Source organism: Neltuma alba, unplaced genomic scaffold (genome assembly GCF_004799145.2).
Source record: "Neltuma alba isolate B1F8T4 unplaced genomic scaffold, ASM479914v2 tig00012763_pilon, whole genome shotgun sequence".
Classification (NCBI taxonomy): Eukaryota; Viridiplantae; Streptophyta; class Magnoliopsida; order Fabales; family Fabaceae; genus Neltuma; species Neltuma alba.
In genome coordinates this window covers 933,108-993,489 of record NW_021637174.1, presented here as the reverse complement: position 1 = coordinate 993,489, position 60,382 = coordinate 933,108, and the positions used below count along the sequence as shown (strand labels likewise).

General features: G+C 31.3%; 4 protein-coding genes across 7 annotated transcripts; all 4 read right to left on the bottom strand.

Annotated features, from left to right (window-relative positions):
* Nucleotides 1-1,647: 1,647 nt before the first annotated feature.
* Nucleotides 1,648-2,399, bottom strand: LOC114730709 (uncharacterized). The gene has a single exon (XM_028917817.1). It carries the CDS (start codon nt 2,381-2,383, stop codon nt 1,796-1,798), a length of 588 nt encoding a protein of 195 aa, XP_028773650.1. The 5' UTR covers nt 2,384-2,399; the 3' UTR covers nt 1,648-1,795.
* A 6,444-nt stretch (nt 2,400-8,843) lies between these two features.
* Nucleotides 8,844-16,087, bottom strand: LOC114730795 (glycosyltransferase BC10). 3 transcript variants are annotated; one of them, XM_028917910.1, is made up of 11 exons: nt 15,817-16,087; nt 14,078-14,588; nt 12,910-13,029; nt 11,931-12,031; nt 11,771-11,842; nt 11,535-11,625; nt 10,531-10,611; nt 9,971-10,030; nt 9,768-9,890; nt 9,483-9,521; nt 8,844-9,402 (listed from the first exon to the last, which is right to left on the bottom strand). In XM_028917910.1, the coding sequence occupies exons 2-11, from the start codon at nt 14,459-14,461 to the stop codon at nt 9,274-9,276; spliced, it is 1,200 nt and encodes a 399-aa protein (XP_028773743.1). In that variant the 5' UTR covers nt 14,462-14,588; nt 15,817-16,087; the 3' UTR covers nt 8,844-9,273. The 3 variants fall into 3 exon arrangements, with proteins under 3 accessions (XP_028773743.1, XP_028773740.1, XP_028773742.1); XM_028917907.1 differs by having other exon boundaries at nt 12,910-13,007; nt 14,348-14,588; nt 15,817-16,086; XM_028917909.1 differs by lacking the exon at nt 15,817-16,087 and adding an exon at nt 15,475-15,566 and having other exon boundaries at nt 12,910-13,007; nt 14,348-14,588.
* Nucleotides 16,088-18,792: 2,705 nt separating this feature from the next.
* LOC114730796 (uncharacterized) lies at nt 18,793-22,663 on the bottom strand. Its single transcript, XM_028917911.1, has 10 exons — nt 22,591-22,663; nt 22,038-22,165; nt 21,408-21,470; nt 21,230-21,292; nt 20,724-20,888; nt 20,451-20,612; nt 20,213-20,281; nt 19,643-19,711; nt 19,386-19,447; nt 18,793-19,195 (listed from the first exon to the last, which is right to left on the bottom strand). Exons 2-10 carry the CDS (start codon nt 22,104-22,106, stop codon nt 19,114-19,116), a joined length of 804 nt encoding a protein of 267 aa, XP_028773744.1. The 5' UTR covers nt 22,107-22,165; nt 22,591-22,663; the 3' UTR covers nt 18,793-19,113.
* A 16,513-nt stretch (nt 22,664-39,176) lies between these two features.
* Nucleotides 39,177-50,517, bottom strand: LOC114730780 (putative inactive cadmium/zinc-transporting ATPase HMA3). 2 transcript variants are annotated; one of them, XM_028917892.1, is made up of 10 exons: nt 50,444-50,517; nt 49,922-50,184; nt 48,505-48,765; nt 46,602-46,699; nt 44,555-44,810; nt 43,822-43,959; nt 42,776-43,103; nt 41,785-41,987; nt 41,394-41,596; nt 39,177-40,824 (listed from the first exon to the last, which is right to left on the bottom strand). In XM_028917892.1, exons 2-10 carry the CDS (start codon nt 50,124-50,126, stop codon nt 39,346-39,348), a joined length of 3,171 nt encoding a protein of 1,056 aa, XP_028773725.1. In that variant the 5' UTR covers nt 50,127-50,184; nt 50,444-50,517; the 3' UTR covers nt 39,177-39,345. The 2 variants fall into 2 exon arrangements, with proteins under 2 accessions (XP_028773725.1, XP_028773726.1); XM_028917893.1 differs by lacking the exons at nt 46,602-46,699; nt 48,505-48,765; nt 49,922-50,184; nt 50,444-50,517 and adding an exon at nt 44,880-45,094.
* Nucleotides 50,518-60,382: the final 9,865 nt, after the last annotated feature.

Sequence of the window (60,382 nt, the reverse complement as noted above, 5' to 3'; positions counted from 1 at the left end):
TTAACAATTAGGTCATAACCGGAGGAGTATCATGTTTGGAAGGAGCTTTTGACATTTATGTGTAGCTTTTCATTTGGTCACTCTATAACGCTAAAACGTGAATAGAAATTTCGTCAAAAGTGTCTGGTTAGAAAATGAACTAATCATGTAAAGGTATCTAAGACTTATAAGTCTTTGAGTGGGTACAATTTTTCTTTACCGTGTGTAATAACTTTTAATTATATGCTTTGCACACATGGATACCTGAATGCCAAGTATAGTTAATGGATTTGTTTAGCAAACATAATCTTAAGACAATTCAGAGATAGCATATATGGGAGACCCATATGTGTGTACTATTATTCTCTCCATCTTTCCAAAGACACAATTCCCCCCTTTGCATTATCTTTTTTTCTTCGAATTTTACAACCTCTTTATATATGACTAAAAGTTCCATAAATTCTTTGTGAAGGCGTGGAAGTCGGGTACGGACGGACGGGTTAAGAAGATTTTTTGTATTTTATCACTACATTTATTATTTATTTTTAAAAAATACTTAACCACGTAAAAACAAAGAATCTTAATGAAAATAATACAAGAAAGTTATATTTTATATCAAGCGATCATATGATGATTTGAAAGGCCAATTCTTACATGAATTAATCACATTATTCTTGGACATGCCTGCAAGACTATCACAAATGGAAATGAATAAAAAAACAGAAAAATAATGTGTTTGACAGAAAGGCACTTCGCATTACTTGTATAGAACATACACACACTGAAAAAACAATGATATATTTTTTTAGAAAAACAATGAAATATAAAATATAAAATACCCAAAATACCCCTGTTCCTTCAATAATCCTCTCCCTGGACAGCAATAGAGTAAAAATCAATAATAAACATCATTCTGATGTTTCAAAAATCAACTTAATTACAAACTCATAAATCATCAAAACAAAACCAATAAAAGGAAGAAGATGAACGAGCAGATCCAAGTACCTTAGATCTTCTGCTGCACTTTTCTATAATACCACTACAAAGCAATAATTGTAAAGAAAAACACACTCGTTCTTCATCATTTATTTTATTGTAAGTTAAAATCATAAATGAACATATTTTAAATTTTAAAATTAATTTCTTTAAATTATATAAATTTGATATTTATAGCATATTTATAAATAAAAAATACATGATAATATTTTGTCAAAGTTTAGCATCTATTATTATATTTTCTTTTTAAAAAATCGATTGGAACACTTGTCTTTTTAACTTTTGGAGAGAAAGGGATGCATGTATGTAACATGTCAAACTAGAAGATAAAATTATATAATTTAGACGCACAAAGTCTTACAGATAAAAATAATTTACTCAATAATTTATATATATGATAGAAATTCAAAGCTGGTTATGTGAGTAAAAGACTAAAAGAGAACACTAAAAAAAACACCCCATACGCTCACAACCATACACAAAAATCGTCCTTGAAGATTAAACGAAACGTATATTTTGTCCATTTTAAATATATATATATTATATTGTGTGTGTGTGAGTGAGAGAGAGAGAGAGAGAGAGAGAGAGAGAGAGACCCTGCCGGTAATGAACCTATAAACATAATCGTGTAAAGTTGGACCAGAAAGTTGCTGGTTGAAAGAAGAAAAGGTCTGCGCAATTCCACTATACTTCCCTTTATCATTTGAGATGTTATGTTCAAGAACAACAACTTTCGGATCATCATGATGACATATATATATATATATATATATATAAAACAAAACTAAAAAATGAATTTTGTTTGCATTATAGATTCAGATCATTCACTACATCTGGAACTGAACGAGCTTTCACCGATCGTATCCAAAATGGGTTTCCATGGCTGAACTCCATGGCCATAAGGGCTTCTTCTTCCTCCTCCTCCTCTCCTTCTTCCACCTTGCAATCTCCAAGCCGATACTGAAACTCTATCTCTATGGCTCAACCCAAGGTGACTCGCCAGAGGGACGCCGCCGCCAAGCCGCGGCGGCTTTCCATTTTCCTCTTCGGCTAAGCTCACAGTACTCGTAGTTGTTTTAGCTATGGCAGTGAGCCGCTTGGCGAGGGAGGCCAAGTCGACAGGAGAAACATCCGCCTGCAGGACGGAGCACGGTAGCTTAAAGTAAACCTCCCCTGGCTGGAGCCGCACGTCAGCCTTCAACGGCGTCCCCGACGACGCCAGAAGGTGAAGCGTCGTACAAACGATGTGCTTCGGAGGATCGCCGGTGAGTTGTCTCACTGAAACTGGCTCCAGAAAGTCTTCCACGTAGCCGTTGAGATGAACGACACGAACATTATTCTTAAACGCAGACGAGGACGGCGACTTCGACGATGACGAGGATCTACAAGAAGAAACGCAACCTCCCATCTGGATCCGATCGATCAAGATGGTTTGGTGAAGAAAGGTTTAGTTTGAAAGCGTGAAATAGAGATATTTCCAAGTGGGGTTTATATAGAAAGGATGAATCCAAACTTTAAGCTTAAGAAATGGCCACTAGATAGGTAACCTTACCCTACCAATTATTTTGAGGTGCCTTTTTTTCAAGGTTGAAAAATGGAGCAAGTCAACGCACACATGCTCTGTACTCTATCAACAAGTTGTGTGTTATTTTTTTTTCCAAAATTTTTAAAAATATTTGAACTCTAACTTAAAAATCTATCCGTACTATGCGAGTACTATCTCCCCACGTTTTAATTATAAACAGTTCCTTAAGGAATCTTATAATATATACTACTTCTGATGTTAATATAAGATCTAAATTATAATGTAATTTACACTATAAATTTGGGTTTATATCAGTTATAGCTAGCTACCACCCGTGATTACTAGGTTGAGTAAGGGTTTAAAAAATTATGATTAATTCCATGTCTCACGTGTGAAAAAGAAAAAAAACATTCACGTGAAAGAGCCTATTTTACTTGACTCTAATTATACTCAAATTTCACTCGGTTGATATAAGATACTAATATATTTCATATACATTTGTGTGTGTGTGTGTATAATATCAAATCCTCAAAAAGTCACAATATTCATTATTTATAAATAATATAACTCATCTCAAACCTTTTTGTAAAGTTAAAAACTTATATTCAAGATTATAAAAATATAAACATATATTGTAGGTTTTGAGGCTTTTTTTTTTTAATATCTATCTAATAAATTTTTGGCATTATACTAAAGGCAAATTTGAAATTCTGCGAGATTAAGTTAAAAATAAACTTATTTTTATTTTTTCTTACATAATGTTTGTCCCTTTATTTAAGAGAAATGGAATATCTCCCACTTGACCAATAATTATTAGTGGTTTTTAATATTATACTGGGTTTAATTTTATTAGAATTTTTTAATAGGATGTGGCTCTTGCAACTTTATATGTTATTAATTTTAATTTTAATTTCACACTTAATGTTAATTAATTGTCGTTTAGCCTCAAGCCGGCAGAAAGGTATTTCTTTCAAAGTATGAAAAGTATGTGTATTGATAGGCCCTTTGAGTGAAAGATTGAGATATTAGAAACGACGACTTTCCTATGTTGGGACAAAAGGGGTTTCAATAATTTATGTTATATATGTAACTGTAAAGACATTTTTAGTCTGTTTTATTTTCTTTAATAAAATAATTTATCATCTCAAATTAAATAAGTTTCTCATTTGATTTGAATGTGACAATCAAATTTAGAGGTTTGATAGGGGCCTCATACCATAGCCATTTATAATTTATTAAGTCTTTTTTCTTTTTAATTTTTCTCAAAATTAAAAAAGTCATGAATCTTTTTGTACAATCTATATACAATTTTGGTCGGTTTTTTAATTTGATAATGTGTCTTTACATCCCCTAATTCTAATGATAACATTAAATTTTAAATATTAGCTAAATATTTTCTAAATGTTGACATAATTAGTAAGGAATATTCTAATTAAATCAAGCTAAAATACTAAAATCTAAATTCATGGCCTACACGGTTATATTGATGGGAACCAAAAAAAATGTTATTTACCTACTATATTAGGATTATAAGATTTAAAATATATTTAAAATTAAAATATTAAACTAAAATATTAATATAAAGTTTCACTTTACCTTAAATTTAAGAGCATAAATTTAGAGAGGCAGTTGCGGCGTTTGTTAGCAATTCATGCTATGTGCCTTTGCGGTATCTTGTACATACACGCCATGCATTAATTAATCAATTAATAAATTTGATATATTTATATAATTAATATTTTTAAGTCATCTTCTAATGATCCATTCGCCTTCAACAGAAGACGCATTACGTTGTGATTGATAAATGATGTTCAACGATATTGAAATTTTAACTGCTTTAAAAATTGATATTTTTTCGGACCAGGAAATACTAAAATTGGTTTCCCATAGTTGATTTGCCAATTTTATAATTTTCTATTTTTTCTTTTGACAAGAGCCAATTTTGTTGTTTTTTTTTTTGGCATCTTTTATCGAACGAAAAGAGCTCACAATAATAGTATAGTGCTTATTAAATATGTAGACGGTTAAATATGCATTTAAAAAATTTTTAATTTGATTCTTATAGTTTCATAGTATATTTTTTAGTTTGAGTTTAACAAATAATTCTTATATTTTTAAACGAATTTTGATTTTAGTCCTTATACTTATAGACTAAATCCTTGTGAAACCATAAGGATCAAAACTAAAATTAAATCAAATTGTAAGAACTGATAATCATATTTAACCCAATTGAAAGTTTGAACTTGGCACACAAACGTAGTATCTTGTGTCCAATTTATAATTTTATACTTTATAAGCTTGAACTAACGTAAAAAAATCAGTATATATATCACAACTCATAAACAATAGCAGAAATACCTTTAAAATGATACTATCTCCGGCCTGTTTATAAGAAATACTTTTAGTTTCAAATTGAATTATAAGTTGCTTTTTTTTATAAATTAGTTAGTTGGTAATTAACCAGACAATTATGATGAAAAAAGAAAGAAAGAAAGAAAAAGCAAATGGCTTTAATGATTTTTGACTTTATAATGACAAAATTACCAAGTTGGTCTGAAAGTTGACTTTATAAACCTCAACTTTTTGAGAAAATGCTTTTCAACTTGGCAACTGGAGAAATGCTTCCGCATTTCAAACATCCATGATTTACCCATTAAGAAGTAATGACCAAAATATTTAGCAGTTATTATAAATATTTAATTCATATAACGGCAAAATTAAATAAAAGTAAATTTGCGATGAAATTTTGAGAGAAGGATCTTTTAGTAACAGATTTTTTGACACATTTAGCTTTTGTAACAGATATGCAGTAGATATACTCTTTTGGTCCTTAATATAAGACTTATTTAACTAATTTGATTAGATTAAAGAAGTCAGGTTAGTTAATTATAATTTTTTTTTCCTAAACACCAATCAACTTTCTTATATCCTTCCCCCCTCCCTTAATTATTGTTAAGAGAGTATTCATAGGGGTAATTTAGAAAAAATTGATAAATATGAGAAATAAGTCTTATATTTAGAGAAAAAAATTTTTAAAAACAAAATTTAGAACCAAAATTAACTTAACAATTGAATTTTATATTAAGGACCGAAAGAGTATTATTCTATTGCAATATTCATGGTTGCAAAAAAATTGAAATATTTCTGAATTATTTTGCTGCAACAAATTTTGTGTTATATACTTCTATATTAAGGCTCTGGGTAGCACCCCAAACCCTGGTTTGGGGAAAATGCTACCCAAACAGCCTTCCAAATATTTAAACCATGGTTTCATCAAGAAGCTTTTTCGTCCGCTTCTGGCTCCATTATTGAAGGCTGATGGTGGGCCCTCCTCACATGACCGATCAGCCCCGGCTTCAATTATCTTCTGGCTTCAATTCCAGTCGGTCGAAACTTCAGAGCTCCTTCCATTCCAGTCGGTCGAAAACTCTTCTGGTGCTTCGCTCTTCAGGTCTGAAATTCTTCCCGTCGAAGTATGTGCTTCTGGTTCACTGGTTCGTCGAGCTCGTGCCGTCGCTGGTTCTGTGGTCGGGCTGAGAAGAAGAAGGGATGAAGACGATGGTGATGAAGGGAGGTTCCCCCTCTGCCGTCGCGCAGCGTCTCCGTCTTGTGTTCGTGCTTCGGTCCCCTGTTTTTCCCAGCCGTCGTCCCGCGTGTGTGTGTGTTTCGTTCTTTGCTCGTTCGGCGTGTTCTCCTCAGCCCGCTTCGCCTCGTGTTCAGCTTCTCCGCCAAGATGAAGATTAGTATATTAGGTTGGGGGTGGCGCGCACTTTGCTCCCTTTTGTTTTAATTAATTAATTAATTACTCTAAAAAATATATATTTTCACGTTTAAAAAATCTTTAAAGAAAATAATTAATTATCTGTTAGCCAAAAAAAAATTCAATTTTCTATAAACATATTTAATATTATGTTTTATAAATATATATACACATATTATTATGTATTAATTATATTATATTATATATTATTAATTATGTTACAAAAATTTTTTCATTAACAATTTTATTTCCTCAAATCAAATATATCATAAAATCTATTCCTTATATAATTATCAAATTAAACTTATACCCTTTTTGGTAATTTTGACATGTAAAAAAGTGCTTCTGTAATAACCATCCAAACACTCTCACTTCTCAGAATCACTTTTTTTCAGAATCTATTCTCCACAAAATCTATTCTCTACAGAATCTATTCTCCAGAATCACTTTTCCAAACACGATTTGTTTCATCCAAAACACACCCTAAGTACCGGAGGACCATGATCTTTTGTGACAGATTTGTATTGTGTGGATAGTTTTATTTTAGAATTTCATATAATAAATTTTAAAATATCTTGATTTTTTTCTTAAATAATTTGTTTATTGACTATATCTTCATAACAATAATTATAATTTCTGCATTCAGATCTTAAAATTTCCCAAAAAAAAAAAATTGTCATAGCAGATACACACCCTCTATGGGTGTAGCATATAATTGATATTACAATTTTCTTTTCAAATATCATTTTTAATCACGTTGAGAGTTTGAGATTATTGAAAGTGACTATAAAGTTTTAAGATCCAAAAATTTTTTTTCTAGAATTTATTTATTTTTAATTATGTTTGGTGCAGTAGTAATACAATAATAACGATCCATTTAAACATTATTAAAGGTAACTTGTAATAAAAAGTGTCAAATACAATATTTAACTCAAACTGTCACAAATTAGCACATGGCTATGCCTAAGAGCTTGAGACAAGATGTGCAAGTTGACCCTCCTTTCATGCTCACATATAACTCCTTCATTATTATTTAATTCTAAATTAAATTGTCGTATTGAAGTCACCAATTGATCATGTGAACCAAATTTTGGTCAATTCATTGAAAATTTTAAAGATGAAGAAAACCCTTCGTGAGGATTAAAAAATAATGGAATGTTAAAAGAAACTTAAAACTTGTTGGGATAGGCAAAACTCTTTGCGCTCTAAGCTTCATCAAATCAAAACTTAAAATAAGTTGAAGATAATTCTAATCAATTTGCCAGCGGAAAAGATGGAAAAAGATAAATCGAGAAGATTGGGGGAGAAGCCCAAGTTGGTTTATTGTTATTTGAAATTAAAAAAAAACAAATTTAATAAATTCTATAGTGATAATATAAAATTTTGTGACTATATAAAATATTCAGCTTATCCAATTTTGTGCTTGAATTCATTACAAGATACTCTTCTGATCCTAAATATAAGACTTTTTTTATAGTATAATTTACACTATAAAAAGAGTCCTATTAAATTCTTACAAAATGGATCTTATATTTAGGATCAGAGGAATATTAAATTCTTACTTGAGTTAGTCCATCTTTTATTTAGGTTTTCATTCTATCAAGGGTTGAAAATTATGTGATTTTGTTTCATTTCATTTTATTTTGTTAATTTTGTGATTGTTAACATATATGATTTGTATTAGAAAAAACATCAGGCCAAGTATGAATACAAAACTAAAAGGCAACAAATAGTTCTCGATGCTTAATGGGCCGTTCATTAGGCCTCACCTTTAGGGAGAACCGCATCCCTTAGCCTAAATTGAATGACATATTCTTACCAAAAACAAAAATTGAATGACATATTGGGCCTCCACCTCATCAGCATTAGGAGCAGGTCCCTGTTGTAGGAGTTCCCAAGTTTAAACTTAAATAATTAAAATGGTATGGGCTTGGCCCATTACAATTTTAGGCCGGATCATCTAGTGTTTGTTTTCACATTTGGCCTCTAATAATCTTCACTCTCATTCACTCCTTTTTAACGTCCATTGGACCTTCTATTATTATTATTTTTTTTTAACATATGGGGCCTCAATGGCTCATTTTAATAATTGAATTATTTATTTTTTTGTCTACTTAATTACTTGCTTACGTACATATTTTCAGTATTATATATGATAAATTATTTGTTGTAGAAATTTGAAACATTATTTAATTTGGTTTACATCGTTAAAATTCTCTTCAGTATCATGTATGACAATTATTTGTTGTAGAAATCAAATACATGTATATATACTTCAAAAGCTAGATCCATGGTTCATTTCATCTGTCACTTTTTTTCCAATCCTGTCTGGTCCAATTCTTAAATGACACTTACCTATTACATTTGTTTTCTTCCTTGATGAGATGAAAATATACAATCCCACCTCAAAAGATAAAATCAGTTGGACACAAGTAATTCAGGCAAGAACAGTGTTATCCTCGGTATTTTCAACTTGGGACATTGTTTTGTGATAATCTTCAAACGTGCTTCTAAAAAATACTTTTTCGCAAAACAAAACAAACTCTTTTATATATTTACTTGTAAACCATAAAAACACTTTTGAAATCATGGTTTGGTTTTTATCCAAATACTTCCTAAACAATGTCTCAAGTTGTACAAAAATAGATCAACACCAACAACAACCATTTAAATGAGCTGATATGATTTCTCCCAAAAATTTTGTCATGCAATGAGATTTGATAACCCAAAGGAGAAGAGGCTATCCATCTCCATGGAAGCAAACGCACTCTGCTAACTTCCTCTCCAAATTAAGGTCCACCCTATAACTGCAAAGCCATTTTCCCTTGAACCCTATATGTACTTATATATCTGAGGGTGGCTGGCCATATTCAAGCCTCAACAATGGCTGTAATTTACAACTCATCAATAATGTTGCTATATCAGAAACCGAGATGACAATGGGACAAGAGGGCCGAAAGAAGCAACAATCGGATGGATCTGACCAAAGAATCGACTCAAGAATAGGTGTGGCTCAAGGTGTGGAGTAATTGGAAAAAATTAGCAACAAATTGTCCAGTGTTTCAGGAGTGAACTTTCTAGCAAATAGGTAACATGGCTTCTGAACCCCATTCCATAAGCAAGGCCAACTTTGTACTTCTTTCTGAAGAAGCAGGTAGAGAAAACATGTTATTAAATGCATTTTGAACGAACAAGATCAGAAGAGTGCTTTAGATAGGTTACCTTGGCATTACTGGTAACATGCACACTAACATCAATGGACTGCAGAAAAACAAATGATTACCAAGAATACGGCAGAAAGATAAATTCAGGGAAATTTTACAGCATAACATACTGAGATTGGATATGAAGAAGCCATATGCAATAGACTAGCAAAATACTACCTCCGGTTCTAAATATAAGGTCTTGTTTTTAGTTCAATTTGAACTACAAACTAGATTTTACATTTAGGATAAGACGCAGTATATCAATAATATATTTTCTGAAAAGGTCAAGGCAAAACTATACCGTAATGTTCTTCATAAGCTCGTATGTGACATCACGAGCCCTATATGATTTTGGATGCCATTTTCTCTCAGACCAGTCTACATGAGTTACCGACCAGTTTGCAATTCCACCAGGGTCAACAATCTAAAATAGACACAAGTTAGGTGAGGCAGAAAACAGTCAAACGCAAAAGAATTGGATCGCAAATAAGGTAATATTCTCACATTGAAGAAGGTTGGCATGTAATGTTCATCAGCAATACAATTCTTCCCTTCCAGACCAGGCTGCCATTATCAAGAACTTTTGCATCATTAGTTAAATAATTAAACCCAACCATAAACATGGACTCAATAGAGATGTAGTTTGCATTTGAGCTAAATATACTTAAATATACTAAGAAAATAAAGACCATTTCAACTCGAGCTAAAAGCTATAAAGATAAGTCCCATGCATAATTTTGTTATTATCTGTAATACAGCTAGTCAATAGCTTCGTGCTTGATCTAAAGCACAGCACATCAGACCTTGCTCATGAAACTAAGTCAATCAAGAGAATAGAAGGCAGCAAAGATCAATTCCTAATTACTTGGTTATAGAGACATTGGTATTGTGTCAAGGACCACTTCAACATAAAAGCTTCAGTTGTAAAGTCCCATGAACAATTTTTATTAAAATATCAAACAAAAACAAACATTTCATGCAATAACATCAAGTTCTCGGGATAAATTAAAGAACTAAAGAATACTTTAAATATTAAAATGAATATGGGAAACTTAAATAGTCACCTTGCAGTAATCACGGAATTTTGAGTAATACAAATTGTCAGCCATAAGTATAATAGCATGCTGTCTCTTCATAGAGAACCACTGCAGAAAATTTTAAATAATGTGAGACAGGCGTATTAGAATGGGTGACTAATATTTCAATGAGCTATATATATAATAAAGTCAATTTATCTTCATCACCGGTAGGATGTCACTTAAGCCATAAAACAGAACATGGTCCAGGCAATACCGATAGAGTTAATTTGGTTATCAAGAATGTATCACCACCCGACCTTACGTGGCCTAATCATGCAACATGTAATGTAATTACAGGATAAAGTTATATGACAAGTGCCTCAAGATTGATGTGTGTTAATTAAGATGGAAAACTCTTACTTTAACAGACAAAACTTGCATTCAAAATTCATATTAGCTGTTCACGAACTAGTGATTTTTGTACCTTTGATCATTCTCCACCTTTCACAAGAGAGAAGGCAAATGAAGAAAGATAGCCTCACATGGCTTTTGGATGTGAATTTTCGTATGTTCTCTATTTGAATGAATGTGTTAAATTTTATTTAAAAAAAAATCACATTAGCTTCTTACTTTTATGAAGCATACACCTTCAGTTCCTTAGTTTCATGGGATACTCAGTTTGGTCTCCCAAATCTTGTCCTCTGGTTTTTTAAATTGTTCTATGCCTATTTTAAAACCGATCTAAACCTTAATACTTAATTTAACCTTACGTTGACTTGAACATCAAATCTAAGAGAGTTGATACTGTCGTCATAAGTTATTATATATTTTGATGTTAACTTTGGCATGGATTGCTAAAGAGGACAAAAAATGGATCATTTAAAAAAAGGGGTGATAACATTGCCTATTTTTAAACTAAGGCCACCAAATTTAAACATTAATGAAACTAGACGGTTCAAGAATAAATTCAAACCAAATTCTATTAAAAGCAGATGAAGTTTCTACTAAGTTAACATATCGTACTCCAAGTATTCAAACAAAAGATATACCTGCGCACCCTTTCTGAAATTCTTCACCTCAACTTCAGGTAACATATGTTCTGAATACCTACCATTGCCATGAGGACCAGGATCCCTAAAACTGAAAAGACAAAGCAAAGAATGGTGAATGAGGATATGAGATCAGATAAGTAACAGAAAGCAGAGACCAGAAAACTACCAACACACACACACACACACACACACAAAAACCCAGAGGAATTCACCAAAAATTAAGCAAGACATACCAGTCGACAAAGCTAATATTTGTATACATCAGATAGTCGTATATATAGTCAAAACTATACAGTGGCACGCAACTGCAAAATAAATGTAGAAGAACAAAAAAAAATTACTCCAGTTAATCAATCAATAATATAAAAAGTTACCAATCTCATAGCAATTCACCTATCAGAAAGTAAAACAAATTGCTGATTGTCAGGATCTTGTAAAGCATTTGCCAACAGCCGTCTCTCTGCGTCAACCATTGAAATCTTACCCCACACCACCTGTAACATTACGAGTGATCACTTTGGCTGCTCATTAGATAACCACATTTCATAAACCAACTGCAAATCATTTGCACTACTATTATCTTGACATCCAAAATGAAAAGAACATAACAGTATAATCAGAAATGGAAAGGAGAGGGAGATCACCTTAAGGCAACATAATAAAACATGGGTCCAGACAAACCAACAAAAGCAAATGTAGGCAAGTTTCAATCCCGGACAAAATTTAGACACCAGAACAGAGATCAAAACAGTAAAATGTTTTCAAAGAAATATAAATGTATCATTTAGAAAAGATATTTCCCCTAAAGTCAGAGAAGCACTAATTACAATCATTTCTGCAACAATATGGCGCACTAATCAGAAATTACATTCCTAGTAAAATTTCAATCAACAATTTCCATCACAAATTTCAATTTCACAGGGACTCGGGTACTCTAAAGTGTAATATTGAGGGTATTTCAATATAGAGAGGAAACGTCCATTTAATGATTAGTCTTTGGTGACTTATCATTAAGAGAATCCACACAGGCAATATTTTATAAACGGTTTATGAAGTTCATTTGCTATCAATAGTGAATCCTATACCTTCAGAGAATCCAAATCAACATCAAAGGCATACACTCCGCTTAAATTTTTTTAGAAAAAAACCCCAAGTGGTCAACAAAATAACCATGAGGTAAGAATTGCATTGATTACATCAGGTAACCCAATTTTTCAGACTAGGATTTGATATTTCTACATCCACAAAGGCAAAGTTGAAAGCATGCCTCTTTAGCAGGCATCATGACAACAGTAGAACAGCTAATATTCCCTCTCCAAAACAGAGATCAATGTAAACGAACCAACAAACAAGAACAAGACAGTTTACGAACCTGTTCACTGCGTATATCCCGATTAACAAAATAACGGCTCACGTGAACTGGTCTAGTTTTAGATGCATGCACGTAAACTGAGAATTTCCCTTCATGCCCTGTCAAGAAGAGAAAAGCATTCTTCACGTAAATACACAACCAAAAAAAAAAAAAAAGATGAACAAACTTTATAGACAACAATGATTAAATGAAAATTATGAAAACAAACTATAGAAAAACAACTAGGACAACATTTCACATCATTATCCCACACTTCCAATTTTTACAGTTTTCCTATTGGTTGAACCATTCATACAATTTTAATCAAAAAGGGAAGTGGCGCAGGTTTGGAAAAGGTTGCAACATGCCAATATCTACCAATGTTGATCACTCAACATGCTGCACAATAATGAATTTCAGTTAAGTTATGCTCCTATTTCCTTTGCCCCATATGCTTATAGCAAAGGAGAAACCCCCAGGAAATTTCATGTTAAATACTTGCTCATTATCAGCTAAGGGTGCAATAAACCATAATGCTCTCCCCTAGTTAATCATTCCTGCCTAATTTTTAAGCTCCATATTGAATGAACGAAATTGCCAGAGTCTCCTACAACTTGACGCTAGTCCACCCAGATATTCTAATAAAAGAATCCTCAAAACACTGAAGTTCCCGTAGCAGTAACTACTCATTCATCATTTCATCATGCAATAATGCTCTCAGAGGTCAGAAGTTGAAACAACCAACTTGAATATGTAGGATGTCATCCACACCTCACCTAAATGGCTATCTTGTCTGGAACTATATGTTTTAGAAGCATCACACATAATCAGAAAAATCCAGGAAAACAAATAAACATAGAATACACCAATTGTTTTAAGAAAGTGAGAAACAAGGACTTGCACAAATTACACTCAATCTAGATTGAGGGCATGTGCTTTGCATGAAGTCTAAAGTTAACCACATAATTCATAGCTGCTTATAGATTTCATAAAATACATAAATATATAGATTAGTTAGTCATTAATCTTCATGATTGAGTAGGTCACCATGTTTAGCGTTAGCTTTCTTCTTATTGACAAACTATTTGTTCTTAAATTTAAAAACTAATAATAATATATTTAGCAGCAAATGTAAATTGATATAAAATATTTAAAAAAATGATAGATAAAAGAGACAAGAAATCATTACTTGGAAAAACTTATCCCACAGTTTCTCAAATGGAAGGGAACCAGGAGTCAGAAACATGAAGGCAACTTTCGGATTTTTAGGAAGAACATATGGCGCACTCAAAATATCCCTAATCACCACTTGTGATGCAATCTCTGCATCTGTGTATTCCCTTGCAGGAACAGGCGGAAGCCACTGAGAAATAACATCGCAACCTCTAGAAGAAAAGACATAACAGGCTGAACTGCTTTTGGGTGGGTAGATGTAAGCAAAGATTAGAAACATGCATACAAATAAAACCAGGACAATAATCCAAACTGGTTTCTTCATGGGAGGGCGGTGGCGCGACATAGGCAGGATCTGCAAATCTCCAATGCCTAGATGCCAAATTTGTGCAGTCTTCATCTAAGTAAATGCATCGCAGCATCACCTCCGAAAGATCTCCTTAATATATGTATTCACCATCCTCAAGCACAAAGAAGCCAATATAAAAAGCCTAAAATGAACCTTTGACAGATTGATGTTGATAAACCTGAAATCAAAACACATCAAGTAAATATATTAGCAATCAACAAACAGCTAACCATCAATCCTATATGCTAGGATCCCTATACAGATGGTATAAATACTATATGTCATAGGGAATAAATTTTATTTTGACAGTAAAAGATCTGGATGTTCACAGAAAACACAATATTCGGGCCCACATAATTTTCAATAAGAATATCCAAAGGAGTTCCTAATTGTGTCTTCCAACTAATAGATAAATATGTAAACACATTTATTGAACAATCCTCCTTGAGCTAGCGCACAAGGGAAACATACAGCTGCATGGACAAATCGATATGCAATACTCCAAATCCAAACTTAAAAGCATGGAAAGCAATGCTATAAGAAAATGAAGACGAAATTTAGTCCCTACACATTAATCTCAAGTCTTAACCCTTAAAATCCTAGTTTATAAATAAGAAGCACCGGTAAAACAAGTATAAAAACCAAAATGAAAAACTGACCCTCAAGTTGCTTATGTCAAGATAGGAGAGGAGATAGGGAGAGAGACAGAAGGAAAGTGAATGTTTGTGTGAGGGAGGGGGGGTTGGGGTCGGATTTCCTGTGCAGCTACAAACAACGTACTAAAACTGGCATTATTTGATGACTTCCAGTGTGTACCAAACCTTTCTAGTTTACCAAACAATAATAACATTCAGGAATCAGGACGGAATGTTCCGGAGAAAATAAGTTAGAATATAATAAAGAAACAACAAAAAAACAATTAAAGATCGAAATTAGACAGTAATAATCATAATATGCCCGATCGATTCAGCGTCTTGAAGTAGCCCAAAAGCGAAAAGAGCACAATACAATTTCTTTCAACGAGACACATTAAAAATCAGAAGCTGGAGCTTAACAAGTCATACCCATCCGAACCCTCATAATTTCAACCAACGCGTACCAAATACCAGCGAAAATTCAAATCCAAAATGCACACTCCAACGCGGCTACCATTAAAACTCCAATTTAGATATCCAACCCGCAACATGCGCTGTTCAGTTACCAAGAATGCTTGCAAAACACTAAACAAAGAATACACATAAATAATGCAAAATTATTCCTTTCCCACTTTTACTTCACTTATCTTTCTTTATACTTCACCACCAACCAAAACTTAAACTTTCAAACAAAGAAAACCCCCTCGCTCGCTGTCTCCGGTTCCCCCTCCCGCAGTAACTCAAACACACTAAAAGCAGTGTGAGTAATACCTGAAAGCTTAGCTGCACCGAAGTATCAAAGAAGATCAAAGATTCACAAGAATCCAGCTTCAATTCAAAGATCTTGTCGAACCCACCAATGTTTCAGGAAGATCTAGGGCAAAGGGGGAAGAAAAGCATGCATACGCAGAGAGAGAAAAGGAGAGAGACAACTATATTATAGGCGTGATGAGATATGAGAGAGGGGGCGTGTTGTTTGATTCAGTGATTCGTTTACTTGGTCTTTCCTTCACTCACTCTCTCTCTCTTCGGTTTCTCTCTCTAAAACGAACCTCGCAGTCACAGACACACCCCGTGCTAGCCAAACTACTATACATCGCAGCCGGCGATTGGTCAAAATTTAATTTTTAATTTCATAAAAGTTTCATAAATGCTTAAGTTAAGTTAAAATATAGTAGCAGTATATATATTTAGCAAGAAAACTACTAAATCATTTATTTATTATCTATTTTAGAAGATTCATAATTGGCACAAGCTCGGTCCCAAGTCTGTCGTGTTCTTGAAATAGAAGTCGTATAAATTTATGAACTCTAGTGAGCTATGACCCCCACTTGGCATTTTTCCTATGGAATTTTTATTTTTTGCGCTAATATTTTAGCCGGGTTGAAGAAGGAATTACAATTTTTTTTTTAAAAATTAACAATTAAAGATATCTATAGAAAAAATTATAGCTCTTTCATTAACACTATTAGATGATAATTTCATGACTAATATCCCTGAATTAAAAGGATCCCAATCCAATTTTTAACCTGCACTCCTTTTTCTTTTTTGCAATAATGTTGTGGATATTAATTTTGAAAAAATAAAATTTAAAAGTAAGAGACAATGACAAAAAAAAAAAAAAGCTGAAATTTTGTAAATGCCAAACAAAGAATACCAACAAAAATTTATTGTTATTTGCAAATTCAGACTTGTCAATACCAAATAAAGTTGTGTTACCAAACTTGATTTAAGATTTGCAATTTCCAACTTTTTTTTTCTTTCATTCTCTCTAAAAATAAACATATTTTATGTCTGAATTTATGTTTTACATGGAAAATAATGGAATAAAAAATATACAAAGGTGTTAAGTTGCAAATACAATAGCGTGGAAGAAAAATCAAAGATGCCATGGATATGGGATATTATGTCAAATAAATTAATTTGATATTTGTATGACTTTTCTTTCCCATTTCACAAAAATAAATATATGAAAGCCATTTAAACGAAGAGATAAAAAAGATATGGGTTTCACATTTTATATTACTTTTTTATGATAAAAATAACTTAAAAATTAAGCACGACTTTTCACCCGTAGTGTTTTAAAATACATTTCATCAGTCTATTAAATTTTGACTGATTTAGTTGGCTATTGATGAATACTACCTCCAATCCTAATTATAAGAGTTAGCTGACTAATTTAAGGAGATTAAGATAAGAAGTTAAGTTAGTTATTTATAATAAATATGTGTTGTTTTTTCTAAAATATTCTTGCTAATCAAATGTATTGGCTAGAATTATCATTGTTAGAAAGGCTACCTTAAGAAAAAATGTATAAATATGAGACACAAAGTGAATTGAGGTCTTATATTTAAAACCAAAATAAAAATCAAACAAAGTCTTATATTAAGAACCGGAGGTAATATTATCTTTTATAGCCAATATTTCATATAACAGTATTTAGTTCCATAAAAACTTAATAAAAAATGCCAAAAAGTACAAATTAAAAATAGAATATATGCATGGGAAAATAGAAAATGAATACGTAAACAAAATTTTCTAACCCAGTCCATAGAGAATCGTCGTTTTCCTTGCTACAACTGATAATGAGTTGTTAATGACAATAAGTTCTCAATTTCTTTTTATTTTTAAATTAAAGAGACAAACACGCATAAGTCCTCAATTTCAATCCACAAAACTAAATTTTTGCAATCATTATCATGGAGTTGGATAACCTATAGTTGTTAAAGAATTGAAGGAGACTAATTAAAAAATTAAAGTGCAAATTTATTCCGAAAATTTTCATTCAAGAATATTGGATATCCGAAAGTTTTTTTGAAGCAAATTTACCTTAAAAGTTTAAATCATAACAATATTGCCTACTGCCCGACTACTAACATTTTTAATGATATAGGACAATATTGCCATAATTTTAAACTTTTGGATATATTTGCTTCCAAAACGACCATTAGATTCTTAGCGCTTCTAAGTGAGAACTTTTTCAATAAATTTGCGTCTTAACTCTTAATTAAGTTATCTTATGCTTGTGAACATCTCATAGATCAATTACATTTTTGCTTTTATATATATATTGATGAATGAGAACTTTTTCCCTTTCACATCTTTTAACTTATTATTATTTCATAAAATTTCTCTTTAAACAAACATATCAACATCATATTCAAATTTAGGATTTCATCCAATCATGATGGGTGGCATTGTCACATGCTTAAAAATACTTTTGCTTAAAATCATACTTTTTGACAAATGTGGATAACTGGATAATGTTACATGTATATATGAGCAAGTTTGGACAACTAGAACTTACCCAAACTTGCCTACACTTGCATGAACTTAAAAGCCCAACTTTTAACAAGCTTGGACTTAAATGAGCCAACCCAATAGGACGGCCTAATTTCTATATAAACTCATATATTATTAATATGATAAAAGACATTTGGCCAAAGAAAATATGATAAAAGACAAAAAAACTATCCTTTTTATTTTGAGAATTGTTTTCTTTTCTATGATTATGAACAAGAAGCAATTGTAAAGTATTTGCTTTTGGGGTTTGAAAAGACTAAATATGCGACAGTGTCTTTTTTTTTAAATAGCCCTTCAGGGTTCCTTACACAAAGGCCTAGAAAGATCTTGTCAACAAGTAAAATCCAATTTTAATTAAAGAAGAAAAACTCATACATGCAATAGGATGACACATGTTCTTTTGCATATGTGCTAGTATTTTTTTCCCCGCTAAACTTGACTATCTTTAGAAGACCAAACTTGATGCAGAATGCCGAAGAAGAATTTATAGTAGAAATTCAAAAGACAACTGGAACCTATTTTTGTGCTAGTACCCACATGAAACTCAGTTTCTCCTTTGTTTCCTCAAAACAGAAATTTTGTACGCATGTTAGAGCCAAGAGGATCAACTTTATCTTCACAGCCAATACAAAAGGGGCTATAGCTTCTTTTCAAGGCCAAAAAATTTGATCACAGCTTTGAAATGAGCTCACAGTTTCCAGAAGCATAACTAGGAACGTTTGGACTGATTAACCAGAAGGACTTCAGCTATCTCGTGGCCTTCCTCTAATCAATACTAAGAGTTCTTTTTAATTTGCGGCGAATGTTATTCGGATGAGAAGTGCGGCCAAGCTTCCTTCCTCTTTTCCTACAGGCACAAAAGGTTAAAGTTGGCATGACTAAAATAAAATAAAATGTCAAAGTTGGATTCCAAGAATGAGACAACTGATAACATTAACACAAGTTTGCGTGGGTGTTCTGATTAAAAAAACTGTGTCTTTACAATACTCGAACAAGGGTAATTAATAGAAAAACACAGCTCATCCAGTGACAGTTACCTGAAAATAGCTGAATAAAATCTACACAGGCACACAACAGGCAAGCACAGTAAAGCAGTGGCCTGAAAAAAAAAAAAAACAACAAAATATGACACAGGCCTATAAATGGTACATCAAATTACATGAAATGAATCAAGTTATGGTAAAGCTCTTATAACTAGATGGTGCCGCTCATGTATTGTATGGATTCACATATATCAAATTGCACTGGTCCTTGGACTTCCTATAGATTTGTTAGATATATAGATATTACTTACAGCAAGCCAAGCAAGCTCTATAGAAGCAAGTGATCTTGTTAATTTGTTAGTTTTCAGCCATTGTTGGACCTAATCAAGATACAAAGAAGTAGTTAAAAAATAAATGCACATCAACTTTCAAAAAAGAACAAGCGAGCATTAAGTACTCTGCCGCATGTCAAAGCCAAAAAACAATTAAATCTAAGGGGCAAGCTGAACGGTAACTATTACAGGACATGTTGTCAAATGGATGAAGACATTGAATTTTAATTCACTGGATCAACTATGCTGCTTGATCATATTTTTTAGCACCCACATAAACGATCCAGAGAATGCCAATAGGTGGCTTTGAAAAAGTGTCAAAGCGAGGAACATTGACCGACAATCTTTAAGAAAATATTGACCTCCAATCAAAGTGATGGATCATATTCAATGGTTCAGCATTTTAACGCAGATTCTTCTAACTTTACAATACTTTAGTCCAATATAATCATGCTTTGTTCAAATCCCAATGAAAGGAAGCCTTCCAATCAATCCATAAGTCACATTCATTTTATGGGTTTATAAAAAGAAGATAACAGAAGAGAGCACCTGGTTATGGTATGAAATTATAGATGTGACCAACATCCTGCAAGCCCATACTGATTTTCCTGAATTGGGCTGCAAGGTAAACTCGTCCTCATCAGCGTATGGCTTAGCCACTGTTTCAAACTGATTGATGTAGGACTTAACAACATTGTGTTCTTCTTTGACATGTGAACTGATAATACTGGTAAAATTGTCACTAGATAATTATAAACAAAAAGGTTCAACGTGAGCTTGCCAGTACCCGTATGAAGGGAGCAGTTGATGTTTGTATCTTGACTGTATGTGATAGTAAAGAGTTCTTGGTCACACGATAGACCTCAGTGATTTTAGCAGTTAAAGATACAAAACATGAACAGAGAGAATATATGAAAGTCAGCCATTGATCCTTCATAATTGGTAACTCCTTCAAATAAAACAAAGCAATTGAGGCAGCACTGTAAGTTTCGAACAGCAACCGATATCCACTTCTTCAGATAATTATAAACAAAAAGGTTAAACGTAATTTTATAAGTACCTGTATGAAAGGAGAAAATGTTGTTTGAATCTTGGCCGTACTTGATAGCAACAGGTTCTCGCTCACATGATATGCCTCAATAATTTTCGCAGTTAAAGGTTCAAAATGAGAACCGAGAGAAGATATTAAAGGAAACCATTGGTCCTTTATAACTGGTATCCACTCCTTCAAATAAACACAGCAATTGGAAGTAAACCATGACTAAAGTTGGATTATATAGCAATCAAGAAAATTATTGCTGGTATATGTTGATTGGCTGGAGTATTTGGGAAAGGAGGAGGACCCTAGTGGAAAGGAACACTGGCTAATGAAATATCATTTTGATCCTTCTCTTATAGTCAAATAGAAAATATTATATTCAATTTGTTATGCTTTCCAATAGAGAACAGGACGGAGCTTCCAAATTAGATGGTATTCACACCATTTTAACCAAACTAGTAGAATGAGAGTAGGGTCATCGTATATCATTTCCAGAAAAACTGTCAATGATACTATGAGTGACTTACTGTCTTCAACATTTTGATACACATCCCCCCATTTCTTCGAACTTGTGAAAGTTTCAGAAACATCTGGGGATAAAAGAAGTGAAAAAAAAAAAATATATTCTTAGATGGTGACATACTTCAGTATCCCTTGACCATGTTTATGACATCACATCATTGAAATTGTTAATAAAAAAGAAACCTTTGGAGACAATGCGTCCAAGGCTGGCCTCCAAGAATAATTCCAGCGAGCCGCTACTAAGGACTGCAAGACACAATCAATTGTGGAAAGAACATAAAACTCTACATGGCTATGCAACAAAGCCGCAAAACTGCCTGAAAATGATTTAAGTTAACTAGCAGCCAATGAGAGAGCTACATTTGATAATCCAGATTCCAGTATAAAAACCTATATAATAATAGATACAATATAAGTCCAAACCAAAAACTCTTGATGAAGGTCCATGTTATTAGTTGGATAATGGTGGAGAGTACTCAATCGAACTTCAGAGTAATGATACAATGAAACGTTCTGACACGCATGTCATCTCTGTCTCCTCTATGAAAGATAACGTAGACAAGTTATCTCCCCTTAGGCACAAGCGGACCATTTGTTAATGCTCCTATGAGCTTGATAAACGTTGCTGTTTCTTATAGTTAGCTATTTAGGATTTTTGGCTAGTCTATGATTTTAGCTTGTAACAAGGGAAATTTGACTAACTCATGAGCTTGGTAGACATGTCTTGCCTGAATCTCAACGGCTCGATCCTTTCCTAGAAATTGAGTGGTAATAAAATTTAGCATTCTGCTGCGAGAAGAATACAAAGTTTACCTGGAGAGCTTCAATCTTTTTCTGGAGGGTTGCAATACTTTGTGATTTCTCCACAATGATATTCTCCATCTGTTTAATGCCATCATCTTTACTTTTCAAATTATTATCGTTCTTCTCAATTGTGGACTCTTACATGATACGAAACGACCAATCAAAATCGATAAAGATGAACCAGAAACAAGGAATTATACAAACAAATAATGAAATGATGAAACAGCTCATAATGAAGGTGATTTGACAAGCCCAAGCAAAATGCACAAAACATTTTCTTGGATAAACATGGCGAAATATAAGATTTCTCAAAAGCAGCAATTTAAAGTTCTCATTTCTGTTAGAGGAAGATTGAGAAATCTCAAAAATCTACTCTGCTTTTGCAACGAATTCAAAACAAAAATACTAGGAAATTTAATGGCATAATTCATATCACATTCGTCTTAATGATATTCAGGTTTCAGTTTCGTGCGGTACTACAATCTCAGTTTAAATAAAAACAGAGACTATTGTTGCTAGCAAAGAAAACACCTAAAATGGTGTATCAAAAAAAGGAAACCACCTAAAATTGAAACCTTCTCCTTGAGGTGCTCTAATTCAATCCTCAGAGATGAAATCGCATCCTCTGGTTCGGGGGGTGATTTCTGTGATGCAATTAAAACGAACAGTAAGGCAAGGAATATGGAGAAGACGAAGAGCTTCGGAGTCGTCATTGGAGTGTGGGGAGTCTACTGTCCTTCCCTCTACATTCAAATTAAGCGAGGGGGACGCAAGGCGCTCTCCGGTCGTACACACACACACACACACACGTGTGTGTGTGTGTCTGGACTTTGGATTATATTTTAAAAATATTTTCAATAAAAATTTTCTTTTTTTCTTGTAACGTCGATACAAAAACTGTTTGGGCTTTCGAAAAGCGAAGTAATAAAATTTTTTATATATTTATTATTTTAAACTAATTTTAATTTTTTTTTAACTGCGTAATTTAGTTAATAAAATTTTATATAAAGGACAAAGGTGTTGATGTTTGGCTGGAAAAAATTAAATTTAAGGTCGGACAATAAAATTATACTAATTATGACTAAATTTTATCATTTTATTGTAAAGAGTTAATACAAATTTTGATCCTTTAAGTTTTAGTTCTTCAAGTTTTTTTTATTTAAATATTAGTCCATATAATCTAGGGTAATTAATATGTAAGTCCTTATAGTTTCAACTAATTTTTAATCAGGTCCCCTAATTCTTTTTCTTTTATCAGGTACTTATACTTTTATATATTTTAATCAGGTCCTTATAATTTTTTTCTTTTATCAGGTCTTATTGTTTTACTTTGTTTTTAATTAGGTCCTTGTAGTTTTTATTCTTTATTTTACAAATAATAACTTAAAATAATAAATCATTGTAACAATCTTATCTTAATATTCTTTTAAATTTTTAGTTAAACAAAATATTATTTATTTCAATTCGAATTTTATAATTATAAAATTCAATTATAATAATAAATTTTTCTAAATTAAAGTATGATTATAAATATTTTATATTTAAGTATATATTATTCTGATTATTTATTAATTACTAAATGATTATATTAATTATTTTGTCCATATTATAATTATTAATTTAAAAATAAAATTAATTTTAAAGAATAAAGTTAATAATAATTTTTTAAAAACTAAAAGCCCTAATTAAAAATAAGTGAAACTATAAGGACTTGATAAAAATAAAAAAAATAGAAGGACCTCATTAAAATACACGAAAGTAAAAGGATCTATAAAAGAAAAAAATTTATAAGGACCTCATTAAAATCAGATGAAACTATAAGGAGTTGGAGATTAATTATCCCTATAATCTAATAAAAACTTAGATTATTTACTTTTTGAGAGACCAAAAGCTATTATTTGAAGATTGAGGGATTAAAACTAAAATAAGGGCAAATTTGAAGGACAAAAGATTATATTAATCCTATTGTAAATTTAAAAAGAGTCATTAATGTCATTATATTGTGTGATTTTTTTGCCTGTTCTTTCCCTTTTTTATTTTGTATTTTAAAAAAAATGATAAAACTTAGATTGAGGGGGTGTTTGGATAGAAACCAAACCATGTTTCAGAAGTGCTTTTACGATTTACAAAGTAAATATGTAGAGGAATTTGCCTCATTTTACGGAAAAATGCTTCTAAAACCATGGTTTGGAGGTTGCCAAACACCCTGAAAAAGAAATATCTGGCCAAAAAGAAGAAAAAGAAATCGCGATGGAACTTAGTCAAATTATAAAAGAATCTAATCAATTAAAATTTTCCATCAGCTTTTTCAAATTTAAACAGGCCAATCAAATGAAATTGATTTACATAGTCATGTCCAAAAGATTAATAATTCAAATATCATAATGTTTTTTTGGCCAAAAACAATTATCGAAATGTTGCTTCTGGATTCTTTTAATAATGGTCTCTGGTTATAAGGAAATTAACATTATAGGAATAATCATCACATACTCCTCTGATCTTTAATATAAGACTTATTTAACTAATTTGATTAGATTAAGAAAGTTAAATAAGTCAGTTAATTATAAGAGATATGATATATTTTTCCTAAAACACAATAATCATCTTTCTTAGTATTCTCCCTCCCCCACTTACTTGATTATGGTTTAGGAAGTATCCATAAATATAATTTAAGAAAAATTAATAAATATGAGAAATAGATTTTATATTTAGGACTAAAATTAACTTAACAATTAGGTTCTAAATTAAGGACTGGAAGAGTACTTAAATACATAAATCAATTTTAGAAATGGTGTTATTGTCAATAAATCAACAATATTGAATGACGTATAATTCCTATTTTTCATATTATGGAAGCATATATTTAAATACAAACCAATAAAAGAAATTTGATAATCTACAAATATAGGGAAAAAAATTATAGAATATACTACTTTCAATCATAATTAGAAGATTTTATTTATAGATTACAAATGAGGTCTTCTAATTAGGACTGAAAATAGTATTAACAGAACTTTATGTAGAAGTTACACGTCCTTTAAAAAATCTGTAGTGACATGAGGAGAACTATTCACCATGCACATATTATATTCATGTATATAACACTCCTAGTTAAAAGCTTATAACTAAAAATCCTTACTAGGGTCTGGGAATTAGGAAATTAAAACGTTTATTCTTTTGGGTCAATAACTTCACACACACACACACACACTAGTCTCCATTACAAATCAAGCATTTAAATCCTATATGAGTCACTTGAAATTGCATGATCAACACCAGAAGGTTTGGAAAAAGCATCTTTAATTTCAATCATATATGGCCAGTTGACTCTTAATTACCTTTTGCATCTTGTAGAACCATCCTTGTTTGGAATAGATTTCCACGCTGGTATATGGGTAATTTTAGGCATTGTGTATAGGAGCTAATATATACAAGTTGACTTTATCTATTTCCCTTGTAACAGTTATTAGCTGATTCTTTCTTTTTTTTTAAATTCTATTAGCTGATTCACTAACATAATACTACATCGAATCCTTAATAAAAGAACTAATTGACTAATTTGAATAATTAAAAAATTAGTTAAGTTAGTTATTTGTAATAAATTGGTATTGTTTTTGCTAAAATGTCTTTACTAATCAAACGGATTGGTTAGCACTAATATTATTACAACGACTATCTTAAAAAAAAAGATAAATATGAGGAACAAAATAGATTAGGGTCTTATATTTAGGACCACAATAAATTTAAACAAGCTATTATATTAAGAACCGAATGTAGTATATGATATCTCTCTTTCAGCCATTTGAACATGCAGCACAGTTCAATCTAGATTTTATTACTCGTATATGAGAATTTGTAAACATTGCTACAAAATATGTTATCTATGTATGTTTTGAAAGCCATTTTTTGTCTCTTTAGAGGGGACGAGTATATACACAGTATACTCATCCGTCCTATGTTTTTGTCTGTGTAATGTAAACAGATGAGAACATAAGCTTTTTTTTTTTTTCATGAACAAACGAAAACGAAAGTAAGAACCTAAATAATGCGTTTTGTAGTAGTAAAAAGAATAATTAATTAACTGCAGCATGCATGACCATAAAGAAATAGCAAGACAATGCATGCCTTAGAGAAATCATTGATCTCGGTGAATTTGTGAATTTAAGGTGTATATAATTGTCCCATTGCTTGCATATTATTATTTCTCATTTGACAGATCATTGTTGATAAGCCTTTCATGCAAAACAACAATGGATTGCTCACGTATTGTTGTGGATCTTTTGTCATATGTCTCAAAACAATAATATACCGAAATGCCACGTTCCAAACCCGGGTATGTCACAAGACAATATTATATCTGATATATAAAAATTAGTCTAACATTTAATTTGGTTTTAAATATAAGACTCTAATTCATTTTGTCTTTCAAGATGGTTCTTATAATAGTTGTATATATTAAATGTTTCATCAAATGGTAGTTCCAGCTAATGTATATGATTAGTAAGGATATTTTAGAAAAAACAACACCTATTTATTATAAATAACTAACTCAATTAATTTTATTGATTTATTCAAATTAGTCAACTAGCTCTTATATTAAGAATGGACGGTAGTACAATAATTTGAGGAATAAAACAAATCAATTGAACAAGCAATTCTTGCCCAATTCAATACCTTGGTTCTCTTCGTAATTAAAGGCATTAATTAATGTGATGAAATTCAAACAGAGAAAAGAAGAAAGTGACACAAAGTGATAACAAAGTAAGTCATTGATGAGATAAATAATGAAAACCTTTAAACTAGGAATGAAAAAATGATTTCAGAACAAGGTCATCAACCCATCATGAGCCCTACCTAATGAAAATGGTTTGGGATAAAAATAACAGACACATTATTTGTAGTAGCAGTAATAGAGAAGCTCTTAAAAAGGATCATATGAGAGATGAAGAGAGCAAACTTGGCTCAAGGATGACTTGCCGGCAAGATCCTCAAGTATTCAGAATCATATATCTATACATAGACGCACACCGGCAAGTCATCCTTGGCTCAAATATACTCTCTACCTCTTCATGCAATCCATTCTGAGCAAATTAACACATGGACTTTCAATGCTCTTAAAACCCTAACTATTAAACCCTATTTATAAGCCCATAAGAGAAGCTTCCGGAATGTGAATAATTCTTAATTATCTGAAACCCCTTTTTATGTTTGGGACCCATTAATGTTCAATCATGTAGGTATACGTGTCGCTTGAAGAATAATTGAGAACAAAGCATATTATTATAGAGCTGACTGTATGTGAACTTCTTCTTCTGATAAAACTGTGTTGTGGGGAATAGAATATTTGTATGATTGTTAAATTGGTTTCATCACCATGCTTCTGATATATATGTGACTTTCAATAATGAGAATTTGTTCTATCAAATGATAGAATTTAATCACTCAGATTTTGACTTTGTTTATTGGGTTCCCTACCAATGATAATGTGACCGCACAGGCTTCTTTCTTTTTGCTTGTTTACGTGTCATTCCTGGAAATATATGCACCATAATGCACACACACAAAAATGATAGAATTTAATCACTCAGATTTTGACTTTGTTTATTGGGTTCCATGCCGATGAAAATGTGACCGCACAGGCTTCTTTCTTTTTGCTTGTGTACGTGTCATTCCTGGAAAGATATGCACTACCCCACACACACACACACACACACACTCTCACTCACTATACACTTTACTTTTATAGATTACATTCTTTGTTCTTAATCCTCCAATCCTTCGGTGTCGCCTCTAGAAAGGAATATTTGCTTTTTCTTCTATTAGTTCATAGTGCATAGCTGGCTAGGGAATTAAAGCACTCAACTTATTCAAAAACGTCATTTCATAATCATCCATAAATTTATGAGTTGGTCATGACTCAGAATTGAATCGATTTGTTTCGGGTTCGATGAAGACTACATAATTTTTCTAAAAAATGTTCTTTCTTTTCAAGAGTCTCAATGTTATATTTCCAAGTTGAAAAACCATAAGTTTTTTTGTAATTGTGTTTTTCGAGGTAATATTTATATATAATAGTTTTTTTTTAATTTTTACCTTTAAAACATTGTTAGGAATTTTTCTTTTACAGTTTATGAGTTTATTTCGTTTCCTTTGGATTTTCAACCCACTCAATTTATTAAAAGAATTGATTATGGATATGATATAAAAATGACCAAAAAAAAAAAAGTTCAAGGAAAAGTTAAAAGATTGGGATGAATGCTCAGCCGCAAAATAAAATATTGGATGAATGGGCATTGAGAATTTTTTCCCGCGCCCACAAATGTGAAACTTTTCTAACTTTCAAACAGAGAACTTATGGCTGATGTATTTAGTTCATACCAAACTTACTAAACTTACTAAAAGTACAAGCTATAAGAGAAAATAAAAATAAGAGAATATGAATTTGTGAAATGTAATGAGTGAATTTCTCTTATTTTTCGTGACGATGTATCATTTACATAAGATAATCTCCCTATTAATTACAAAATCGAATCAATTGAAATCTCCTAATTATATTATTTGTGATCAATCACAGTCAACATTGAATATCAATCAATCATAGTTAACAAGTCCTCCTCCGGTGTTCAATGTAAAACCTAATTAATTAATTAATTTAACTAGATTAAGAATATCAATTAAACTAGTTAATATGATATAATTTTTTTAAAACACTCTAAATATATTTTTTAATTTCCTTTCTTTCCTCTTCTACTTAATTATTGTTAAGAAAATATCAATAGAATTAATTTTTTTTAAAAATAAACATAAGAAATAAGTCTTATATATTACGTAATTTGGGATAAAACTTGACTAGATTCTAGGACTAGTATAATTAACTCCCTAGTCAAGTCCTACATTGAAGACTAGAAGAGTATTAAGAACCGAAGGAGTATTACGTAATTTTAAATTCTTTAAGTTTTTATCTTTGATTTTTTTTGGAAAAATTAATCTTTTGGCCCTCTAACTTTTAACTTATTTTTAACTTAGTCCTCTAATTGTGACTCGACACAACTCAATCCCAAAACTTTCAACTCGGTTATGATTCAATCCCTTAACTTTTCACATTTAATAATTTAATCCTTTTTCATGTATAAATTATGTTGAGCCATCAATTAATTATCTGATGTGCCAAAAATAATTATTTAAAAGTATTAAAAATTGCAATTAGAGCTTCCAGCATGGGGGAAAAAAAAAAGCATCAGCTTTCTTCTTCAACCACTCCGGCAAGGCCACACCGGGAAAATTCAAAAAGGCTACAGTGTGAACCAAATATAAGTCAGCCGCACCGCATGCAACCCAAGCCCCATGACAACACTATACAATTCCAATATAAATTGGCACTATCGAATTGTATCCTTGAAGTTGAATCAATAACAAAATTGAAAGCACCTGGGCACCTTTATGTTTGTCACTGTTGACATTTGGAGACCAGGATAGAGAAGCATAGTTCAAATAGAGTCTCAGGTATGGCATAAAATTGCTGTGGTTTCCAGTAATCCCTATCTTTGGTCCACCAAACTTCTATTTACTTGTTTTTCACATCCATTCTTGTTGCATCTATTGGCCTTGCCGAAGCGGATGAAGAAGAAAGAAGAAAGCTTTCTTTTTTTTCCCCCCATGCTGGAAGCTTTGATTGCCATTTTTAATACTTTTGAATGATATTTTTGCCACATCAGATAATTAATTGATGACTCAACATAATTTATATATGAAAAAGGATTAAATTATTAAATGTGAAAAGTTGAGAAACAGAGTCATAACCAAGTTCAAAGTTTAAAGATTGAGTTGCGTCGAGTTATATGTAGAGGATTAAATTAAAAATGAGTTAAAAGTTAGAAGATCAAAAGATTAATTTTACCTTCTTTTTTTTAAAATGCAATCATTTGATGCATGGTACTATATATTGAGTCATATTTGAGAGAATAGTTAATTTTAATTAGATGTAGTTTTCTTAACCTAATTTTTGAATCACAAGCAGCTTTATTTTGGAAGGAATAATCAAGTGCCTTCATTCGAACAATTGGTTGTTTAAAAAAACAGGAAGAATCTCACAAAAAATGTTTAAAATTACCAAATTATGAATCAGGTTTAGTAACAACATTTTAACTGGTTATTGGATTTACAAATAACAACAAATTTTTGTTAGAATATATTAATTTTGAGTCTCTTTTTGTGGGATTTTTTTTTACAAAAATATCCCTTAAATTGCTATTATCTATGGGAGACTGCATTATAATTCAAGGCCAATTAGAAATAGCTTTCTTAGCTAATTTTTTTATTACCAAGGTTCAAATATATTCAACCCTTATTTAATAAGAATCAAATTCCTTCATTATTCAAACATTGTGTTGAATGATCTTCTCCCTTTAATTATTATAATCTTTGATATCAATTGTAAAATTCCAGGCCAAATTTCTTGTCCCATAGCCTAATACCTAACTTTGATACTACTTATTAAAAAGTGCGTAATTGTTTGTCATTGGGCCAAAAGGGTGTAGCCAATAACTTTATTTTGTTAAGCATCTTTAGAACTGCATATATCTAGATTAAGGGGCTAAACTAATTATATAAGCGTTATATATATATGTATATATATATGTATATATATATATGAGTTGTCGGTGTTAGGTCCATGGAATTTTACGGGAGATGGTGGGTAAATTTTCTCACCAACAATTAACTATTAAATGAATATGAATATTCTCCGTATCGTGTGTTCCTCATTATTGGAGGGGGAAAATACGTACAAAATGCTTCTAGATATATAAAAATTCATTCCTTTCCTAACCTAACATGAGATATGCAAATTAATCAACTGATGGCAGTGAAAGACAGAAGAGAGAAACATGAAGATAAACGTCCTCTCATATGTAAGTCTCCAAACTAGACCTATGCATACATTATACATGCTAGCTAGAAACTAAACTTTCTCCTAATTAATATTAGAATTAGAAATTAGAATTATGAATCATAATGCACGCAAATATATCATTGGAGACTTTGGATATGTACAAAACAAGCAGTACGTTCTCTAGGATATAGCTCATGTATTATTATATACTATCTCTGTTTTTTAATATAAGAATTCATTTAACTATTATTTTGGTCTTAAATATAAGACCTAAATATATTTTCCATCTTATATTTATTTATTTTTTTAAAGATAGTCCTCATAATAATGGTAGTTTTAGCCAATATATTTGATTAGCAATGATATTTGGAAAAAGACAATACATATTTATTACAAATAACTAACTTGACTAATTTTTTGTTCACTCAAATCAGTCAACTAGCTTATATATTAAGGATCGGAGGTAGTATATTGCAAAGTCAACACAGAAGTGTTTGATATTACAAGAAATTTAATGTCGAAGGTTCCAATCTCGAGCCTATATGGTCTTGAGAGAATTAAAAAGGTGATGAACTAACGAAAGCCATATATAAAACTTGGCTTAATGATATCATATACTCACTCGAGTTACTAATATAAGAATCGAATAACTACTTTATAGATACTAAAAAAATTAGTTAAATTATAGATTTGTACCAAATATATGTTTATTTTTATAAAATACCTTTTTCTTTTGCCTGACTATAATACCTTTTCTAATAATATATATATATATATATATATATCTCATAACTTTTTTTTTTTGCCAACATATATATCTCATAACTACCTTTGATGAACCTCCTTACTGTAAATATTATTAAAATCTTACATTTAAAACGAAAGCAAACATGAAATACTCCAACTGCCTCCTATATATTCAAAACCAAAACAAGTATAACCCGACCCAAATTTAACTTAGAAAATGATATCAGATAACACTGAGTGGTTGAAGCTCTAAAAGAGTCTCATATGAAAGAGGAAAGAGAGGAAACTTGGCTCAAGGATGACGAGCCGACAATACTCAGAGAGAAAAAGATGCCGGCAAGTCATCCTTGGCTCAAATCTACTCTCTACCTCTTCATGCAAGCCTCTTTGAGCAGACCCTGCTGTGATGATCTCTTGAGCCTCATATTGAAGCCTATTTATACACATAAATTAAGGTCAACGGTGGTGGAAAAAGTAGAATAATCTAATTCCTACCAAGCTAATAAGGGATATATCTTTCTTGTCTAGAACCCTTTTTTGTAATGTGGAATCCATTATTATTACATGTATCAACACGTACGTAAGGTTTTTTTCAAGTCCTGATAGTTGACTGAGCCCATATTTTCTTCTTCCTATAACTATTGTGGTGTGAGAACAGAATGATTCTATAATTAGTGTGGTTCGGTTACGAATTGTTTGATATACTCTCTCCAATTCTTATTAGAAGACACCTTCTCAAAAAATTCTAGATCGGTTTTGTTACAAACCACTTAACGGGTATATTAATTAAGTTTTTCTAATATCAATCATAGTTAAATTATTAATTACGAGGGAATGTAATACAAAATGAAATTTTTTTCTCTAAATATGGATCAAATAAAAAAAATTTATTTCATTTTTTGACATAGTTAATATAACTTAAACACCTTTTATTGGTTTCGATTTTGCGTTTAGAAATGCCTTATAATAGAGAGTCAATCAATAAACATGAGAATTTATTCTGGCAAGGGCGAGGAGTGAAATTATGGGCCATTAATTAAAAGCCGAACAGTTACGAGAATGGGAATACTCATTCACTTTTCAGGGAAGCGTCCCTCTCATGCCACTACGCGTGGAATTGAAGTACGAATTTGTTTTTCGAAAAAGTGAACAACGACATATTTGATAGTTTAAAAATGAAATTTGTAAGGAAAAAGGCAGAGCCCTTCTATATTAGGTGATGACCAAAGGAATTGGAGTTTGAAGAAAGACTAAGATCGAATTAAGAAATATATTTGTATTGATAGTTTTAATAAATATTACTGCATTTGATCCTTAATATAAAAAATCATTTAACTTTTATTTTAGTTTTAAATATAAGATTATAATCTACTTTATTTTTTATATTTATCCATTTTTTAATGGAATCTTTATAATAATAGTAATTCTAACTAATACATCTGATTAGCAAAGATATTTTAAGAAAACAACTACAAATAAATAACTTAACTAATTTTTTTAATCTACTTAAATTATTTGATTAATTCTTATATTAAAGACTACGGGTAGTATTATATATGTTGGTAAGAATAATATTATTTATTGTTTTTTTTTATCATATATCAATTTTTGCCTCATTCAATCACGTATGTACGTCTTGATTACATGGCCAACATTATTGTTTATCAGCCAAGCCCATATGCCGTGAGGATGTTGGCAATGTAAAGATTTTGCTAATAGTACTACCTACGATGCTTAACATTTAATCTATTTAACTAATTTAAGTAGATTAAAAAAATAATTAAATTAGCTATTTATCAAAAATATGAGTTAGTTTTTGTAAAATATTCAATTAAATCATTTTAATTAAAACTACTCTTTTTGACATAAACTCCCTCAACATATTAATTCAATCAATATAAAATAAATTAGAGGTATAAAATAGATTAAAGTATTATATTTAAGACCATGAATTCAATTCCCAGCTAACTTTTAGTGTAAGTATACTTGTAAGTCTTAATTCTGATCAGCCCCACAACTGACAATCTCTTCATATTAACTGCGTTAAAGGATTGTCTACTTCATCCAAATAGCTTCAGCTTGTATACATTCCCTTTTAAGTCTCAAGACACCCCCCCCTTTTTTTCCCTTCTCTTTTTAATATTCATATCGTTTGTTTCTATTTCTTTTCTTGATCTTTCATTTTCAGTCTATCTCTTGTTTCTTCGTCAAGATAGCTCAATTCACTTGGTTATACACGTCTCAAACCTTATATATTGCCAAGCTATCTTCTTAATTCTTATTATTTGTGGGACTTCTTTTCTCTAATAGTATAACTGGCCTAAATTATTAAAGTAGTCCTATATATGGTCCTAAACATACAATTTTAATCCATTTTATTTTTCATATTTATTATTTTTTTTCAAATTAATTTATCTGTTTTATGAACTGATATACTTAGGAAGATCATGCCATATTATTTAAAAATAAATAATTATATTTAGTTTTTTAAATCCATCTAAATTAGTTAAATAACACTTACAATATTAAAGGAGTATGAAAAAAAAATGTTGTGGGAAATATAATATTTATATGAATGTTAATTATGTGTTACTTCATGTTTCTTATATGATATTGTCAATCAATGAGAATTTGTTCTCACAAAAGATAGAGAACTTAATCAATCAAATTAAATTTTGACCAAGTTTAGTTTATTGGGTTCCTTACCAATAAAAACATGACCTGACAGGCTTCTTTCTTGTATTGGCTTTTGTGCTGCGTACGTGCCATTCCAAATGAAAGACGAAGGTACCATATGTTTTCTTTTTATAGATTCTTAATATGTTTTCTTTTTATAGATTCTTAATCCTCTATTCTTCTTTGATCTTTCAGTTTTCAGAAAAGAATATTGGCTTTTCTTCTTTTCATAATTTTAAAATGCATTTTGTTAGGAAAATAATCAATAAAAATTATTCAAAACGTCAAATCATAATCAATTAACCATCCGTAAATCCTTGAGTCCGTCTTGGCTACTCTCAATTGATATGTTTCAGCTCGACGAAGATATATATAATAAAAATTATCTGTTGGCATTAAAATTATCTATACATCTTAAATTAGAAAATTAAATAAAAAAGACTGAAAAATTATATATATATTTCATATATAGATGAAACTCGCTTATTTATAGTTCAAATTTAACAATTTATGTTTACGAGTTAAATTTTTCATTTTACAAGTTGAGTTACGTTGTATATTTACAAATCAAACTTATAAAACTTGTAAAGAAATAAATTTCTTGAGACTTCTCTTATTTATTTATTTTACCTGAGACCTGTAAATAATTTCCCTCATATTTATGTAATAAAAAAGTTTTTCTAAGGGTCTCCATGATATATAATTGCACATTAACACCAAAAGTTTAATATTTCGTCCTCACATCCAGTTATATATTATCTTTTAGGAATTTTTTTACTCCAAATTTAACGCATTCAATTTATTTGAAAAATATTTGGACCAAATTAAAAATTATTTATGGATATGATTGGAAAGATAAAAAGAAAATAAAGTTCATGAAGAAGATAAAAAAATCATAAATGTTTCTTTTTTCCATTCTTTCTTTTCTGATAAAAATTAAATTTATATTTTATGTCCATTCAGTAATATATTATGAAAATTATATAAATAATATTGTAAAATAATAATTATCATATTTAAATATTTTAATAAAATATAATAAAGTTATTATCCACTTTTTTCTCCTCCTTATTTTCATACTTAATTAGCCAGATGTGAGGACATAAATGGCTCACGCACACTTTAATTTTATGTTCTCCCCTTTTTTTCTCATTTGCTCTTCTCCTCCAAGCTAGGGTTAACATGATGTACTTCTAAATCTGATAATCTTTGATAACATTACTAATTGTCAAAACTCAAATGATATGGTTATTAATTATCACCACACTGACAATAAGGGTACGTACGGGTACATTATCAATATATATATGTGTGTGTATATATAGAGGGAGACTTTTTCATCTTGAAATTATCTGAACAATTTTCAATTTCCGTTTTCTTGATATTTGAAGGATTGCTTTATAAACATGGATAATGATATATATTATTGAACACGGATTATGATAAACTCAAACATAAAACATCAACCCAATTAGACTTTTGAAGCATTATTTTTTTTCCAAGGTATAGTAGTGTCAGCTAACTGGAATTGGATATAGTAAAAATGAGTAATCCTCATAATATGACGAATCAATATTCAAATTCTCACTGGGATATTAGAGGTGCTACCACATATCCAACATATGATACACAAATATATGTATGTACGTATGTATGCGCACGCACAGAAAGATATTAGAAATTAAATCTTATATTTAGAATCAGAGATAATAATATTATTAAATGGACATTGAAGCTCTGAAAGAGTCTCATATGAAAGAGAAAAGAGAGGAAACTTGGCTCAAGGATGACAAGCCAGCAATACTCAGAGAGAAGAAGATGCCGGCAAGTCATCCTTGGCTCAAATCTACTCTCTGCCTCTTCATGCAAGGCTCTTTGAGCAAACCCTGCTGTGATGATCTCTTGAGCCTCATATTGAAGCCTATTTATACACATAAATTAATGTCAACGTTGGTGGAAAAAGCAGAATATATAATCTAATTCCTACCCAGCTAATAAGGGATATATCTTTCCTGTCTGGAATCCCTTTTTTTTTTTTTTTTGACGTGGAATCCATTGTCACTATATATGTGTTAGTACGTCAGGATTTTTCGTACTGGTTACTTAACACAGTATAGTTGACTAAGCTCGTATTGCGGGAATAGAATGATTCTATCTATATTTACCGTTAATTGGTTACGATATGTTTGGAATACGAATTTGTCAATCAACAATGACCATTTATTCTTGCCCCCATGGAAGGAGAAGGAAAAACAAACGGAAAATTATTTTGCACTAGGAAATATAAATCAATTTAAAACATAATAACTGAAAATAATTATTGTTATATTCAAGTCGATATTTCTTGTGAAATCATATTAAGTCATGATTAAGAAAAGAAATTAAGAGCCGTGATGATTGAAAATGATTGCGAAAATGAACTATATATATGTATGATCTCATCATGACTAAACTTGAGAATCATATTCACTTTAAATTAACCATCAGTCATGCATCGCTTGGAATAATTTTGAGAAAAATTTAACATTCTCTTGTTTTGCAAATAGCAACATCACGTTCTCTTTTCTTTCTTTCTTTCTGAATGAAATCTGAAGGGGAAAAAAAAGAAGACAATGACATATATATTCGTCTCTTACACACACACACACACACATGAAGCCTCACTATCAGCTTTATATGGTTCAATCAAATAGGGAATATATTGTGATGTTATATATCTGTGTGTGTGAGTGTGCGTGTAAAGCCATAGCTATGAGGTATGTAAGCAAGTTATCAGAGAATACATATGGATATGGTACACACACACACACATATATATATTTATGTGTGTGTGTTTTTTGGAAATCATATGAAATTAGCCCTATATATGAACTTATGAAGAGCTTACCAATTGAAAATCTTGTGATTAAAGTGTTAATTAATTCGTATGATTTTATTATAAACTCGACAAAGTTGAAAACCTTGGCTTTTATTTTACTTGTGGATTTGGATCCTCGTAAAATCTCTTTTGCTCTTTTTCCTCCCCAAATCCCATCTCCACTTGTGGAAATCTTTTGGACCATGATGAAGATTAAAGGCTTATATTTGTATTATTTAGTTTACATTTTGGATCTTAATTTGATACCCTAGACATCTATTTGTGGACTTTTGAAGATTTTATATATGTATTACTATATGGAGAAACTTAAAAAAAAAAAAAAAAGAATCTCGAACTTAGCCTCAAGCATGCATGGTCAATTAGAGTTGGACTAGAGAGAATAACCAAACTTAAGGCATTTGGGCTCATAAAAGTTGTGCTCAGACTTAGCCCGAAGCACGGTTGAATAGAGTTGGACTTGAGAGAACGACCTAACTTGGGGTATCTGGGCTTATAGGCTTGAGCCCATTTGGGCTTGCCATTTTGACAGCTCTGCAGAGATGTGTCATTTCCTTAATTGGACTTATAGTCAGGTCATCCCTCTGTCTTTTGACCCCACCTTAATATCACTAATATCCCGACAGTACGTCGAATAGGATTATTTCTAATAGGAGGATACTATACTTTAGCAAAAAAAAAAAAATCACTAATATCTTACATAGATAACTTGAAATAGAAAATAAAAAATTATACCAGTCCCTTCGCTTACAAAGATACTTATAATCATCTACCAATAAGGTTTTCATATTGACAAGAAGATTTGAACTTACAATCTTGTGGATTATAAGTCAACTTTTTATCAAGTTGACTAGGTTTAAAGGCATTCATATAGCAAATCTTAAATCATATGAAAATTTATTTAAAAAAAACAAACAAACAAGGTAACGTAATCAAACTGAATTATGGATATTAGCTACTTATTTGTGACAAATAATTACAAGTAGTAGTTCGGTATAAGGGTGTGTTTGGGATCAACTTGGAGGCCCAAACTGACTTCTCAAATGACAAAAGGAGTTTTGGATTTGGAGTGTGTTTGGAATACCCTTTTTGCAACCTGACTTTTAAGGATAAACGGCCTTTTAAGGAGAAGCTTACTCATTTTGCTTTTAACGGTGGGTTGGCATTAATGCTTCTCACCTACCCTCAATATCTAATTTGGCTTTCTGCATGAGTTTATTTCCCTCATTGTGGGGGGTGCGGTGGGATGGGGCGGGGGGAGGGAGAAGAACAGAAATTATATATATGATTTCTGATTTATATATATTTACCCATTAAATATTTTAATTAAATATTTAGTATTTTTTTAATTTCTTTCTAATAATAAATTAAATTTATTTATTTTTAATATTTCTTTTAAAATGGTCACATTATATACATATAATATTAGATATGTATTACTTAAAAAAATTTATGTCCTTTTAAATCATTTTACATCTAAACATGCTATTTTATTAATCATCCAAACAAGTTTCAACTTCTCAAACTGACTTTTCTATAAACTCAATCCAAACATAAATCATATTATACTATCTGGCTTTTATCCAATCTGACTTTTATAAAAGTCAGATTAAAAAAAAAAGTTACTTCTGTCACCTCTAATCGAAACACACCCTAAGCAATACATACAACAAGACAAGCCCTACAAAGCCTAGCCAAATATTGCCAAGAAGTTACGTCCTTTTCCCTCCAGAAAACCTTAATGAGCAATAGTAGGCTACAAACAAAACTATCTTCTAGCGACATAATGATTCCACATGTCTACGGTTTACCTGAAAATGTCCTACAGACCTGCTTTGTAAAAGGGAGGCTGCAGATGCCACGTCATCGGATCATCTTCAAATTACATGCAGTTCCAATGGAGAATTTCGACAATTCATGGTGCATGGAAATCTTCTAACTATCTATCTTGCATTTGCAATTTAAGAAGCAGGAATAAATATATAATGAAGTTGTGAAATTTCAAGTGTCGCATTGTGTCTCATACGAACATTGGACAGGACACAATACAACATTGTTTTCTACATACCAGTGACTTGTAATCTGCAAGACATGCTGACATCAGTTGCCCACACCAACATCAGCAAAACCTATTCAATGATAATATCTGATAAGCCTCCTACAAAACCAGCATGTAAATGTTCATGCTTGCCACAGCATTCCTTCATGTGGCTCTTGCAACACGAACCATTCTCTCTCTTGTCTAAACTTAAACAAGCCTGCAAAACAGCAAAATCTGTGGATTCCTTTGAAGAGATCTCGTCTATGCAACATGCAGCAACTTGTCTGTCATTTGAACTCTCACAATTGCACACGGAAGTGGATGCTTCACATTCTTCCGCGCAGCCTTTGTGACAGGACCCTGTTTCTTTCCCTTCTGAATATACACAAGTTCCCATTGAGTCTGACTTGACATGCTCATCGTCAATGTTAAGACGGACATGATCTTCCTGGTGCTTCTTGGAAGGTTCAGAATGAGACCCTGGGTTTTGGCGCTCAATGGCATGACATTTTGTATTTTCACAACCAGAGATCAAGTGGCAATGTTTGCTACCAAATTGCAGGCAATCTTTCAAAGCAGAAGAATTGAGATGGCAAGGAGAAATGGGTGATGGTTCACCATGAGTTCCCATGTCACAGTTTCCATTATGGCAGTGTACTGTTTCATGGGACTTAGTATGTTCCAAACAATTACCAATGCTGTTGAATGTAATCTCGTGTTTCTCTTCTGCAAGCAGATCCAATTTGTGAGAACCCAGACAACTTGCATTTTTCACATCATGCAAATGAACTCCCTCTTGCTTCTGGTCACAGCTTCCTTGATGGCAATGATTGGGTACATTGAACTCAGCATTGACTTTACATTGAGCATGACTCTCCGTGATGTTACCATGCATAGCATGTCCACACGAGCCTGAAAATGCAGGGCTAGACTGGCACTTTGAGACAGTAATTAGGGAGGCGCATTTATGAGGCTGAGACATCACTTCCTTCTTGTCTGAGAAACAATGGTGATCGTTCTGATGCTGGTGTTTATGTTCATGATGATGATGATGATGATGAGAGAACTTGTCATTAGGTGCCTTGCATCCATATTTATGGCTGTGTAGTCCAGAGGAAGGTCTACAACATTTTCCTTTATGCTTGGATGACCCATTCAAAATTAGCATGCTGTTTAAGATTACCAACACGCATGTTCCCACGTCAGCAAGAACTGCTGCCCAAACCAGTGGATGGCCCCATATGGCCAAGCCAAGAATGACAGCTTTAGTAACGACTGACAAGAGAATATTTTCTATTACTTTCCTGTGAGATTTTCTTGCAAGCTTAATGGCTTGAGGTATCTTCCTCAGATCATTTGACATAAGAATTATATTGCCCGTCTCACTTGCTAGTGCAGAACCTGAAATCCCCATTGAGATACCAATATCAGCTACAGCCAGTGCGGGTGCATCATTTATGCCATCTCCAACCATGGCTGTTCGTCCTTCCTTGTTGAATTCTTTGATGATTTTTGCCTTGTCTTCAGGTAAAAGTTCTGCATGGACTAGCTCCAGAACATGCCCTAGCTGTAGATAAAGTACCGTTGCGGTTATCATTTATCTCAGTTTCCATGACTCTGACGTTATTTTTAGGAAGTAAATGCATAGATTAGAACATATCCAGACATATTTATGAACTTAAAATATTTTTAGCTCATCCGTTAGGGCATATAACTAAGCTCATTTTGATGGTTAATACTATTTTGATATCAGCATCAATCTACATGGAGACAATACTAGCAGAGAGCTAGAATATAGCCATATAAGATTAATAACGAAATGTAAACAGCCCCAGTTCCGACAGCATATTCATTATGGACCATCAATTTGCACTTCAAATTTCTGAATTTGCAGCATATCCAGGCTTGAAATAGGGTAACAAAACATTACGAGGACGTGAAAAGCTTTCAACTGATAAATACTAAATGAATACATTTAGACCAATTCACAGATATACATTTTAATCACATGACAAACACGGGCAAACACCGCAGTTTTAAGAAAGCCTTACACTTGTGTCCCAATAATGCAAAGGAATTAAAGCATATTTAAGCTCAAAACACACATTTAAAATAATTATTATTAAATGCACACACCTGGTCATGTGCTTGCATGGCAGCTGCTTGACTATCTCCTGTGAGCATTGAGGTTTTGATGCTCAATGACTTCAGCTGCCCCAATGCCTCCTGGGCGCCAGATCGGCAAGCATCTGTCAGTGAGAAAAGTCCAATTGGCTTTGCTCCAGAGTAGATGTAGCCAGTTGTTTTTCCAACCGGAATGTCACCTTGTGAGGCAGGAACTTCAAATCCAATCAATTCAAATTATCAATTTACTCAGTCCCAATAATTAAAAATAAAATGGATCATCGGTATATTGACCAAGGAATATAGAAGATATGAAAATCTTGTTTTATTTTCAAAATATCCACGATACACTTCATTTGGCTCCAAATAGTCATATCACACTAAATATGGGAAAAGCATTTACCTGTTTCAGACCCAGCTCTAGTGACAACTTTTCTATTTCCAATGTAAATATCTCTCCCATCAATTTTTCCATGAATGCCCTCTCCAGGAAAATTTTCAAATTCTGTCACCTTTTCGGGCTTTGGCTCAATGGATAGAGACCTTCCGTAGTCCACAAGTGCTGCTGCAATCGGATGGCTTGACTTGCTTTCGATGCTTGTGACCCTGCAAGTTAACATAAAATGATCCCCAGTTCCAGTATCCACGTAGCCTTGCACAAAGAGCAAGACTAGTAATGTGAACCTTCCCAACTTTTATGGGCTGGCCCAACACCAAAAGTAGGTCAAGATTTTATTAATACAACTCATTAAATGAGTTGGTAGGTTAGACCTGTCAACCCGTCACAATTTTTTAATAACTTAAATCAAATTTTTAAAATATGCTATTGACTAATTCAAATCCACAAAATAAACTAAGTAATATAGTATAGATGACAAAATCTTAATATATTATCAATAAAGTAATAACTAACCAAAGGTACATATCATTAAAGTAATAATTATATATAAATAAGTGAAAAAATATTTCTATATAATGAACTCCAAAATTTTATTAAAAAAATACAAATTAAAAAAGGCCAACCCACAGGTTAAGTGGGTCAACCCAGTCCATCCATGAGTTAAGCGGGTTGGTCCAAAATTAGTTCGTTTTCAAATGGGTTGCAATTTTTACAACCCAACCCACCTTTTTCCGTTGGGTTAAGTAGGCCAACCTAACAAGTTAGGCCCATATTCTCAACTCTTGATATGTGAGATATTCGTGAAACGTTTCTCTTTTGTGCTTTTTAGAACAACTCAAACGGGTGTTGACAGATAAAATAGGGTTGAGAACTTTGCCACATGATCATTTCTGATATGTCACGCAAAAGACAAAATATCTTTTTTTTTTTTTTTAAATATGTTGTTTTCTTGATAGTTAGAGATCAAATAACAGGCAGAGGAGCAAATTCCTACCATTGTAGTAATGTTTTCATATCGATGTCATCACAAAGAGACTGGAAATTTGACACCAAAAATTCCCCCTTTGTGATAGTACCCGTTTTGTCAAAAGCCATCACCTTAATTTTTGCAAGGGTTTCAAGGTAATCGCCCCCTTTGATGAGAAGACCGGATTTAGCTGCTTTGGTATAAGCACAGAAAGTTGCAACTGGCGTAGAAAGGACAAGTGCACAAGGACATGCACTTACTAAAACAACCAAGGCAAAGTGAAACCAATGTTTCTGATTATTTACCCTTAACACAAGTGGAATCACCGCTAAGAGAGTTGATATGACCACAACAGCTGAAAAACATTACGAGCAAGAAATAAGGCCTATGATATTGTATGTAGGGAAAGAAGAAATGACATAAAATTGAAATATTAGCAAACCGAACAGCATGCGTTTAGGATGCTAATTATAAACTAAAGGTTTATAATTCTTACCAAAAAAAAAATAGCATTCAAAATTGATGTGTGACAGTTGCTTGACACAATCTAACAATGTCATATATTCTAGAACTTCAAAGGACAACAGTATTACAATTTTCGATTAGCAATTTATCTGACACTCGCATGTTTTAACAGATCCTGGCCATATTCAAATGTAATAGATGTTTACATACTTTTTAAGTGCGCAACAACTTATATGATTCTCTTCTAACACATACCAATGTCCTACTGCCGTTTCACTGGATCTAGGTCAGTGCCATTCCATGCTTAGGTGTCAATTTATGTTTATCGATGAACACATTTGCCATCATCAAGCTTTGTGGAGTGTTTTAGTTAGTCTAAGTCCTCTTATCTCTAATGTGATGCCCTGGACTTGCCAAGGCTTGAGCAACAGACTCAAAGTTTAAGAGAAAGCGTAAGAAAAAATGCAAATGGAAGGTACTGAATGGAAGTGAAAATGAACTAGAAACCATTGACAAGTCAATTTTTAACAAGCATGGTGTAGTACTCTGCATTATTTGCTTTTAACTTTCAGGAGCCATTGAAACAGATGCAAGAAATTTTGACTAACCTGGGGTGTAAATTTTGGCAAATTTATCAATCGATCTCTGGGTGCTGGTTTTGCTGTTTTGGGCTTCTTCCACAAGCTTCGCCATTTTGGCCACCACACAGTCCTCGGAAAGTGCAGTAGTCTTCACATCAATGTAACCTTTCGACAAGCCAACCAAATCAATACACTGTCGATAATAAAATTCTACTTTGCAATTATTTTCTCTTAATACTCTATCCATACCAGCGCCAACATTACACTTAAGACTTCTAAGTACAAAAAGTCAAAAGTGGGTTGAACCTAAAATAGTAAGTACTCCTCTAATCCTAAATATAAGACCCTTGTACTAGTATGTATAAGGGTCTTATATAACAAGAGGAGTAACTTTTACTAGCAAAAAAGTGTTTTTTCAAAAAAACTTTCAAAATTTCAAATCAGAAATGACTAAAAAATGTATCATCATTTACTTTTTAAACATAGTCAATTATTATTAAAATATAATGTACAGGACTAATTTAAAATTTTAAAATTTTAAAATTTTTAAATAATTTTTTTGGCATTCTCACTTGATAGTTTGCCGTTAGCCTCTTCAATAAGCACAATATACTAAGAAAACTTGATTACGGTTCTATGGGTACATAGCCTGCACTACTCGTTACTTGAATAGTAAAGCTTATTATATATTGAAAATGAAATGATCTATCTAATAATAATCTATAACCAGTGGAGACCAAAATGAAGTAAGAGAGGTTACCATTTAAGTTGATTGTACCAGCCCACACGAGAGAGTCCTTCTGTTTAAGCACAGGGAATGATTCCCCAGTCAATGTCTTCTCATCAACTTCGCAGCTGCCTTCTACAACAATCCCATCAATGGGTATCACTTCTCCTGCTTTAACGGCTATGATGGCGTTCACTTTCACCTCATCGGCGTCGACTGCTTCTCCTGTTTCTGCTATGATTGCTTTCTGAGGAGCTATGTTCGTCAGCGACGACATCGCTGCGCTCGCCTGGAACACAAGGACATATTTGTAAATTTCTAATTTTTAGGGTCTTTCTGAGGAATTTAATCACTTTACCGTTCCCTGAGAACGAATTCTCTGGATTCTGTCAAACGCTGTATGGTAATTGGTTACCGGCGAAAGACGACCTTTTTGTGAGGGAGAAAAACTATAACAAAACTACAAAATACAGAAGACGACAAGCAAAGCTAACCTCCCCGTCCTCTTTTCGCTCCTTTTGACTCAGGAGCGAAAGACAACATTGGCCATAAGAAATACAACTGAAAACGACATAATTTGCAGCTTGACATTTTTATCTTTTTGGTTTTTGATCAACTTATAATTTGTGGTATCTTGATTTGTGTGTGCATGGTTATGTTCATTATGTTTAATTTAAAATTATTAAATTAAAAAAATGAAATTAATTTAAAATATTTTAAAAATTACATGGCAAGTTAAACATTAAAAAAAATTAAAATTAAATGCCATGTAAATTAAAAATTGAAAAATAATACTCTTATGTCCTTAATATAAAACTTATTTAATTAATTTGATTAGATTAAAGAAGTTATATAATTTAGTTAATTATAAAAAATATGATTTTTTTTCTTAAATCATTATAATCATCTTTTTTAATATCCTCCCTTCCTCTCCTATTTTGTTATGGTTGGGGGAATATTTATAGAGATGATTTAAAAAAATTGATAAATATAATAAATAGATCTTACATTTAGAACTAAAATAAACTCAATAATTAAATCCTATATTAAGGACTAAAAGAGTTCTTAAAATTAAGCTTGAAGTTAAAGTATAGTAACCATCAAGCTAAAACCATTACATATATCTCAAGTAGGAGATCAACTTTTTTGTTATCTTTTTTACTTCTAAAATAATTTTTTTATCATAAAAACAAGAAACAAATTTTTTTTTTGGAGCTTAGAACATTAAAATTCAATCCCCTTCACAGTGCAAGGAGATTGTTGTAGTTTATGAATAATTAAAATAAGTCCCCATATTTGATTAAAAAAATAAGATCGCATATATTTGTATGGAAGGCAAATGATTCGTACAATTGATAATTTAAAAAATATAGCAATATCCTTGCCAAAAAAATCAATTGGTGGGGGTGCAAATTGTCAGGCCCGATTAGGGCCTTGATCCAACGCCCATCATTAAGAATATATTAATATAATTTTAAAAATAAAAATAAATGTTTAAATTTCTGAAATAATCACAAATTAATTTTCAATAAAAAGATTTGAGGTGGAATTTCAAATATTTAGTTGCTTTAATTTTACATAAAAATAAATTAAAAAGTCGATGAACATGCAAGACACCACGACAGGAGGCAGAAAGAACCCAAATCAATTTACATGAAAAATATCCTTCATTAAAAATAGGCAGGGAGATATTTTGATTGAACTATACACACACACACACACACACACACACACACACAGATTGAGAGTAATTTATTCAAATAACTGTAAGTTTTTATTTCAACGAATATTCATGCATATTTTAAATATAAAAATGCACATAATTTTATAAAATCAAAAGTTTTATATACTTTATTTTAATTTTAAAATAGCATACACTATAATTAATAATTAAGCTTTCATTTCAATTCAGGAAAAAAATCTATTAGAGAGGCATGATGATCTTATCGATCTGATTGAGCTTCAACACAAAATTTAGAGATCATTAATTGCTAGAAATTGTTTAAGCGATGACCATTGAAAAACAAAAGAGAGGGATTCGTATAAAAAATAAAATAAAATAGAGAGATAATTAATTTACCCTGTGGCTTGCCCTTGACTCTAGCCATTCTGCAATTGAAGATAAAAAAACTATGGTGCCGGCTTCCAAATAATCATTCATAGCAATTGTCCCAATAACTGTCAATACAAAAGAAAAAAAGATTACACCTCAGTTCTGAATTTAAACATATATAAGGGAGAAGGTTAATTTCCTATTTTTCCCTAATTGTCATATAAGTTCAAAAGAGGGCAATATTCAATTGGAAAAAAATTATTGGTTCTTACATTTTTTTTTTCAATTTTAAGAACTTTCTTCTTCATTTTCAAGCACACCATGCACTAATATAGTCCATAATTGAATATTTTAGCTTACTTCTTGAGTCCTAGTTATCGTTGCATTCACTTCAATATCTCTACTACAACACTGAACAACACCCTCTAAAATTTCTTATTTTTCGTGAAGTTTGGGGAAATATAAAGTCTTTAACGTTTGAAATGCTTCCAATACAAGTTCTTTAAAAGAAATGATCTCTGTTTATTTTTCTTTAATTTTGTAAGTAAACAAAATCATCAGATAATTTAAATAACACATGATAGGGACTTCTAACTATGACCCTCCCCAGTCCCCACCAAACCCCCAATTTTTTTAAAAAATTAAAAAAAAAAAACAGATCGCCATAATGAGAAGCGAAATGAGAAATTGCTTGTAGTGTACGTTGTTCCATCTATCGAGCTTTAAATGTTCACAGTTGCGTGAGGTATTCAGATCAGAGATTATGGCATACCGTCTCTCCAACCTCAAGCAAGAGACATGCGATAAGGAAAAATGAGAGCACATAAATAGCGAAATCACTGTTCTGGGTGGGTTTAGGCGATTAGGATGGCATGATTAATATAGCTTTAATTTTCCCAAGCTGAATTTAAAAATATATATTTTAAATTTAAAAATAAGTGAATGATATTAGTGATGATAAGAATTAGTTCTAAAATAAATAATGCGTCAAAAAATATACTTGTTCTTGAGAGAAAGTATTCTGAGTATTTAAACAAGTACTTTTTAGAAATAATAAATTAAATTTAACTACTAGAATTTTACATAATAAATAAAGTTTTTAGAGTGAAATTTAGGTATTATAGATCACCAAATAATTAAGGAAAATTATTATGTGATGTTAAGGAAGAAAAATAATAAGTTTTTAACCAGTGAATATTCCAATCCAGCGGGAATGATATTAAGTTTCATTCTGCTTACTTGTCATTAAATTTTTTTATAATTATATTTTTTGGGAAGGTCATAGTAATTTTCTCAATAATTAAATGGCAAATGAAGCATAAACATATTTTAATAGATTGTTTAACTACACCATTAAAAAAAAAAAAAGTCGTTCGCAAAACGCCTCTCGAAGAGCTTCGGGTTACAAGGAGACATTTTGGGCACCGAAAGGCCAGGCGCAGTAATTATTTAGTATATCTATTTCTTTGTATTGTTCTAGAACTTAGTTAACCACTTGTCAAAAAGGAAAAGATAAGTTAATTAAGAGCATAAAGAATAGACTTGCATAGTAGGAAAAAAATATGAATAGTTATTGACTTATGAGACCGTCTATATCTATTATATATAAAGACCTCAACCTTTTTTATTTGCAAAAATTATAATTTTTTCTCAAACTATTAAGGGGGGTTTCTATTAATAAGAGCAAAAGATTTCAAGGTAAAACGATTGATGAGTATTTTAAGAAAACCAATACACTTTTTTCACAAATAATTAACTAAAATAATTTTTTTAATGTCTATAAATTAGTTATGTAACTTCTATATTTAGAATCCAGGCAGGAAATTTTTTTCATGATGCATTTAAATTTCTAGGTGATGCCAACTTTTTTGTTCCCAAAAAAAAAAGAAGAAATAATAAGTGGAATGAAAGAATAATGCAAAATAAATACCTGCAATGAGCATGAGAATATTTATGTCAATCCTAAGGTTGCGAATGGAGGCGAGGGCTTTCAAAAGAATAGGGAAGGCACCAGCAGCTACTGCTCCAAGGGCCAGATATTCCAAAGGACGGTAAGCATACTTTAAAAAGGATAACAAAAGGAAAACTCCACAAGCAATTGCATATGGGCTTGGCATTCTCTTTTGCAGCGTCTCTGTCCCATTCTCGGATCTGATATTTGCTTCAAATCTTGCTTGATTCAGCGCCTTAACTGTCACCCCCCAACAAGTTGCCCATTAGACATCAAGTTAAGCATATAATAAAGCAAAGTTAGAAGCAATCCAAAGTGGTCAAAATGGGTCATAAAGCAAACGGAAACATCAAACCTCCGTTCTTATTGGTATCTTTAAGAGGGAAAAAGGGGGGGGGTCCTTTGGGTTTCATTGGCAATATCTGTCTTTCACATAAAATATAAGATAAAGTTGTGGAAAAGACTGGGAAACCACTAAACGAGAACGTCAAAAGGTTGCCTCATACTTTTTCCCCCGCTTTTAAACTTGCTTTTGCATTTTTTATAGTGTTGCTCAATGCTAGTTGCTCTTCCTTTAATTTCTGTACCGTTTAAGTTTTCAAGTTTTTAAGGTGATGCTGTTCCTATGCATTTGCACGGAAGTTGAAGTGGACTAATTACGGCTTATAAACCGTACAGTTGGACTTTACGTCCCTTTTTGCGACTTGTATTGACATTAATCAATAAAAATATCCTAGACAACAATACAAATGATAAATACAAGAAGGACAGCAACGATAACCAATCACCTATTGTCTGAATTAAATCTTATAAAATGTTAAACGATATAAATTTAAATTTTAAAAATATAGCAATCTATTGTTTTACTCCTATCAAATAAATATAATTATACCGTGAATTTCATTTACCGTAAGCTAGATATTGCATCTATATTTTAAAAAAGTTTAAAAATAAAACATCAAAAGATAATAATTTTTTAAAACTAAATTACTAATATATTAATATCGACCTGAATCCTTCTTTTCTTTTAACGGCATCCCTGTAGCTCGAGTCTAGCAAGGTGGTACAAGTAAAAAACTGAAAACTACCATTTCCCCATTACATATAGTCGTTTCTTGGCATTCGATCACGCGGGTAGCGCCCGAACCTAATCGTTATAGCTACAAAACACCGCACTAAAGAAAACTGTTACGATTTGCTTACCAGTTAAAGCAAAACGTGAAGACAGCAATGGAGAGAATTGAATTACGTTTCTCACACAATTTGTTTAGTTTGAGAGATGCACGGATGATATAATTTTAACAACACAGAGTCCAGTATTATAGAACAGTTCATTGTCCAAAAGAGTTTTAGAATTTCCTAACACGCCATGGAGAATTTAATTTGGAAATCTTACCGATTTGAGCCTGTGAGATTACAAGACTATCATGAACAACAATGACCGTTCTGGAAGGCACGATGACGGAAACCTCTTTGATTCCGTCGAGAGCTTTCAGGATGTTCTCGATCAGAGGCACCTCCGATGAGCAGCAAAGTCCTAGCACATCGAAGTAGCTTTTTTGCAACTTCTTCACTACCTTTTCCTTTCCCTCGGCAGCCATTAGAACCTTCGCGAATCTCTAAATCGAAATCTCCGATTCCGACCGATCGATCGACCACCTGCTATTCCAGATCATATAACCACACATTAGACGCAAACCAAATTTCATTTCGAATGCGGGAAGCAACTTTCAAATACGAATGAATTTAGTTTCCTTTTTGTGGAAATTGAATGTCAATCAAGATGAAGAAGATATTAAGAGAGATCTTGAGAGAAGAGAGAGAGAGAGAGGTGAGGAAGAAAAAGAAGACGAGAGCGAAAATTTTGATGCAATAATGTTGAAGGCTGAAGCACAAAAGGTGTGAAAGAAAAACAAACCTTTGTGGTAAGAGTATAACGAGATAAGAAAAGCTGGAGCCTGGAGGAGTTATTGATGAAGCAGCTTCGGTAGCGTTGGCGCCTTTAAGTAGAGAATGAAGGGCCAGGTGAGCAACTGAAGTGGCTGATTGACAGAAATAAAATAAAAATGATAATAATAACGACAGTCCGTTGGTAACAGCATATCTTGCACCAACTCTACTTTATATATATATATATATATATATAATAGTAGTACTATATAGGAAAAATTGTGAAAAAATGCCCCAATATATAAAATTGCAATTTGAGACTCTTAATTTGAAAAATAGTAAATAAAGACCCAGTTTCACTTTTGCAAACATGAAATCATGATGAAATGTCTGAAATGCCCCTCAGTCAAATGACAAGTTGACTATGAAAAATGACAAGTTCACTTTAGCAAATGACAATTTTAATAGATCAAATAACAACTTGGCTGAGGATATGTCAAATAACAAGTTGATTATAAGAAATGACAAGTTCACTTTAGCGAATGACAACTTTAGTAGACCAAATCACAATTTGACTGAGGGGCATTTCAGACATTTTATCAACATTTCATATTTGTAAAAGTGAGACCCGATCCTTAATTGCTATTTTTCAAATTGAGAGTCCTAAATTGCAATTTTACATATTAAGGGTCTTTATTTACAATTTTTTCTATTATATATATAGTTACTTGGATCCCGTTTTCACATATTAATGAATACATTAAAATAAAATTGTTCACGTTTATTTTTATTAAATAACTGGTATTTAAAAAAAGGTACATTTTTCTCACGTATTTTTTATTATATTCAACAAAAATAAAATTAAATAAAGATCAGTAATTGCCTTACAAGTTATTTATATTTACAAATGACTTGCACATATATATATACACTCCTTCAATCCTTAATATAAAACCTATTTAACTAATTTGATTAGATTAATAAAGTTAAGTAAGTTAGTTAATTATAAGAAATATGACATGTTTTTTTTTCTAAAACGCCATTATCATCTTCCTTAATATCATCCATTCCTTTTATTTAATTATGGTTGAGGGAGTATCCATAAGAGTAATTTAGAAAAAAATAATAAATATGATAAATAGTCTTATATTTGAAATCAAAATCAACTCAATAATTAGGTCTATATTAAGGACCGGAGCAATGTGTGTATATTCAATCACATCTATAGCTGGTGGCGTGTTTGCCCCTTAACAAGTCACTTTTTTGTCATTTGGAAAAACTAATATAGTTTTGACACACTAGAAATTAATTTTGCTGTGATACAAATCATAATTTATAATTTTAGTTTTATTACAATCTAATTCTTAAAATTTAAATTGATATAACTCAATCCTTATAATTTTAAACTATTTAAGATGTCTCTGCATTTTCAAAAAAATAAAACCATATATAAGGATTGAAGTTATTTCTTAAATATCAAGGGCCAATGTTTTAAATACAACAACAACAAGCCTTATCCCACTAGGTGGGGTCGGCTACATAAATTACACAACGCCATCGTGTGCTGTCAACAACCCAGTCCGTAGATATGTTGTTGACTAGGAGGTCTCGTTCAATGACCTCGTTAAGCGTTCTTCTCGGTCTTTCTCTACCCTTTTTTATGGGACTACATCTTGTCTGATCCATCCTCCTCACCGGGGCCTTCAATGGCCTTCTCTGCACATGTCCAAACCATTTTAAGCGATTTTCAATCATTTTCTCTTAGATAGGTGCCACACCGACTCTTGCCCTGATATTTTCATTTCGAATCCTATTTTTTTGTATGACCACACATCCATCTCAACATCCTCATTTCTGTTACCTCGACTTTGTGCTCATGTTTTCCCTTTATTGCCCAACATTCACTACCGTACAATATAGCTGGTCTTATAGCAGTCTGATAAAATTTTTTTAAAGTTTCTCAGGTATCTTCTTATCACAAATAACTCCAATAGCTTTCCTCCACTTTAACCAGCCAGCTTGTATTCTATGAGAAACGTCTCCCTCAATTTCCCCATCCTCTTGTATAATGGATTCTAGGTATTTAAACTTTGATACTTGAGGAATGATTTGATCCCCATCTTCACCTCCAAATCCCCATTGCCTTGCTCTCCCCAAAATCACAATGCATATATTTGTTTTGTTCTGCTCAAGCGGAAACCTTTCGACTCCAAAGTCTTTCTCCATAACTCCAATATAGTGTTAATCTCTTCTTTTGATTTAGCCATGAGAACTATGTTATCCGTGAAAAGCATGGACTTAGGGATTCTTTCTTGAATAGGTTCAGTTAGAACATTTTGAACAATGTTGAACAAGTACGAACTCAAAAAGGATCCCTGATGTAGACCAATATTAATAGGAAAGTCCTTTGTCTCACCTCTAAGCGTCCTTACACTGGTAGTTACCCTCTCATACATATCTTGTATGGCTTTGATATAAGCAACCCGTACACCTTTCTTTTCCAAAGCCTTCCAAATTACTTCTTTTGGCACACGATCATAAGCCTTTTCCAAGTCAATAAAAATCATATGTAAATCCCTTCTTTTACTCCTATATCTTTCCATTAACCCCTTTAGTAAATAGATTGTTTCCGATGTGGATCTCCCTGGCATAAATCCAAATTGGTTTTTCGAAATAGAAGTCTCCAACCTCAACCTATATTCCATCACTTTTTCCCACAACTTCATTGTATGACTCATAAGTTTTATCCCTCTGTAGCTTGTACAATTTTGAATGTCTCCTTTATTCTTGTAAATAGGAACTAAAATGCTTCTCCTCCAATCATCCGGCATATTCTTAGAGCGTAAAATTTTATTAAAAAGCTTGGTTAGCCACACCTCACCCTCATCGCCCAAACATTTCCAAACTTCAATAAGGATACTATCAGGCACAACGGCTTTACCATTGTCTATTTTCTTAAGAGCTGCCTTAACCTCTTCGATACGGATCTTGCGGTAAAAAGCCAAATTCCGATCATCTTCATTAATTAGCAAGTCTTGTAAGTCCTGAGTCGCATAATTGCTTCCCTCATTAAACAACTTGTAAAAGTAATCCTCCCATTTGTCCTTAATATCACCATCAATAACTAGTACTTTACCATCTTCATCCTTTATACACTTTACATGGTCTAGATCTCTCTTTTTCCTCTCCCTTTGCTTCGCAATCTTGTAAATATTTCTTTCTCTCGTCTTTGTTCTTAACTCCTGATAAAACCTCTCATAAGCTTTAGTACGTGCTTTGCTTACTGCTCTCTTTGTTTCTTTTTTAACTAACTGATATTTTTTCCAGTTTTCTACACTATTGCACAGATGTATGGCCCTAAAACAATCTCTTTTCTATTTGACTTTCTCTTGCACACTTTTATCCCACCACCAAGTCTTCTTATCTCTCTGACCAGGACCTTTGGATTCTCCTAAAATTGCTTTAGCTACCAAATGAACCCTTGTAGCTAAATGTTTTAAATAATAGGAAAATATAGAGACTAAGTTATATCAAGTTCAAATTTAGAAATTAAGTTTTAATCGAATCAAAAGTATAAAAATTAAGTTTTAATTAAGTTTTATTTTGCCAACTTAGGTTTCTTTTTTGCCAATGAGTTTTAACTAAATTAAAAGTTATGCAGATCAAATGGTTAATTTTTTCTTTTATTATTTGTGAATTTTGTAATTAGAAAATCATTAACAAAGCAATTTTTTTTAATTAATAGCGGATGGGCTAAGTAAAAGGGATGTGTTCTCTTTAAAAGAACTTGAATAATTAAATCTTGTGAGTGAAAAAAATTGGATCCCTTAGTTAATAGTATCAAATATCAAAGGATTGTATAAAAAGGAAAGCCTAAATAACTGCTAGATCTCATACTTAGGAAAAGAGGTAGTATTTTCAATGATGGACCATTGCAAGTTATTGTAAATTTATTGGGAAAAAAGTTATTGAAAGTTTATTAGTACCATCCTTTTACATGCAATTATTTTTTTTAAAGATTATATACTGATGAAAGCTTTCATTATTAAGCATTATCAAATTATGTTTGAACATTATCAAATTTAGAAGTTTAATTTATTTTCATACACAATATTTAAACTCTTGATTTACAAAACAATAAATAAATTTCTTCTACTTGATCTAATTACACTTGATAAATTTTTTTTATATATGTAGCCAAAAAAAAAGGAAAGGAAAAGGTACCCACGGGTATCTGGATTCGTCGTGTGGTCCTTTCCTTTTAAGAATGTCAAATAATAATAATGTTGCAAAAGGAGATCGAATCTTTCCCAAGTTCTTTGTATTTCCGTGCGCGCTAAATATTAGGATCGGTTTACCCTTTTTTTTATCCCCCTTCTCATTGCTACGTGAACACCACCTCTAGCTTTTAATATAAAATTTCATTTGATTTTTATTTTGATCATAAATATAAGACACTAATCTATTTTATCTCTCATATTTATGTAATTTTTTTTAAGATAGTCCTTGTAATAATTATAGTTTTAGCCAACACACTTGATTAGTAAGGATATTTAAGGAAAGACAACACTTATTTATTACAAATAACTAACTTAACTTATTTTCTTAATATTATTAAATTAGTCAACTAGCTTTTATAATTAGGACTTGGGGTAGTATTAAAGAGGAAGAATTACTATAAATTCTCACAGACAAAAAGATAACTGTTAACAAGGCTCAACGACAAATTATAAGCGAGAAGTTATCTTTTTTTATTCTGTAAAGTTACTTGTTATTATTGACTGTTTTGTTGTCATTGGGATATTTTTATAATTATGTTTCTTTTTTAAAATTTTATAGTAACTCTCTTTATTAAAAATGCATTTTCATATGTGTAAACTAAATTTAGCAGGTTAAAAATAGTTTACATTTTCTGGCAAAAACATAGTTTACATTTTGCCCTCTATACTTTAGATATTTAACATCTTATACTACCTCCGATTCTTACTATAAGACTTCATTTGATTTTTATTTTGGTCTTAAATATAAGACCTCAATGCATTTTGTTTCTTATATTTTTGTATTTTTTTAAGTTAGTTTTTTTGATAATAGTAGTTCTAACTAATACACTTGATTAGCAAGAATATTTTAAAAAAAACAACATCTATTTATTACAAATAACTAAATTAACTTATTTCTTTAATCTCCTCAAATTAGTCAACTAGCTTTTATATTTACGACCGAAGATGGTACCTTTCTATTCTTATTATAAACATCTAATAACAATTTTACAATAAGGAATAAATTTAGTTAAAATTAGCTATTTCTTGTAAAATACTACCTCAAATTCTTTTTTTCGATACACCACTTCAAATTCTTAATATAAGAGCTATATAAATAATTTGTAAATGTTAAGAAGATTAGTTTAACTAATTATTTATAATAAATGGTGTTATCTTTTTTACAATACACTTATTAATCATGTTTCATGTGTAATAGAATGGAAACAATTTAATTTGCCATGATGACTACTTTGGGGGAAAATGAGTAAACATATTCCCCCGGTCCCATATATATATGTTTTACTTTTAAAAAGGGGCCTGGTCCTAATAAGTCTCATTTTGATTTTTGTCTAAACATTTAATTTTTTTTCTTCTTATTTTATCCTTAATTGATTGTATTTAGTGTTTTATTTTTTTTAATAACTATGAATAGCATTAATTAGAAAGGTGGCTACCTTGATTTCTCTAGCTCCAATTATTTTAATAATTCATTATACTCTCTTTCTCTGGCATATACTACCCCATATATTCTCTCTTATCATTTATTCATCTATTGTCTCTCTCAATTACTCTTACAATAAGTAAGAGCATATTTGGAAAAAAAACATTTTTACCTATTTATTATTTTTAACTAATTTTAACTCTTTGTTTTTAACTAATTTTAACGCAATTCGATTATTTGAAGTTTTTACACATGACTGGAGGGAGTAGAAGTTTGATAATTAATTTATATTATTGGCAAAAAAAGATAGTTTTTTACCAGAAAAATATCATTAATTTGCAGATATAAAAAAAAGTTAGATAACACAATTATTTATGAAAAATATGTGTTAATTTTTTTAAAATACTATTTTCAGTCATTTGTATTCAAAACTATTTTTTTTAATTAAAAAACTTTCTTAATCAATAAGTAGAGTTTAGAAAAATAATTATAAATTTGAGAAATAAAATGTATACTGAGAAGTTAAAACCATAATAAAATTTTTATATTTACTCTTATATTTAGAATCGGCGGGAGTAATCTAGCATGTCAAGAATAGAATGTGCGTGGGCCTATAACTATGATACTGTATACATTAAAAAAATACGAACAACCAGATTAATTTAGAATTCATAAATAGGAATGAAGGGGACGTATAGATAAACTTGATTGTTTCAATCAAGAATCAAAATGAACAAGTTGCAGAGAATTTGGACAGCTGGTCTGAAATTTTATTTTCAAGAATGTCAAAAACAAATATACTTGCTTATTAATCAGAATAATAAGCAGGACATATATACTACATCTTATTCTTAATATAAAAATTAAATAATTAATTTGTGAATATTAATAAATTAGTTAATTTAATTATTTATAATGAATGGGTGTTGTCTCCCTAAAATACCTTTATTAATAATATGTATTAGAATGCAAAACCTTTAACATGTGTCATCGTTACCATGAAGACTGTAAATAAATAAGAAAAACAAAATAAACTGAAATCTTATATTTAAGATCAAATTAAAACAAGAGCTAGTGTATGTATATATATGTGTGTGGGGGGGCGCGTGTACCTATTTATATGTCGTGTCATGCTATTAGGTTCTCGTTCCATTGAGAATCACTAGGAGAATGTATCCCCAGCTAGAGAATATAGAATAAATAAAATCAGAATATAACCAAGAATATGTCCATTTATCAAATCTTGCTAGTATATATTTCAAAATTCTGCCCAACATTGTTTTTCTGCCTAACAGAACTTTAAGTCATTTAATTTTTTCATTTCAAAAAGAAGTTTGTAATGCATTCAAAAAGATACAGAGATAAAAGAATTGATACCGTTAATTGATTGATAAGTGTAGTGGTAAGATGTAAGATAAAAATTAGGATGTTTAAAAAGATTTTTTTTAATCATTTTAAAAAGCTATTTTAAATAGTTTGTGATTAAGTCGAGAAATACTCTTATGTAAAAAAGTTTTTTTTCTGTATAACTTTCACCAACAAAATATCATATTTTTATAAAATCTTTAAATAGTGAATCATCTTTTTAGACAGTCTAAAAATCACATATTTTTCAAAGTTTAAATAAATGAGCCTGGACATTTTTAGCTTCCAAGTAATAATAAACAGGTCTTTTGCAATGAAAGTTTCTCAAATATAAAAAAAAAAATCCGCCACAGCAATTTTCGTGACCCATAAAAGATTGAATAATCCGTTGTAAAATTAATTTGTGACTATATTTTTTTAATTTTCATGGCATTATCTTTTAATAAGCTGCTTTGCCAAGTTCAACAATGATCGATTCTAAGCATTACCTTATTAATAATGTGATAGGCAAGTTTAGACATAATATATAATTGATATGTGTGTTTGTGTAACTGAAAGGCAATTCAAGTTTAGACACAAAACCAATAAAGAGTTGGCCTAACAATCTCTTTTGGTTTCGAGTTTGAATTTCAGAGAAGACACATTTATATGAAGGGGAAGCCCAAAGCCTTGAATCAGATTAGCGAGATGATAATATAAAAAAAAGTTTAGACACACACATATATTATATTACGATAAAAATTGAATTTACATGCCCATCCACTCCCTGCTGAAAATAACATGTCATAATTAATTGAAGGAAAAATAGTAGTTCATGGGTGAATTTTCAAGCTCCTATTCACTAAAATCAAAGATAATATGTATAAAATAATCCACATCAAGCTCGGTTCTAATTTGGATAGGAGCTTTTAGTTTTCCTTGTTTCGAATACTAATCAATGATTAATAAAGAGTTTATTGCGCTGTATATAATAAATTTGATTGGGAGGTTTCTATTATTTAATTTATTCTCACTCGCCCTCGGAGAAATTATTAGTCATTAGTTATTCATATAATATACTACTTGTATCTCATAAAACAAGTCTCAATAATCATTATTTTATACCATAACAGCATTGTGACTCAGTCTCGGTTTTCATTCAATACTCATCACAATAATAAGCACTATATGCTCATCACTATAATACAATCTAAATCATTCAAATCTAATATAGATGGTTCATATTTAAAATTTTTAATACACAATTTTTTCAATGATAAATTTATTTTTTAAAGATATTTTAGTTATGATATTATATTTATTTTGAATTATGCATCTATTAAGACAAAAAATTGATTAAAATATATAAAAAAATTAAGTTCAATCTAAACTATTTAAAATCGATTTGGATGGTCCAATTATGAGCATTCTGTGCTTATCATTGTGATGAGCATGGAATGTGCTCTTGACTCAGTCTCCATACTTTTTGAACTAGGATTAAATTACAAGAGCTCGGGTTCTTAATATAAAAACTAGTTTGGCCCTAAATATAAGATCTCAATCCACTTTGTCTTTCATATTTTTCTATTTTTTGCAAAATAATTCTTAGAGTAATTGCACATGATAAAGGTTCTATCAAATTGTAGTCTTAGCTAATACATATGATTTAATTTGTAATAGTATTATAGGAAAGACAACACCGATTTATTACAAAAAAATTAACTTAACTAATTTTCTTAATATCTCTAAATTGGTTAATTAGGTCTTATACTAGGGACAAGATGTAGTATATACTTTTTATTTAATAATGTCTTTCTAATAAAACATAACTTGAGAATCCATGGGACCAAACAGATTTCGGCATAGCATTGGCCAGATATAGAAGACATTAATGTTGTCCTTTTGTGTTTCAAATATGTTATATAGTGCGCTTTCGTAAGCAATCCACTATTATTTGTTTTGGAATATCTATGATTGATGAGGGGTGGCATATAGTAGATTCATATAATAAAATATTATTTTTTACAAATTATGATCCCATTAATCCTTCCACCATTGATAGCCACAAACAAGAATAATAATAATTAAAATATATAGATAGGTTGTATGTAGTGATCATCATGTTGAAATGAATCATATATGTCTTTCAATTATTTGTGAGAGAATGTGTGCCCATGCTTTATGACTCACACCACATTATATTGCTCAATTTGGCCACATCAATTAAGCTAAAACCACGAGTAGTTATATACATAAAAAATGGTAAGATTAAGGAAGTGTTTGGTATCTCCCATTTAAACTCTTACTTAAAGGCTCAATTCTAAACTAGGATGACCATATCTCAAAGATGTTTTATACATACACGCAGACTCAAGTCTGATGAGACTTCATACTTCAAAGATCATAATTCTTTTTGGCTAGAACCAATAATTCTAATTGGTTATATTCAAACTCAATACCTTATTTAAAGGGCATCAGTTCTCTTCTATTCAACACAACCATTATTTACAAAACGAAAACTTTTTAAGTTACATTATTTTGAACTTCTTAGCAATAATTATTAGATTCAATAATTTTCTTAAAATGTTTTTTTAAAAGAATTACTCAACTCGCAGTGTTAAATATTTCTGACAAAAAATTACTTCTCATATTAAAATACTTATTAAGGATATGAGATCAAATTTTCGACCATATCTAAAAGGTGACGTCACGTATAAAAACTTAGATAAGCTATCACAAAATTTAAAAAATATAATAGATAAGTAAAGTCTCGTATAAATATATATTGTCTCTTAAGATGCAACATAAAAGAGCTTATGTAATAGAAATGCTTACCTTATATGAATTCTTATTTGCTTTCCTGCCTGCACGATTGCAACAAACCAACATTAGGTGTGAACATTTGCCAAACACATAATCA

Excerpts from the sequence above, each read along its gene's own strand:
- LOC114730795 (XM_028917910.1), bottom strand. The coding sequence starts at position 14,461 with ATGAAGACTGCACAAATTTGGCATCTAGGCATTGGAGATTTGCAGATC. Across the intron at positions 11,626-11,770 it reads AATATTAGCTTTGTCGACTG|TTTTAGGGATCCTGGTCCTC; the intron begins GTATGTCTTGCT and ends TTGTCTTTTCAG. Across the intron at positions 9,403-9,482 it reads ATGTTACCAGTAATGCCAAG|AAAGAAGTACAAAGTTGGCC; the intron begins GTAACCTATCTA and ends CTGCTTCTTCAG.
- LOC114730796 (XM_028917911.1), bottom strand. The coding sequence starts at position 22,106 with ATGGAGAATATCATTGTGGAGAAATCACAAAGTATTGCAACCCTCCAG. Across the intron at positions 20,613-20,723 it reads CATTTTCTCCTTTCATACAG|GAGTTACCAATTATGAAGGA; the intron begins GTACTTATAAAA and ends TTTTATTTGAAG. Across the intron at positions 20,282-20,450 it reads CAACTGCTCCCTTCATACGG|CCCAATTCAGGAAAATCAGT; the intron begins GTACTGGCAAGC and ends TTTACCTTGCAG.
- LOC114730780 (XM_028917892.1), bottom strand. The coding sequence starts at position 50,126 with ATGGCTGCCGAGGGAAAGGAAAAGGTAGTGAAGAAGTTGCAAAAAAGC. Across the intron at positions 46,700-48,504 it reads TATTCTCATGCTCATTGCAG|TTATTGGGACAATTGCTATG; the intron begins GTATTTATTTTG and ends TTGTATTGACAG. Across the intron at positions 44,811-46,601 it reads AGTCAAGGGCAAGCCACAGG|GCGAGCGCAGCGATGTCGTC; the intron begins GTAAATTAATTA and ends CTTGTGTTCCAG.
- LOC114730709 (XM_028917817.1), bottom strand. The coding sequence starts at position 2,383 with ATGGGAGGTTGCGTTTCTTCTTGTAGATCCTCGTCATCGTCGAAGTCG.